Source organism: Ranitomeya imitator, chromosome 2, assembly GCF_032444005.1.
Source record: "Ranitomeya imitator isolate aRanImi1 chromosome 2, aRanImi1.pri, whole genome shotgun sequence".
Lineage (NCBI taxonomy): Eukaryota > Metazoa > Chordata > Amphibia > Anura > Dendrobatidae > Ranitomeya > Ranitomeya imitator.
In genome coordinates this window covers 371,525,595-371,597,683 of record NC_091283.1, presented here as the reverse complement: position 1 = coordinate 371,597,683, position 72,089 = coordinate 371,525,595, and the positions used below count along the sequence as shown (strand labels likewise).

The window sequence follows — 72,089 nt, the reverse complement described above, 5'->3', positions numbered from 1 at the left end:
ATTATACGCACCCCGAAGATCAATCTTAGTGAACCATTTAGCCCCCTTAATGCGAGCGAACAAATCAGTCAACAATGGCAAAGGATACTGATATTTAACTGTAATCTTATTCAAAAGACGGTAATCTATACAAGGCTTTAAGGAACCATCTTTTTTGGCCACAAAAAAAAAACCTGCTCCCAAAGGGGACGAAGATGGACGGATATGTCCCTTTTCCAAGGACTCCTTAACATAATCCCGCATAGCAGTATGCTCTGGCACTGACAGATTGAACAAACGACCTTTAGGAAATTTACTGCCAGGAATCAAATCTATAGCACAATCGCAATCCCTGTGAGGAGGAAGCGAATTGAGCTTAGGCTCCTCAAAAACATCCCGATAATCAGACAAAAATACCGGAACCTCAGAAGGAGTAGATGAAGCGATAGAAATCGGAGGTGCATCATCATGAACCCCCTGACATCCCCAGCTTAACACAGACATCGTTTTCCAGTCCAAGACTGGGTTATGAGTTTGTAACGATGGCAGACCAAGCACTAAGACATCATGTAAATTATACAGTACCAGGAAGCGAATCACCTCCTGATGAACGGGAGTCATACGCATGGTCACCTGTGTCCAGTACTGAGGTTTATTCATAGCCAAAGGTGTAGAGTCAATTCCTTTCAAAGGAATAGGGACTTCCAGAGGCTCCAGACTAAACCCACAGCGGTTGGCAAATGACCAATCCATAAGACTCAGGGCAGCGCCTGAATCCACATAGGCATCGACGGAAATGGCTGATAATGAACAAATCAGAGTCACAGACAGAATAAACTTAGACTGTAAAGTACTAATGGCAACAGACTTATCAACCTTTTTTGTGCGTTTAGAGCATGCTGATATAACATGAGCTGAATCACCACAATAAAAACACAACCCATTTTTCCGCCTATAGTTTTGCCGTTCACTTCTGGACTGAATTCTATCACATTGCATTGTCTCAGGTGCCTGTTCAGAAGACACCGCCAAATGGTGCACAGGTTTGCGCTCCCGTAAACGCCGATCAATCTGAATAGCCATAGTCATAGACTCATTCAGACCTGTAGGCGCAGGGAACCCCACCATGACATCTTTAATGGCCTCAGAAAGGCCATCTCTGAATCTTGCAGCCAGGGCGCACTCATTCCACTGAGTAAGCACCGACCATTTCCGAAATTTCTGACAATATATTTCTGCTTCATCTTGCCCCTGAGAGAGAGCCAATAAAGCTTTTTCAGCCTGAGTCTCTAGGTTAGGTCCTTCATAGAGCAAACCCAATGCCAGAAAAAACGCATCCACATTGAGCAACGCAGGATCCCCTGGTGCCATTGCAAATGCCCAATTCTGAGGGTCACCCCGCAGGAAAGATATAACAATCTTGACTTGCTGAGCAGGGTCTCCAGAAGAGCGAGATTTCAAAGAAAGAAACAACTTGCAATTGTTCCTAAAATTCAGAAAACTAGATCTATCTCCAGAAAAAAACTCTGGGATAGGAATTCTAGGTTCAGACATAGGAGCATGTACAACAAAATCTTGTATATTTTGAACCTTAGCAGCAAGATTATTCAGGCTGGAAGCCAAACTCTGGACGTCCATGATAAACAGCTGAGATCAGAGCCATTCAAGGATTAAGAGGAGGTAAGACGCAGCCAGGCTGCAATTAAGGCTATGCAGCAAACTCTGAGGGGAAAAAAAAAAAAAAAAACACTTCCTCAGACTACTTTTCCTCCTACTTCAGCCAATACGATTACCACTTTTTGGCCGGCTATACTGTCATGATCCCAATGGCAGGGGATCACAAAAGGACAAGCACAAAAAACAAAACAAGCTCTAGGGTGATGGAAACTGAGCTGACCGCGATCCTGAACCTCAACACACAACTAGCTGTAGCCGGGGAACGTGCCTACGATGATTCTAGACGTCTCGCGCCAGCCGAAGAACTAACTTTCCCTATTAGAAGAAACACAGACCTCTCTTGCCTCCAGAGAAACACCCCACAGAAATAGCAGCCCCCACATGTAATGACGGTGAAATGAGAGGAAAGCACATACGTAGTTATGAAAACAGATTCAGCAAAATGAGGCCCGCTAAAGCTAGATAGCAGAGGATACAAAAGTGAACTGCGCGGTCAGCGAAAAACCCTACAAAAAACCATCCTGAAATTACTTGAACTCATGTTCCAACTCATGGAACATGAGGAGTAATATCAGCCCACTAGAGCAACCAGCAAAAAGTAATCACATATCTGCAAGCTGGACTAAGACAAAAATTAAGCAAAACGTGGAACAGGAAAATCAAAAACTTAGCTTGTCCTGAAGAATACAGAAGCGGGAAGCAGAGGTAACAAGACACACTGATTACATTGATAGCCGGCGAGGAAATGACAAGAAAGCCAGGTTAAATAGGAAACTCCCATATCCTGATAGAACAGGTGGACACCAGAGACCGCAGAGAACACAAGTCACCCAGTACCATCTGTAACCACCAGAGGGAGCCCAAAAACAGAATCCACAACAGATGATATAATAATACCATATTAAATAATGAGTGTATTCACCAGTGACAATAAAACTATTGGCTACTTTTGAGCATTTAATTTTTAGTGACATCAATAATATATCATAACGGACATTAATACCAACCATTTAATATATAGTGGCTGGATGCAGAGGTAGAAATGGAACACTGTCTCTTTAAGAATGTGCTTAGCTAACCAAAAACAGCATAAACCAAGCTGGGAAAATAAACATGGCCCTCTGGGCAAAATAACAAGCAAACGAAAAATGCTGTACACAGTCCGTACGTTTGCGGGGAGCCTCACACTCTGCAGCACCACAGGTTCAGTCTTTGCTCTTCAGGACTCAAACCACTGGAGAATCCTCTCTCCAGCCCTTCTGAACAAAGACTTCTTCTGGAGTCCGGCTATTTAAGCCCCAGACCATGTGATTCCTCCCCCATGTGACTAATCACATGACTGTGACATCACACAAGTCCTGTAAGCACACGGCAGTGTCGGCTCTGCAGGTGGAGATAAGTGGACATCCTCCCACCCACTCTGTGGATGTCCAAATAAAAGCCAGCCCACTTATGCACCTTAGCTTAATCCTTACAACACTTAAGGTACCTTCACACATAACGATATCGTTAACGATATCGTTGCTATTTGTGACGTAGCAACGATATCGTTAATGAAATCGTTATGTGTGACAGCGACCAACGATCAGGCCCCTGCTGGGAGATCGTTGGTCGCTGAATAAAGTCCAGAACTTTATTTCGTCGCTGGACTCCTGCTGACATCGCTGGATCGGCGTGTGTGACACCGATCCAGCGATGTCTTCACTGGTAACCAGGGTAAACATCAGGTAACTAAGCGCAGGGCCGCGCTTAGTAACCCGATGTTTACCCTGGTTACCATGCTAAAAGTAAAAAAAACAAACACTAGATACTTACCTACCGCTGTCTGTCCTCCAGCGCTGTGCTCTGCTCTCCTCCTGTACTGGCTGTGAGCCGGAAAGCAGAGCGGTGACGTCACCGCTCTGCTTTCCGGCTCCCAGACAGTACAGGAGGAGTGCAGAGAAGCAGAGCGCAGCGCTGGAGGACAGACGGCTGTAGGTAAGTATGTACTGTTTGTTTTTTTTTACTTTTAGCATGGTAACCAGGGTAAACATCGGGTTACTAAGCGCGGCCCTGCGCTTAGTTACCGGATGTTTACCCTGGTTACCGGCATCGTTGGTCGCTGGAGAGCGGTCTGTGTGACAGCTCTCCAGCGACCAAACAGCGACGCTGCAGCGATCCGGATCGTTGTCGGTATCGCTGCAGCGTCGCTATGTGTGAAGGGGCCTTTAGTGTGCTGGAGGAAAATACTCTGGTTTCACATCACTGACGCCATTAAGCTCAGTGACACATATCTCCCCTCCAGTACTTTACCAGTGACTTTGTCACAATAGATATTGCCCCTTTACTAAAATCCAGAGGATGACTCTGTAATACTGATGAGCACTCGTGCTCGGATAAGGTGTTACCTGAGCATGCTCGTGTGCTAATAATATGTTTGAGTCCCCGCGGCTGCATGTGTCGGGGTTGTTAAACAGCTGCAACACATGCATCCTGTTTGTTAGGCAATCCCTACACATGTTGCAGCTGTCGAACAGCCGCTAGACATGCAGGCGAGGGGACTCAAACATATTATTCGAGCACGACAAAGACACTTGATTAGTATCTGAGCATGCTTGGATAACCCCTTATCCGAGCACATTCACTCATCACTAATCCGTGCCTTTAGAGGTTGGGTTTTGGTGGATAGACTTGCACATAGCACGGTGGATTTGAAGTTGATATTTTAATATTAACAATAATAAAAGTTATACTTTATTAATTTAGCCAAACTTAAAGAAGTTGTCCACTACTATAAAGTTTTTTGGTTTTTTTTTTCATAAATCTTGCTATTATGTGCCACTGAAAACATCTATTGTGTTTATTTTAGCAATATTACCTGTTATCATGCTGTAGCAGCACATCTTCAGTGCTGGATTCAGCTCTCATGAGGTTAATCGACAACTTCCTTATTGTGCCCTAATACTGCAAGTTCCATGATGCTTTGCACTGCCACTAAGTCCGAACCTACCACACCCCCTCCAAAAACACACCCCAACCCCTCCCTCCTCTCCCTCCTCTCTCTTCAAAAAGATTTGTGGTGTCATTTCTGTCCAACTCGTCTTTTACATTTGTCCAACCCACACTCCATTACACATAGATAATAGATAGATGGATATTAGATAGATAGGTAAATAGATAGATAGATGGATATTAGATAGATAGATGATAGATAGATAGATAGATAGATAGATAGATAGATAGATAGATAGATAGATAGATAGATAGATATTAGATAGATAAATAGATAGATAGATAGATATGGGATAGATAGATAGATGGATATTAGATAGATAGATAGATAAATAGATAGATAGATGGATATTAGATAGATAGATAGATGATAGATAGATAGATAGATATTAGATAGATAAATAGATAGATAGATAGATAGATAGATAGATAGATAGATAGATAGATATGGGATAGATTGATAAATAGATGGATATTAGATAGATAGATAAATAGATAGATGGATATTAGATAGATAAATAGATAGATAGATGGATATTAGATAGATAGATGATAGATAGATAGATAGATAGATAGATAGATAGATAGATAGATAGATATTAGATAGATAAATAGATAGATAGATAGATAGATAGATATGGGATAGATAGATAGATGGATATTAGATAGATAGATAAATAGATAGATGGATATTAGATAGATAGATGATAGATAGATAGATGATAGATAGATAGATGATAGATAGATAGATAGATAGATATTAGATAGATAAATAGATAGATAGATAGATAGATAGATAGATATGGGATAGATAGATAGATGGATATTAGATAGATAGATAAATAGATAGATAGATGGATATTAGATAGATAAATAGATAGACAGATGGATATTAGATAGATAGATGATAGATAGATAGATAGATCGATAGACATACAGATACAGTGGGGCAAAAAAGTATTTAGTCAGTCAGCAATAGTGCAAGTTCCACCACTTAAAAAGATGAGAGGCGTCTGTAATTTACATCATAGGTAGACCTCAACTATGGGAGACAAACTGAGAAAAAAAAATCCAGAAAATCACATTGTCTGTTTTTTTATCATTTTTTTTGCATATTATGGTGGAAAATAAGTATTTGGTCAGAAACAAAATTTCATCTCAATACTTTGTAATATATCCTTTGTTGGCAATGACAGAGGTCAAACGTTTTCTGTAAGTCTTCACAAGGTTGCCACACACTGTTGTTGGTATGTTGGCCCATTCCTCCATGCAGATCTCCTCTAGAGCAGTGATGTTTTTGGCTTTTCGCTTGGCAACACGGACTTTCAACTCCCTCCAAAGGTTTTCTATAGGGTTGAGATCTGGAGACTGGCTAGGCCACTCCAGGACCTTGAAATGCTTCTTACGAAGCCACTCCTTTGTTGCCCTGGCGGTGTGCTTTGGATCATTGTCATGTTGAAAGACCCAGCCATGTTTCATTTTCAATGCCCTTGCTGATGGAAGGAGGTTTGCACTCAAAATCTCACGATACATGGCCCCATTCATTCTTTCATGTACCGGATCAGTCGTCCTGGCCCCTTTGCAGAGAAACAGCCCCAAAGCATGATGTTTCCACCACCATGCTTTACAGTAGGTATGGTGTTTGATGGATGCAACTCAGTATTCTTTTTCCTCCAAACACGACAAGTTGTGTTTCTACCAAACAGTTCCAGTTTGGTTTCATCAGACCATAGGACATTCTCCCAAAACTCCTCTGGATCATCCAAATGCTCTCTAGCAAACTTCAGACGGGCCCGGACATGTACTGGCTTAAGCAGTGGGACACGTCTGGCACTGCAGGATCTGAGTCCATGGTGGCGCAGTGTGTTACTTATGGTAGGCCTTGTTACATTGGTCCCAGCTCTCTGCAGTTCATTCACTAGGTCCCCCCCCCGTGGTTCTGGGATTTTTGCTCACCGTTCTTGTGATCATTCTGACCCCACGGGGTGGGATTTTGCGTGGAGCCCCAGATCGAGGGAGATTATCAGTGGTCTTGTATGTCTTCCATTTTCTAATTATTGCTCCCACTGTTGATTTCTTCACTCCAAGCTGGTTGGCTATTGCAGATTCAGTCTTCCCAGCCTGGTGCAGGGCTACAATTTTGTTTCTGGTGTCCTTTGACAGCTCTTTGGTCTTCATCATAGTGGAGTTTGGAGTCAGACTGTTTGAGGGTGTGCACAGGTGTCTTTTTATACTGATAACAAGTTTAAACAGGTGCCATTACAACAGGTAATGAGTGGAGGAAAGAGGAGACTCTTAAAGAAGAAGTTACAGGTCTGTGAGAGCCAGAAATCTTGATTGTTTGTTTCTGACCAAATACTTATTTTCCACCATAATATGCAAATAAAATGTTAAAAAAACAGACAATGTGATTTGCTGGATTTTTTTTTCTCAGTTTGTCTCCCATAGTTGAGGTCTACCTATGATGTAAATTACAGACGCCTCTCATCTTTTTAAGTGGTGGAACTTGCACTATTGCTGACTGACTAAATACTTTTTTGCCCCACTGTATATCTATATCTCTATTTCCATAGATATGTCCATATCCATGTTTCTAAACCCCTTCACCCCTGGAGCTTTTTTCGTTTATCGCTCCCCTTCTTTCCAGAGCCATAATTTTTCCGTCAATATGGCCATGTGAGGGCTTATATTTTGTGGGACAAGTTCTACTTTTGAACGACACCATTGGTTTTACCAAGTCGTGTAACAGAAAATGTGAAAAAAATTCAAAGTGCGATGAAATTGCAAAGTAAGTGCAATCCCACACTTGTTTTTTGCTTGCCTTTTTGCTAGATTCACTAAATGCTAAGGCTGTGTGCACACGTTGCAGATTTGATTGCAGATCCGCAGCGTTTTGTGCCGCACGGAATTGCATTAAATCCGCAGTGTAGTGCACAACCAATGTAAGTCTATGGGAGCCGCAGACTTGTTGTGCAAATGCTGCGGAAAAGGCCGCACCGAAACGCAGCTTTTTTTTTTCTCCGCAGCATGTCACTTCTTTTGTGCCGAACTGCAGCGTTTCTGCACCCTTAGGCCGGGATCACACACAGCGAGATACTGCCGAGTCTCGCAGGTTAAAACCAAGCTCTGGCACCGGCACTCTGGAGCGGAGCGTGCGGCTGCATAGCAATACATGGAGCCGCACGCTCCACTCCAGAGTACCGGTGCCAGAGCTTGTATTTAACCTGCGAGACTCGGCCGTATCTCGCTGTAGTGTGACTCTGGCCTTAGACTTTCATTGAGATGTAAAAAATATCTGCAGTTTTGCTGCGGATGTGGGTCCGAGAAACGCTGCAGTTCAGGAGGAGGGAAGTGTGTGGGCGGTGACCAGGGCCGGACTGGCCATCGGGCACTTCTGGCAAATGCTAGAAGGGCCGGTGCCAGTAGTGGGCCGCTGCACTCTTTCCCCCCTACTCCCACCAGTGCCGCCGCCGCATTCAACTATACCGGCGTCTATGACGCCGGTATAGTTCAATGCAATGATGGAGGAGAGAGCGTCCGCTGACGCTCCCTCTCCCATCATTCCCCGCTCTGCCTCTGACACTGCGGGTGCGCGATGACGTCATATCATCGCACACCTGCTGTGTTCCGGGCAGACTGCAGCCGCCGAGACAGGAGACAGGAGCCAGGAGCAGCGCGGGCAAGAGGAAAGGTGAGGAGAGTGTGGAGCCATTATCGGGGGGATGAGATGTGGGTTGTGCTGTATATACCACTGTGTGGGCTGTGCTGTGTATGTACCACTGTGTGGGCTGTGCTGTGTATGTACCACTGTGTGGGCTGTGCTGTGTATATACCACTGTGTGGGCTGTGCTGTGTATGTACCACTGTGTGGGTTGTGCTGTGTATATACCGCTGTGTGGGCTGTGCTGTGTATATACCGCTGTGTGGGCTGTGCTGTGTATGTACCACTGTGTGGGCTGTGCTGTGTATATACCACTGTGTGGGCTGTGCTGTGTATATACCGCTGTGTGGGCTGTGCTGTGTATATACCGCTGTGTGGGCTGTGCTGTGTATGTACCACTGTGTGGGCTGTGCTGTGTATATACCACTGTGTGGGCTGTGCTGTGTATGTACCACTGTGTGGGTTGTGCTGTGTATATACCGCTGTGTGGGCTGTGCTGTGTATATACCGCTGTGTGGGCTGTGCTGTGTATATACCACTGTGTGGGCTGTGCTGTGTATATACCACTGTGTGGGCTGTGCTGTGTATATACCGCTGTGTGGGCTGTGCTGTGTATATACCGCTGTGTGGGCTGTGCTGTGTATGTACCACTGTGTGGGCTGTGCTGTGTATATACCACTGTGTGGGCTGTGCTGTGTATATACCACTGTGTGGGCTGTGCTGTGTATATACCACTGTGTGGGCTGTGCTGTGTATATACCACTGTGTGGGCTGTGCTGTGTATATACCACTGTGTGGGCTGTGCTGTGTATATACCACTGTGTGGGCTGTGCTGTGTATACTACTTCGCGTGTTGTGCTGTATATACTACGACCCGGGCTGTGCTGTATACTACTACACGGGCTGTGCTGTATACTACTACTATGCGGGCTGTGCTATATTATGTGGGCTGTGCTATATACTATGCAAGTTGTGCTATATTATATGCGGGCTTTGATATATACTATGGGAGGTATATTATATTCTATGGGGGAGGCCGTGTTATATACTATGTGGCTGTGTTATATACTATTGCGGGGGTATATTCTATTCTATGGGGGAGGCTGTCTTATATACTATGGGGGGTATATTATATTATATGGGGGAGGCTGTCTGATATACTATGGGGGGCTGCATTATATTCTATGGGGGCTACATTATACTCTGGGGTGGCTGCATTATACTCAGCAAATTCAGATGTAAGGCTACTTTCACACTTGCGTAACATATAATCCCTTAAAACATCAATTTATTTATATATATATATTAAAAAAACCAATTCCCAGTGAAGAACAATAGATAAACAACAGGATCCAGATGTGCACCTAACCTGTCAAATAGCCCTGCACTAAGCTACTATCCCTACCTACCAGTGGAGGTTGGCACCCTAATAGATCGATTTGGCGCCCCCACTCAACGCCGGCTGACCCAAACTAACCCTGATAAATATCTAGCGAGCTACAGGTGGGAAAACAATAAGCTATTAAAAGAAATGAAGGAAGGGCTGGAGAGATAAACTAAGGTGCACACAGAAATAAACAAATAATAAATAACCCCAGTATTGGTATAGCAAATAGTAACAAAGCTACTTATGTGTGCTGCATACAAGCCATGGTCCCATCACATAAGAGCTATGCTCATAGTGTGCCGGCTAAGAGAAAAACTGAAATAAGCAAATATAGCCAGCACTCAAGAGGTTACAGACTACAACAAAAATAATACTGATAACTAGGGTAGGTAAAATATCCTCAGAATAGCCTGATACGGTGTATGTCAGCAGACTGTTAATAACAGACCCTCTTTACACAGCCTGAGATAGTATGTGCCGATAGTATCATGGTAGATGATAGATGGTGTAACATAGCAATCATTTGTAGCTGACATGAAAAACAATAATATTGTCACACAGCACAATAGAAAACTCTATTCCATGTCTAAGCACCAGACTGAAGACAGATCAATATATCAGCAATGCACAGCCTCAGCATATTGGTATACATGATATACAGGACAGCTAGAGAAGGACATAGGCCAAATCAACTTAGCTGCCAGGTAATCGTTTTCCCACCTGTAGCTCGCTAGATATTTATCAGGGTTAGTTTGGGTCAGCCGGCGTTGAGTGGGGGCGCCAAATCGATCTATTAGGGTGCCAACCTCCACTGGTAGGTAGGGATAGTAGCTTAGTGCAGGGCTATTTGACAGGTTAGGTGCACATCTGGATCCTGTTGTTTATCTATTATTGTTCTTCACTGGGAATTGGTTTTTTTAATATATATATAAATAAATTGATGTTTTAAGGGATTATATGTTACACAACTGATTATTTTTCCCTAGGTTGCTTATATTCTTTCTTTGTACGTTTTACTTTCACACTTGCGTCGGTACAGGGCCATCGCAAACCTTCGGCCAGATGTACCGACGGACGTTATGCTAACTTTAGCACAACGTGGGCAACGGATGCAGTTTTACAACGCATCCGCTGCCCATTGTGATGAGCGTGGAGGAGGGGGTGGAGTTCCAGCCACGCATGCGCGGTCGGAAATGGCAGACACGTTGCACAAAAAAAGTTACATTGAACTTTTTTTTGTGCGTTGCGTCCGCCAAAACACGACGGATACGTTGCTAATACAAGTCTATTGGTACAAAACGCATCCTGCGAGCACATTTGCAGGATCCGTTTTTTTTCGCCGGATCTTTTTTTTCTGCCGGATCTTTTTTTTCCCGCCGTATCCGTTTTTTACCACCAGATCCGTTTTTTTCTCATAGAGTTGTATTAGCGCCGGAGTGCGTCTGATGGCCACACGTTTCATCCGTTTTTTGCTAGATCAGTCGCTGTGCATTTTTTCAACGTACCGAAAAACCGTTCCTCTGTATGTATTTTCCGTCCGGTGGAAACAGCTTTTTTGACGGATCCTGCAAAAACGGATTAAACGTGTGGCCACCAGGCGCAATCCGGCGCTAATACAACTCTATGAGAAAAAACATCTGGCGGAAAAAAAAACATCCGGTGGAATAAAATGGATCCGGCGGAAAAAAACGGATCCGGTTGAAAAAAACGGATCTGGCGGAAAAAACGATCCGGTGCAAATAAACGGATCCTGCAAATGTGCTCGCAGGATGCGTTTTACCCATAGACTCGTATTAGCGACATCGCCTCCGTCGTGCTACGGATCCGTCGTGTTTTGGCGGACCATCGGCACAAAAAAACGTTCAATTGAAATTTTTTTTGGCCGGCTCGCCCGCCATTTTCTACCGCGCATTTGCGGCAGAAACTCCGCTCCCTCCTCCACACTTCAGAATGGGCAGCAGATGCGTTGAAAAACTGCATCCGCTGCCCACGTCGTGCACAAATTTCACAACGTGCGTCGGTACATCGACCCGACGCATAGCGATGGACCCGTACTGACGCAAGAGTGAAAGAGGCCTTAATGAGCGATGAATTTAAAAAGAAAAAAAAAAAAGCGGAAAAAAAACGGCGTGGGCTCCCGCGCAATTTTCTGCGCCAGAGGGGGAAAGCCGACGGCCGGGGCCAATATCTGTAGCCTGCTATGAATATCAGCCTGCAGCTGTCTGCGTAGCCTTTATTGGCTATTAAAAGAGGGGGACCCCCCCCAAAAAAAAATGATGTGGGGTCCTCCTATATTTTATAGCCAGAAAGGCTACGCAGACAGCTGCAGGCTGATATTCATAGCCTAGAGAGGGGCCATGGATATTGGCCCCCCCCCCGGCTACAAATACCAGTCCACAGCCGCCCCAGAAATGGCGCATCTGAAAGATGCGCCAATTCCGGCACTTAGCCCCTCTCTTCCCACTCCCGAGTAGCGGTGGGATATGGGGTAATAAGGGGTTAATGTCACCTTGCTATTGTAAGGTGACATTAAGCCGGGTTAATAACGGAGAGGCGTCAATAAGACGCCTATCCATTACTAATCCAATAGTAAGAAAGGGTTAATAAAACACACACACATTTGGAAAAAAGTATTTTAATATTCTTCATTTAACCATACTTACAATACTTCAGCGCCTGCAGAAAAAAAGTAAAATAATAGACCGTATACTACCTTTCCGCCGTAGTCCAATTAATAACGAGTGTCCCACGACGATCTCCCCTATAGAACAGTGACATCGGGTGATGTCACTGCTCTATAGGACCCTCAGTGACACACTGACAGGAGACAATGGCTCCTGCAGTGCATCACTGAGGTTACTCTAGTTCACTGGTCTCACTTTATGGCAATTGCTGCGTGGGAAAATGTCTCACCCAGCAATGCCAATAGTGAGACTAGGGACTATTTTCTCACAGGGGCGTAGGAATACCTTGTGAGGAATACATGATGGAAGGATACCTTCCATCATTGTGTTCCTGGAGCCCCTGGAGAGTGGTCGCATCAGCTGATGCTCCTGCTCTCCACGGGAGATCGTCGTGGGACACTCGTTTTAATTGGATTTCTGCGGACAGGGAGTATATTGTTTGTTTATTATTTTAATATTTTTTACAGGTGACAATGGCTTTGGGGAACAAAGTGACAAGTGATGGTATGTACTCTATGTTATATGTACTGTATGTCTGTAGTATGTATGTATGTACTGTATGTCGCATGTCGTCACATGGTGCATGTCGTCGCATGGTGCATGTCGCATGTCATCGCATGGTGCATGTCGCCGCATGGTGCATGTTGCATGGTGACGCATGGTGCATGTCGCATGTCGTCGCATGGTGTATGTCACATGGTGCATGTCGTCGCATGGTGCATGTCGTCGCATGTCGCCGCATGGTGCATGCAGCATGTCGCCGCATGGTGCATGTCACATGGTGCATGTCGCATGTCGTCGCATGGTGCATGTCGTCGCATGGTGCATGTTGCATGTCGTCGCATGGTGCATGTTGTCGCATGGTGCATGTCGCTGCATGGTGCATGTCGCTGCATGGTGCATGTCGTCGCATGGTGCATGTCGCATGGTGCATGTCGTCGCATGGTGCATGTCGTCGCATGGTGCATGTTGCATGTCATCGCATGGTGCATGGTGCATGTCGCCGCATGGTGCATGTCGCCGCATGGTGCATGTCGTCGCATGGTGCATGTCGTCGCATGTAGCATGTTGCATGCAGCATGTCGCCGCATGGTGCATGTCACATGGTGCATGTCGCATGTTGTCGCATGGTGCATGTCGTCGCATGCAGCATGTCATCGCATGGTGCATGTTGTTGCATGGTGCATGTCACATGGTGCATGCAGCATGTCATCGCATGGTGCATGTCGCCGCATGGTGCATATCGTCGCATGTAGCATGTCGCATGTTGTCGCATGCAGCATGTCGCCGCATGGTGCATGTCACATGGTGCATGTCGCCGCATGGTGCATGTCGTCGCATGCAGCATGTCATCGCATGGTGCATGTTGTCGCATGGTGCATGTCACATGGTGCATGCAGCATGTCGTCGCATGGTGCATGTCGTCGCATGGTGCATGTTGCATGTTGTCGCATGGTGCATGCAGCATGTCGCCGCATGGCGCATGTCACATGGTGCATGTAGCATGTCGTCGCATGGTGCATGTCGTCGCATGCAGCATGTCGTCGCATGGTGCATGTTGCATGTCGTCGCATGGTGCATGTCGTCGCATGTCGTCGCATGTAGCATGTTGTAGAATGTCGCATGGTGCATGTCGTCGCATGTAGCATGTCGTTGCATGGTGCATGTCGTCGCATGGAGCATGTCGTCGCATGGTGCATGTCGTCGCATGGAGCATGTCGTCGCATGGTGCATGTCGTCGCATGGTGCGTGTTGTATGTATGTATGAACTGTGTATGTTTTTTTTTTTACATTCAACACATTAGCCGGATGATGGGACTACTACTGTCCCATCATTGGCTAATGTGTCACTTACTGTCAGTGTAGCAGGCAGAGCCCGATGGGACTTGTAGTCCCATCGGATGATGCCTGCACACACACACACATCGCCGGCACACACACACACATGCCGGCGGGCAGGTACCCGCACATGCCGGCGGGCAGACCCCCGCACACGCCGGCGGGCAGACCCCCGCACACGCCGGCGGGCAGACCCCCGCACACGCCGGCGGGCAGACCTCCGCACACGCCGGCGGGCAGACTTCCGCACACGCCGGCGGGCAGACACCCGCACACGCCGGCGGGCAGACACCCGCACACGCCGGCGGGCAGACACCGGCGCCAGTCCACAAAAACACCGGCGCTGGCGGGCAGATCCCCGGCGACCGCAGCACAGCCCCGCCCGCAGATCCCAGCAGCAGTGAGCACACAGAGCCCCGCCTGCCCCCAGCACAGCCCTGCAGGCAGCCCCCAGCACCGCCCACAGCCCAGTCACTCTTGCTGAGTGACTGCTGACTGTGGGGGCTGGTCACGCCTGCTGCTGACGTCACGTCAATTTCTAGAGTCTGGAAATTGACTTGATGTCGGCGGAAATGAGCGGCGGCTGCAGTCTGGGGGTCACGTGACCCGGACTCAGCAGGCAGAATAGCGCCGCTCACAGGCGAAAACGGCAACGCAAGGTATTTGCACAATTTATTAGGGGCCCCGGGGGGGTACATTGGGGGGTTGACCGATCACAGGACTGCGCTCTACTGATAACATCCTGACCTCATCGTCCCAGGCTGGTGTTCAAGTTCTGTCTCCACCACTAGATCATATTCACGGGTCTGCTCTGTACACATCCTACACATGTGGCTCCGCTCCATACACCTTGCACACACGCGGCTCCTCTCCATACACCTCGTACCCATATGGCTCCACACCATACACAGCTCTGTTCCATACACCTTGCACACACGCGGCTCCGTTCTATACACAAAGCAGCTCCTCTCCGTACACCTCGTACACACACTGCTCTGCTCCGTACACCTCATACACATGGCTCCTCTCCATACACCTCGTCAGGGCCGGCTCCAGGTTTTCGAGGGCCCCGGGCGAAAGAGTCTCAGTGGCCCCCCCCCCCCTTTAACACATACCCCGATTTATGATGCCCAGATACGGCAGAGAAATGTATAGTACAATGCCAGATTTCACTTCTTACATGAGTGACAGCTATTGTAGATTCTGCAGTGTATATATACAGGAGGAAAGGTGCTGTGCAGTGTATATATACAGGAGAGGTGCTGTGCAGTGTATATATACAGGAGGAAAGGTGCTGTGCAGTGTATATATACAGGAGAGGTGCTGTGCAGTGTATATATACAGGAGGAAAGGTGCTGTGCAGTGTATATATACAGGAGAGGTGCTTTTCTGTTTTGAGTTTTTCTATGAAACAAAGACTTTTCTACATAAACAACGTTGTTTGGTTTTGCGGCCCCAACAGATCTGTGCTACAAACAGGCGGCTCGGGCATTAATGAGGGACCTGTTAAGTCCTTCTTCTCAGTCCCTGGCTTACTAGAGGTAGGGATCCAGAGTAAATGACACGCAAACAAGGTATTGTGTGATCATGTACAGGGGAAGCCCAGGAGCACATCTCTCTCTCTGGGCTTTGCCCTCCCTTTATATAGAAAAGAATTATTCTTTTACAGACATGCGCACAAGCGCTCATATTTCACTATCTCTTACATAAACAATCTATACCAGTCTTTATCAGTAGAAAGTTACATCATCTGGAAGGTGAATAAAGGCTGCTATTGAAAGAAGGAATGCACACATGATTACTTCCATAAAAGGAAATGTCAAGTCAGCAGAAATGTATCTTGTTGTAAGCGAGATTTCTCAGGAAGAAGACAAGATGGATTCCTTTAGTTCAGTCTGATCTCCACAATTCCCCCCTTTGACATTTTCTTTTATTTATTTTATTACCACAGGGCCAAAGACAAAGCCTTTATTTGGTATTACACATGTACATGCTTGTATTCAATAAGAGAATCAAATCTAGTATTAATTCTTCCGTTTAACTCTCGCAACCTTTTCTTTGTTTTGCAATAAGTACAGATATTACAAAGGGATAGCAAAATAAGCGCAATAATCAGTATTAGCAAAGGATAACATAAGAGAAGAAGGAAAAAAAACTTTATACTCTTGCATCTATTACACAAAGTTTATCTGTGCATACTGAGATACTCTTGAGCACAATCTGGAATAGTACGTATATGACTACAATAATCATAACTATATGTATTATGCTCTGCATAATCCCAGCAACCCACCCACCGATTCCTCTGAACCAGTTGGCTGGGTTAAGAAAAGAAAAGGTATCTGACCACCAGCTATCCTTATTCTGGTCATTGTCTTTGTCATACTGATCTCTGAGTCGTTGTACGTCCTTTAATTTAAATGTCATACTCATAGTACTATTCGGGTCTATATAATGACAGCAGGTGGGTCCGATGATTTGACACATACCCCCTTGTGAGGCAGTTAGGTAATCCAATACCAGGGTATGTTGGTTAGTGACTATTATAAGCTGATTCTGTACAGCTATACTAGTGTTTAGTATATCCAATATATCCCAGATCTGATCATCTAGATAATCCGTGGCTCTAACTAATTTATCCCACATCTGTGTTAACATAGGATAAATAAAAATGGTACTAGCAATTTTGTTAGGAATTCCCATTTGTACTATATGTGGCCTCCCCGAGGGACGTGGTGAGTTATCTGCAGCTCTTTTATACAGTGTGTGCTTGGGCACGGCTTGCATATTCACTTGTTTATTTGAAATTATGAATGTAGCCGGGGTTAGGCGTCCTAATGTACAAGTACCCTTTATACCTACGGGAAGCCATTTATATGCTCCTTCTCCGCATATCCAAAATGTACCTTCAGGCAGATCCCATAGAGCTGAGTGCTGCAATACCAATCTGTGAGCCAAGTCCACAAATCTAGATACATTCTGAAGCATACACCAAGAGGGTTTTTGTCCCAAGGGGCTACAGTACCCGGCTGCGGGATTCCCACATACAGGCATTCCTTTGATATACTCATCGGATTTATTACAAACCAGGTTCCCCAGCTTACTTGTACAACTGTTTGCATCACCTTGGGGGAACAATTTAGAATGTTTCCATTTTCTATTATGTATGTATCTTTCCAATACTACAGGTTTGAAAGCATCAGAGGGGGGGACGGTTGTACTGAAACTAAGCTGTAGATTTTCTGTGGGGACCTGTCCTAAATTAGTTAATCCAGTCTTATTTCTAGGTACCCATTTTCCTCCCCTAAATGCTAAATATTGTAGATGTGTGTTACTCCCTGAGAGATTACCCTGCCACCAAGGAAATTCTACCCATCCCACAATTGGTATGGCGATTGTAGTATTCCACAGCCTAGCATTACCAATTTGGTTGTTGGCCAGGTTGTCTGAACAATTAGGCCAAGCGAATATTTCTTCTGCTAATACGGGAACTGCTAGAAAAGGTATACTTGTGGCTGATACCGGCGAATGGGTACAGATCCAACAATCTGTCAGGGTTTGTGTATTGTTTAACAAGTCATGCACTAATTTTCTATGATGTTGTACGAATCTATTGTTCAAAGGGGCTAGAGAATTCAGTCTATCCCACGCCTCCGTTGAGGTTATCATTATTAACATCAATATCATGAGTTTATACTGCTTTTCTTGCAATGGCTTGCATGTATCCATGATGCCTTTCCTTCAAGCTTGACTGATGTAGGTGTTGTCAACAGGACTTGGAAGGGTCCGTCAAACCTTGGTTCTAGAGCCTTTCTGGTGTGTCTTTTTATATAGACTTGATCACCTGGTTCCAACTTGTGACTTCCTTCTGTGTTGTCAGGATCTGGAAGGGAAGCAAAAACTTGTGCATGCACCTTAGTTAATTGTTTCTGAAGATTTTGCACATAAGAAGTCAATGACTCAATATTTAACACAAGTTGCTGTGGAAAATAACATCCTAAATTGGCAGTCCTGCCAAACAAAATTTCATATGGAGACAGTTTAGTCTTACCCCTTGGGGTATTGCGTATTGAGTAAAGGGCCAGTGAAAGGCATTCTGTCCAAGGCTTTCCTGTTTCAGCCATGGCTTTCTGTATTTTTAATTTTAAAGTTCCATTCATGCGTTCTACCTTACCAGAACTTTGAGGATGATACGGAGTGTGTAACTGACTTTCAACACCCAACATTTTCAGTACATTTTGAAATATTTCTCCAGTAAAATGAGTACCCCTATCTGACTCGATCACTTCAGGGAGACCGTAACGGGGTATCAGTTCGGCAACTAGCTTTACAGCAGTGTTTTTAGCTGAAGCCTTCCGAACTGGATAGGCCTCTGGCCACCCCGAGAACATGTCCACACATACCAACACATACTCATACCCATTACTTTTTGGCAGCTGGATAAAGTCTATTTGTAATCGCTGAAACGGGTAGAGAGGTCGGACGTGGTGCTTCATAGGGGTCTTTGCTGTCTGTCCGGGATTATGTGTCAGGCATATAGCGCATGCAGCACAATAGTCTCTTGCATAGTTGCCAAAACCTGGAGCCAACCAGACTTGCTTTGCCAGTAGTGTCATTGCATTTGCAGACACATGAGTAGGGTGGTGCAGTCCACCAACTACAATCGGATACCAGGCTCTAGGTAGACATATTAGTCCATCTTTCTTCCAAATTCCCGCTTGTTCTTCTGCCCCTTCCTTTTTCCACCTGTCCCTCTCCTCTTCTCCTGCATCTTCCTGTGCTTGTCTCAGTCTATCTTCAGTATTTTCTGTGGGGTTTACAGTATGAACCTGTTGTAAGGGTTTGACAGCTGCTGCTTTGGCTGCTTTATCAGCCCTATCATTTCCCCTAGATTCCCTAGTGTCGAGTCTCACATGTGCAGCTACCTTGATTACTGCTACTTCTTTTGTTTCTTGTGCAGCCTCTAAGATCTGTTTGATCAGAGAAGCATGTTTTACAGGTTGTCCTGACGCTGTCATGTAACCTCTAGCTCTCCAGATTACTCCAAAATCAAACACAATACCATGTGCATACCTAGAATCAGTGTATATATTAGCTGTCTGGTTCTCAGCTATTTTTAGAGCTTCAATCAATGCTGTTAGTTCTGCTTCTTGTGCAGACTGTTTCGGTGGAAGTGGTTCTGCTTTGAGAGTTTCAGATTCTGACACAACTGCATACCCTGTATGGAAGTTACCTGTGTCATCTGCAAACCTACTACCATCTATAAACAGCTCTAAATCTGGATTTTGAAGTGGTGTTTCGGATACATTGGGTAAGCCTACCGTTTCTTGTAAAATGAGCTCTGTACAATCATGTGTGTCTGTAGGGAAAAAAATTTGTGTGTGTATCAGTGTCCTTATTCCCCCCTTCAGACTCGAGAGGTAGCAGTGTAGCTAAATTGAGAGTCTGAAGCCTAGCAAATGTGATAGTAGAGGGGAGCAGCAAAGAATACTGAAGCCGCAAATGTCTGGCCATGGAAATGTGTTTTGGTTGGACCTGGTTTAATATCCCATAAACATCATGTGTAGTTTGAACTGTGAGTGGATACTCTAGGACAATTTCTGATGCTTTGTCCAACAATAGTGAGACAGCAACAACTACACGTACACAGGTTGGCGCTGCTCTAGCTACGGGATCTAACCTTGCTGAAAGATATGCAATTGGTCTTTGTTTCCCTGCATGCTTCTGGGTAAGAACTCCTGTAGCATGGGAATCAACTTCTGCAGCCATAAGCTGAAACGGTTTGGTGTAGTCTGGTAGCCCTAACGCTGGAGCTGAAACAAGGGCATCTTTTAATTGTTGGAACGAAATCTGACCTTCTTTTGTCAACATGTAAGGTTCACTTTTTACACAGTCATACAGTGGTTGCATTAGTTGACTTGCATGTATAATCCATTGTCTACAATGAGACACTATTCCTAAAAATGCTCGTAGCTGTTTATGATTTCTAGGCTCATTCATCTGTCTTATTGCTTCAGTTCTTTGTGGTGTAAGATGCTTTTTACCTTGAGAAATGCAATGACCTAGAAAGACCACTTTGGTCTGACAAACTTGTAGCTTTTGTCTATTCACTTTACACCCTTCTTTTTCTAAAAAACATAGTAAACTCACAGTGGACCTTTCTGCAGTTTCTAGATCTGGGCAGCAAAGTAGTAGGTCATCCACATACTGCAAAATTACTACCTGTGGTTCGGGTTCAAACCTCTGAAGGACTGTTTGTAGGGCATTTGAATAAAGAGTAGGGGAGTGTATCATTCCCTGTGGAAGGCGTGTCCACGCCAACTGTTTGCCCTTAAATGTAAATGCAAACAAATGCCAACTATCTTGGTGTAAAGGAACCGAGAAAAATGCATTTGAAAGATCTATTACAGTAAATACTTGAGAACTGGCTGGTATCTGTGATAGTAACGTATGAGGATTGGGTACAACTGGGGTGATTGGATCTAGAACTTTGTTTATTTCTCTTAAATCATGTACCATACGATATTTGGGCATAGAACTCTTATCAAGAGTTCTCTTTTTGACTGGATACAGAGGAGTGTTAGCAGGTGATTGTATCTCTACCAAAACTCCTTTCTCTTTATATCCCTCTATCTGTTTTGTAATCGCTAGTTCCTGCTGGGCACTCACAGGGTATTGTCTGAGCTGTGGGAGAACAGTTCCTGGTTGCACAGATAGTTTTACAGGAGAGATATGCAATAATCCCACATCGGTGTCACCCTGTGCCCACAGTGTTTCTGGGACCATCTATGATGGTAGATTTCTGCTGGTTGTCCGTTTGGGGAGGGTTATTTCTGGGAACAAATTTGCCTGACTTTATATCTGCCAACTTCTTCCTGCACTCTCTTTGGAAATGACCTGGCTTTTTACAGTAGTGGCAAGGAAAGTTGTGTCTCACTCTTCCTCCTGTATTAGCTTGTGCTATTCTAACAGGCTTACGATTCTCTCTCATATCCATGACTATTCCTAAACATCGTTGTTTCACAATATTTGGTTGTTCAATTGTTCTCCAATCTGGAGTAGAGGATTTAAATTTTTCTCTGATTTTCGGATCTAGCCCCTCTATTAATTGTTTTGTAAAAAGTCTCCTTACTGAAGCATCAGTCAAATCCAATCCTTCATCCCTAAAGCTATTTTCTAATTCTTGACTATATTCTTCAATACTTTGCCCAAATTTCTGCATAATCACACCCGTAGATCCCCTTTCCCTCTGTTTTTCTCTCATGAAAATTATTAATGCCTCTGTGAACTGGGTACCTGATGCTTCTGTCTGTAAGGCACCCCCTTCTGCCACTGGTCTATTGGGCTGTAGGTGTGTCAATAATTCCTGAAAAAGTCCGGGGGACATTTTCATTCTACATAATTCTTCCCCGTCCGCCCAGACCCCAGCATGAGTCTGCATGATTTGTTGTATGTATTGTGCAAATCGGATGGGATATTGAGTGGGATCAGGCGCATTATGCAGGAGGGACATACCTTCAGCAGGGGACCAAGGAAAATACTGTCGGGTCTGGTGATATCTAGTTCCCATTACCCCGTCAGCACCAGGTTCCCTAAAGGGTCTTGGTACTACCCTAACAGGGGCAAGTACAGCGCCATGTCTAGGTGTACCACAGACTAGGCAATCATTTCTCCAATCTGGATTTTGTTGTCCACAGTGTGAACATACCCATCCTCCTACCCCACCAAGATTGGGATACAAGGCTGGAAATTGTTTTCCTCCTTCTGCTCCTCCAGATGGTACAAATGATTGGGCTTTTGGATCTAGGTAAGGTGGTGGGATTATGTCACAACTTTTTCCCTTCCCCATAATCCATTTGGAAGTGTCTGGATCATACTTCCAATTCTCCTCTTTAGCTGTTTTTGAGACCTCTATCATACAGTGTATGATTTCTTCCCACCCATTGTCTTTGATAATTCCACCTCGTTCTTTACTCAGTCTTTCCCATTCAGTGCTAAACATAAGTGCTTCTGAAATTCCCAATTTTTCTCTTACCCTTCTAATCTGACTTCTGACTGTCTTCCCACATCTTTCCTGTATGATATCTGCTGCTTCCACTTGTCCTAAGACGGTTTTTGTCTGTTTATTTCCCATTTTTCTTTTTTTTTCAATATTAGCTATTTCTACCCCAGGTGACGTTTGGACAATCACTTATCCTAGGTGATGTCTCGTTGCCTTCTCTCCTAGGGAGCTAAAATATTGAAGGGCTGATCTGCTCCATTCTTTCTAATGTGCAGAATGTACTTAAGTGCTATTATGCACGCAAACAGACCCAGCAACACCATACAGATCACAAAACTTTCTGTGTCAGTTAGCATACTTGTCCCAGGCTCATGGACCCGCGTCCTGGGCTCATTCTATCAAACCTTATCCAGAAATGAAGGAGGTTAAGCACTTAAATGAGAGTCAAGCATGGGCGGAGGTCTCCCCGAAAGGACGCAACCACATGACCCAGTTAGGCTGACTTCCGTGTATAAGGCTTATACCCCAACTATTTCGGCTTATTTTTCTACGCACTTTTGCTCTTCTTTCACAACATACCACAACCTTCACTCTGTTCACACACTGCCAGGGACAGGACTCATAAATCTATACAATATAGTAACCCGAGTTTTATAGGTATCTACTCACTACTAGACTAACCCAGCGTGACACGGCTCATAGAGATCTTTCGGATAATACAAGGCAGATAAAAGAGAACTAATAATGTCTCTTACCTGGCCAGGTTTTTCAGTTCATTTGCCGTCCATTATCCCAGATCTCCATTGTCCGTATCTGCAGGTGAATCTCGAGCAAATACTCTCATCTCGGGTCCCTGTTCGGTGCGCCAAAGAAATGTTAAGTCCTTCTTCTCAGTCCCTGGCTTACTAGAGGTAGGGATCCAGAGTAAATGACACGCAAACAAGGTATTGTGTGATCATGTACAGGGGAAGCCCAGGAGCACATCTCTCTCTCTGGGCTTTGCCCTCCCTTTATATAGAAAAGAATTATTCTTTTACAGACATGCGCACAAGCGCTCATATTTCACTATCTCTTACATAAACAATCTATACCAGTCTTTATCAGTAGAAAGTTACATCATCTGGAAGGTGAATAAAGGCTGCTATTGAAAGAAGGAATGCACACATGATTACTTCCATAAAAGGAAATGTCAAGTCAGCAGAAATGTATCTTGTTGTAAGCGAGATTTCTCAGGAAGAAGACAAGATGGATTGTTTTAGTTCAGTCTGATCTCCACAGACCTGATGCTGAATCCTTTCCACAAACCCTAATGACCCAATTAGTGCCCTGTCATTAGAAGCTCATTAAACGCCTCCCTGTCCTGAGCAGTCATGTACAGTATGGGGGGATCCTGCAGCCCACCCCCTGACTGCTCCATACCATACACTGCCCTCTGTCGCGCTCACTATTATCCTGTGCATTTCTCCGTCATCGTTACCCCATGTTACCCTTGTCACCCCCCACTACAGAGTAGCAGGGCAGCCAATGTCACCCCCTCCCGGACCCTAATGGCAGCAGGAAATGTCTGCTCCTCTATTGGGTTGGAACCTGATTTAATCAAGGAATAATGTGGATTTGTTGCCGGTGGCTGCAGGGGAAGGGTTAAGTGATGCCATGTCCTTGGTGGGAGCAGTGGCAGCTGCTGGGACCTGGACAGACACAACCAATGTTGCTGTGACTGCACAGTGTGACCTGGAGGAGAGAAGCTGAGACTCCGGAGCAGAAATCACCCACATGCCAGCACTGGGCAGAGTCCCTCCAGTCACCAGCCTGGGGCCACGGGGCCCCAACCTACAGCCCACAGCTCAGATTTATCCATGGCAGCAGTCCCCTTCCTCCTGGCATCTGGTTAACCCCATTTATGCGGGTCGGATTGTTATCTTTAAGGTTCAGCAATAACCTTCATACAGATGGGAAGGGGTTAAGCTTCTTCCTACCCCACTGGTGCAGGTTTGGTGCAGCATGCATGTATTCTGGGAGAGCTGGGCGGCTACAGGCTGCACCCCACCAGCTGCTCCTCCAGACATCACCCACATTTTTAGGCAGCGGAGACAGACAGCAGCAGACTGAGCCACAACTGCAACCACTGCTGGATACCATAGCACTCACTGGGGCACGGGTAGGACGGAGCTCCTCCGAATCTGCCTGATAAACTTCAGCACTGTCTGCAGCCACCCAGGGGGGAGAGCAGAGAATGTGCTCTCTCCGCCCACAATGTCACACTGGCTGCCTTCTGTTAACCCCTATGTGTGCCTGCCTGGCTGCACTGACTGAGTGAGAAGATGCTTGTGTCAGAGCTGGCACATAGGGGTTAACAGAATGCAGCCAGTGTGACTTTGTGGGGGGAGAGAGCATGTTATCTCCTGCTCTGCTCTCCCAGCTGTATCTATGACAGCATGAGTGGGCCCCCCCCTCTCCCCAGGGCCCCGGCATTTGCCCGCTGTGCCGGGTGCTGACGCCGGCCCTGCACCTCGTACCCATATGGCTCCGCTCCGTACACCTCGTACACACATGGCTCCGCTCTATACACCTCGTACAAAGGAAGCTCTGCTCCGTACACCTCGTACACATGGCTCTGCTCCGTACACCTCGTACACACACAGCTCTGCTCCGTACACCTCGTACACACACGGCTCCGCTCCATACACCTCGTACACATGGCTCTGCTCCGTACACCTCGTACACACACAGCTCTGCTCCGTACACCTCGTACACACACGGCTCCGCTCCATACACCTCGTACACACACGGCTCTGCTCCATACACCTCGTACACACACGGCTCCGCTCCGTACACCTCGTACACACACGGCTCTGCTACATCCACCCTGTAACCCCCTCCTGACCCCACACATAAACTTCCCCTCATCCAGCACCATGACAACCAGCACAGCAGAGTCCTGCATACACTGAGGCCCCTGATCATGTGACCCCTGACTCCTCCCCTCCTGTGACCTCATCACAGGTCCTGTGCGCACAGAACAGCCATATATGTGGTGTGCGGCTCTGCAGGTGGAGGTAGGTGCTGGAGATTCCCCATTACTGGGCGGGGGCAGGGGGCAGTAACCCCTCCATTCCCGGAGATAGTGCCCCCAGCTCTGCCATGTGTATATGTACAGTAATAGAACGCTGGCTGTGCTCATGTATACAGGGAGGGCGCTCTGGTTTGGGGACAGATGACGCTTTCTCTCTGGGGTGGAGATTTTTGGGGACATTTCTGGATAGTGATATCTGCAGGTATACAGTAGATTAATCGGGTAGAACTGGAGCAGCGGCTACAGGAGAAAATGAAGTTACCATATATTCTGGCAGTCGCTCTCTTCCAGTCATTGGGACGGTGCAGCGGCTGTAGTGGTCTCCGCCAGTGTCAGACCTGCCCTCCGGACGACCCTATGATGGACCCGGTCACATTGTGGCAGAACTTATAGCTAAATTGGGGGCTACAGTTCTACCTTAATGTAACTACCTGCACCTCGGTACTATCCCTCCTCCTCCTCACACAGAAAGTTTTGTCTTCCTTGCTGTGGGACAGAGACAGTGGGAAGTGTTTGCAGGACTCTGCTGTTCTGAGTGGAGCCTTCTTCCCTGCACTCAGCTATAAAGTCAGTGTGGTTATATGTATTTATTGCGCATGTGTGTGATGACGTGTGTAATGTGTGTGTATATACAGATGTATAGACATTAATGAGAGCGGAGTGGGACCTCATTCACATATATGTGACTGCTGGGTTGTGTGGGAAAGGAGCCCCTATCCTCTATCTGAATGAGAAGCACACTGCACCCTTAATTTCTGACAGTTGTGTGGGTTGAACAAGGGGCCGATCAGTTACAGACTTATAGCTGATAATGTAAACTTTCCATAAAGAATGTAGATGGGTCGGGCTAGCACATGACTTCTTAGAATTAGGATATGTGCACGTGGCATCTAAGACTTAGAGTATGTGGATGAGACGTCTTAGAAATAGTATATGTGCACGCAACGTCTTAGAGTTGGGGTATGGAGAGGTGTCATCTAATGGTGAGGGTATGTTGTAAGCCATGTCTTAGAAATAGGATATGTGGACGCAATGTCTTAGAGTAAGGATATGTGCACGCAACGTGTTAGAAATAGTGTATGTGCATTCTATGGCTTAGAGTTAGGGTATGTGCACATGACATTTTAGAGTTAGGGTATGTGCACGCAACGTGTTAGACATAGTGTATCTGCACGCAACACCTTAGAGTTAGGGTATGTGCACGCAACGTGTTAGACATAGTGTATCTACACGCAACACCTTAGAGTTAGGGTATGTGCACGCAACGTGTTAGACATAGTGTATCTACACGCAACACCTTAGAGTTAGGGTATGTGCACGCAACGTGTTAGACATAGTGTATCTACACGCAACACCTTAGAGTTAGGTGTGATGCAGCGGTAGGACCATACACCGTGAAACGGCAGTGACCAAAGCAAGTTCAAACAAAACGTTCTTTTATTGTGTTACTTCACACAATCAATATAGTATACAGCTTCTTCATACAGTCCATTAATAATGCATGGCTATATGACGCAGTCAATACACAGGCCGAACTTCCCTCTGTCCAGTTTCCCTGGGAGACCGCACGCCGGTAACAAGTCTCTGTACTCACTCAGTGCACTGCACTCTTTATCCTCTGGAGTGCAGCCGGGTACACATAAGACAGCCCAAGACGCAGGGTGTCAGTCTCTCTGGTTCCTTTAGCCTCTGTGCTGCTCCACACAGAGAGAGCTCTGCAGACAACTGCCCTGTCTGCTTCCAAGAACACACTGACACACCTCCCCCAGTACTACAGGGCTTTTTAATCAGTCACTGCTTCACTATTCTAATTACAGCCACACCTGTGTCTGTAGTACGCCCTCATGGCCTCACTACGCTTCCTTGCACATTCTGGAGAGCACATACAGCGCCCCCTAGCTGTAACAGGGGTCACTGCCTCACATAGGGTATGTGTACGCAACGTGTTAGACATAGTGTATCTGCACGCAACACCTTAGAGTTAGGGTATGTGTACGCAACGTGTTAGACATAGTGTATCTGCACGCAACACCTTAGAGTTAGGGTATGTGTACGCAACGTGTTAGACATAGTGTATCTGCACGCAACACCTTAGAGTTAGGGTATGTGCACGCAACGTGTTAGACATAGTGCATCTGTACACAACACCTTAGAGTTAGAGTATGTGCACGCAGTGTCTTAGAGTTAGGGTATGTGCACATGACGTTTAGCGCTGGGGTATGTGCACACGGCATCTTAGAGTTAGGGTATGTGCACCCGGTGACTTAGAGTTAGGGTATGTAGATGCGATGTCCAAGAGTTAGGGTATGTTGTAAGCGATGTCTTAGAAATAGGACATCTGGACGCGATGTCTTAGAGTTAGGGTATGTGAATGCTACATCTTCAAGTTAGGGTATATGTACGAGACATCTTCGGGTATGTTGAACGCGACGTCTTAGAGTTAGGGTATGAGCAGCGACGCGCACGTGCAGCATCATCTATTGTATCAAAAGTATACAAGATGTTTTCTGTTAGCTATTTACTTTAGAGTTAAAAAGTAATAGATACATAATCCAAAAAATAGAGGCAAAGTGAACTGCACAAGAGCAGTATTTGACTCACTGATATTAAGATGAAGTATCCTTATTTAAACTGAATATCTACACAGCATGCTTGTCTGGTGTCCGGTGCTCAGCAATGAAAAAACATTTCCATAACGAATTAAGAAGAAAAAATTGCAGCACTCACCAAGTAGAGATAAATTTCAAAGTTGTTTTGTTTCATCTGTGTGACAAAAACTTTGATTAGGGTGTGCAGGCTACGGAGGCATGCGGGGAGTGCAGGAGTGGACGACGGCCATTTCGCGTTTAATCGGGATCTGGACCCAATGAAGTAATTAAATGCGAAACGGCCGTCGTCCACTCCTGCACTCCCCACCTGCCTCCTTAGCCTGCACATCCTAATCAAAGTTTTTAGCACACATATGAAATAAAAGAACTTTGAAATTTATCTCTACATGGTGGGTGCTGCAATTTTTCTTCTTACTTACGGTAATAATCTATATATATAATTGAAAACCAAACAGAAAACTGTCACAAAAGGCCAAATATTCATTAAAATATTTTTGTCTTTATTGAAAAATATATAATTAAAAACAAAGAAAATACCACAGGTACAGGAGACCAAACGGTGGGACACTGACGGCAACGACCATACCAACAGACAGAGTATACAACAATAGGCAAAATATAAATAGTTATACAATACAAATTCGCAATATTCAGCGCCGTATGCCAGCAAGGGCACATATAAGTATAAAGTAATCAATACGTGATATAAACAATAAAGAGTTGCAAATAAGTTAATGTACTAACATTGTGTCCGTGTTGGCATCAGGCAGGCGAAGGAACAGTCATCAACAATAACCATAATAATGCATAGGTATACAGAGCTGAATAAGTAATCAAGGCATAGTTACCAGAAAAGGACGCACCAGTGGGTTCCCTTTAATGACCAACTCACAGAAATACACAGCACACTATACTCTCCGGATCGCAGCCAGGAAACATATCCTATGGATCGGAGCCGGTAAACACGGCAGTCCACCTCCATGACCGGTTGCAGTGGGCGACTGCACTGCTGTGTACGTTGTGGGTGCCAGGCCATTCAGCTCCCCTTGCCTGTGTTGCCTCACACAGGTGGAGCTCTGCAGGTCATCCGCATGTCCCTGTCAATCCCCCCCATGCTCTAATGAGAAAGCAAAGGTTTGTAGGGACCAGAACCATCGGTTGATGCGGGCATTCCTCCCCTTTGCCTTTGTCCTCCACACTTTGTTATGTGACCAACCACCTCCCTGTTCTCCATTGCAGAAAACACACCCACTTTCCTGATTGACAGTAGATTTGGGCCAGTTTTGGGTGGCCTCGATCATGTTTATATGGGGTTTGATAACTCCGCAGCTCATCCCGTAACCTAAGTACCTGGCTTCTGGCACTCGGTACTGTTTCCTCTGTACCCTTACCCGTGCCTCGGTGACTATGTGACGCTGGATCACCACAGTCCGCCCCGGCAGCTCTGGGCATATATCCATATTACGTCGTATTACGTCGGGTACTCTCAGATTTCCCCATGGATACCAATCACCTCCTCTTTCTGTCCTTTGGGGTTGTCCCCAGCCACAAGGGACTCATGGACTAAAGTCACTAAGCTCCCCGAGTTCAGGAGAGCCTCTGCTTGGTACCCATTCATGAGTAACTGGCACAGCTGGGTTTTGCTGTCGGCAGTGCCTGTAGTGGCGGTACAGACTGGCTGGGCATACATTTACACACGGCGAGTATACCCGCAGTCCATGGGTTCAGACATCAGGGGCAGTTGACATCCACATGTACGGGCCCTTGGCACCGACAACACTTAATCGCTGTGGCACGACTATACCTTTTGGCCTTTTTAGGGGAAACGGGACTTTTGTCACCCTCACTTTGGGATACCCCCTCATCATGGGCTTGGTCCTGGTTAGCCCCAACAGAGGTTGGTGGAATTTTCCCATGCTCCTGGGCTGGCGAGGCCTCACGTGACAGCCAAAGTGGAGCAGTTTCCCGTACACAGTCCTGAGTGGCTCTATACCGCTCAACCAATCCTAGCTGGTCCAGAGTACTTAGGTCCCCTTGCCCCACTCAATGCTGTATGGCTGCTGGCAAAGCCCTCACCAGCCACTCGACCACCACCCTTCTTTACTGTCAAGAGTGGCGTTAAGGTCTCACTTTGCAGCCATTTTACCAGCAGCATTAAGTCATATGCCTGAGACCTGGCGGGACTAGACTCCGCAAAGGACCACTGATACACCCGTTGAGCCCGCACATAGGTATTAACCTCTCAGCTTCTCGTAGTCAGGTGAATCGTCCCGACTGAGGTACAGGTAGTCCTTCTGGGCATCTCCCATCAAGAAGGGGGACACCACTTCAGCCCACTGGGTCACCGGCAAGCTCTCCCGCTCTGCTGTGCGTTCAAATACGGTGAGGAAGGCCTCCATGTAGTCCTCAGGACTCATCTTCCACAGTGCTGACCTGACTTTGTACCGGGCTTCCAAACGGAAAGTGGTCGCCCAGGTTTTTGTGCTTCTCGTATAGCCGCAATCTGCTGCATCAACAGGTGATTTGTCTGCTCATGCTGCTGCCACTGCAACTGCAGCGCCTCTTGTTGCTGTCGCTGAAACTGTAGCTGCTGCTGTTGAGTGAGGACCAACTTCTTCAAAAGTTCCTCCATTTTGTCAGCAGGCTTGAGCTGAAGCCTTGCAGGCTTAATCACTGACATGCAGCACGCTTCGTGGTATGCCTCAGTTCACACTGCATTCTCCAACATATGTAGTGCAGTGGTATCCACACTGTGCAGTGATGAGGCAGTAACCCAGCAAAGTTCAAAGCAAAACGTGTTTTAATGTCCCACTCACAGACATACATAGCACACGATATCCTCCGGATCGCAGCCAAAAAACCTATCCTCTGGATTCCAGCTGGTAAACACGCAAGTCCACCTCCGAGACCGGTTGCCATGGGTAACTGCACCGCCATGTACGCTGTGGGTGCCAGGCCTTTCAGCTCCGCTTGCCTGTGTTGCGTCACACAGGTGTTGCTCTGCAGAGCCTTCTGCTCTGTATACTTGCAAAACCAAACTCACACACCCAACCCTCTGCTTAGGGTTTTTTAACAAGGAACCTGTGGCCATAAGCCACATAGCCTGACCGGGAATGAAACGGACTGCCCCACTATCATCCTGTAGTCCATTTAAAAAAATAAATGCCCAGAGCAGGTTTTTGTAAATCTGCCTTGGACAAATAGCTTGCTCAAGACCAACACTTACTTTTATTTTGCATTTCAAACACAGCTATGCCTGTGACTGCAGTGCACTCCCACGACCTCAGTATGCCTCCATGCATATCCTGGGGGGGACACATAGTGACCCTCGCATGTGACACCAGTCACTTCCATACAGTGTCCAAATCCAAGATGTGTCAGATAGGTTATCAAGACTATTTAGTGCTACAGACAACCACCTATGTCTACTAATACACGTAGGAACAAATGACACAGCAAAAAAGGATCTGCAAACTACCTGCAGAGACTTTGAAGACCTAGACTGGAAAGTCAAGGAACAGGGAGTGAGGTCGTCTTCTCATTCATCCAGTGGATGACATGGACCAAGGAGATTGAACAGGGTTCTACACGTGTACAACTGGCTACGTCGAAGGTGCCGTGAAGGTAACATTTTGGGTTCCTTCACCTTGGAATAAATTAACTGTATAAAGGACTCATTGCAAAAAATAGGTTGCATCTTACGAAAACAGGAAAACAAATATTTGGTAGACACATTGCTACACTCGTCGGGAGAGCTTTAAACTAGAGCAATATAGGATAGGAAATATGCGACCAGGAAAAAAATATGCAGCTTATAAATTATTTTGAGAACCCTGCTATATGAAATGCAAATAAAGAACAAAAACGACAAACTCAATGAAAATAGAGGAGCAAAAAAACCGACTACAAACTAAAATGTGGGAGATTTTGCTAAATGAAATAATAATAATACCCCCAAAGAAGGAAGAATTAGAAGCATTTAACCCCTTAGCGACCGCCGATACGCCTTTTAACGGCGGCCGCTAAGGGTACTTAAACCACAGCGCCGTTAATTAAAGTAAAAGTAAATAGCGCCCCCCAGAGTCGGATTTTCTCCGGGGTCTCGGCTGCCGGGGGTAGCCGAGACCCCAGAGAACATGATTCGGGGTTTTTTTTACCCTCCCTGCATTTGCGATCGCCGGTAATTAACCGTTTACCGGCGATCGCAAAAAAAAAATAAAACGATCTCTTTTTAATTTCTCTGTCCTCCGATGTGATCGCACATCGGAGGACAGAGAAAAGGGGTCCCAGGTGGCCCCCCAATACTTACGTATCTCCCCCGGTGCTCCTCATGGCTCCCGGTGGGCGCCGCCATCTTAAAAATGGCGGGCGCATGCACAGTGCGCCCGCCGGCCGGCCCCGCGTGAATCTTTGGGGTCTCGGCTGCCGGGGGTTGCCGAGACCCCAAAGAGCATGATCGGGGTCGGTTTTACCGAACCCTGTTTTGCGATCGCCAGTAATTAACTGTTTACTGGCGACCGCATAAAAAAAAAAAAGTAAAGTGTAATTTTCTGTCCTCTGATGTGATCGCACATCAGAGGACAGAGAAATAGGGGGATTCGGGGAACCTACAATACTCACCTGCGTCCCTGGATCCTCCTGCTGCTCCTCCTGGCCGTCGGCAAAAGAAAATGGCGGGCGCATGCGCAGTGCGCCCGCCATCTGTCTCCATCTGCTGGCCGGCAGGAGAACAGCAGTTGGGGCTAAAATTAGGGTTAGGGGTAGGGTTAGGGCTAGGGTTAGGGCTAGGGTTAGGTTTAGGGTTAGGGGTAGGGTTAGGGCTAGGGTTAGGGGTAGGGTTAGGGCTAGGGTTAGGGTTAGGGTTAGGGCTAGGCTTAGGGCTAGGGGTAGGGTTAGGGCTAGGGTTAGGGGTAGGGTTAGGGCTAGGGTTAGGGCTAGGGTTAGGGGTAGGGTTAGGGCTAGGGTTAGGGCTAGGGTTAGGGCTAAATTTAGGGTTAGGGTTGGGGCTAAATTTAGGGTTAGGGTTGGGGCTAAATTTAGGGTTAGGCTTCTTTCACACTTACGTCGGTATGGGGCCGTCGCAATGCGTCGGCCCGACATACCGACGCACGTTGTGAAAATTGTGCACAACGTGGGCAGCGGCTGTAGTTTTTCAACGCATCCGCTGCCCAATCTATGTCCTGGGGAGGAAGGGGCGGAGTTGCGGCCACGCATGTGCGGTCAGAAATGGCGGATGCGACGTACAAAAAAACGTTTCATTGAACTTTTTTTGTGCTGACGGTCCGCCAAAACACAACTGATCCAGTGCACGTCGGACGCGACGTGTGGCCATCCGTCACGATCAGTCGGCAATACAAGTCTATGGGCAAAAAACGCATCCTGCGGGCACATTTGCAGGATCCGTTTCTTGTTCAAAACGACGGATTGCGGCGAATGCCAAACGACGCAAGTGTGAAAGTAGCCTTAGGGCTAGGGTTAGGGTTGGGGCTAAAGTTAGGGCTAGGGTTGGGGCTAAAGTTAGGGTTAGAGTTGGGATTAGGGTTAGGGTTTGGATTACGGTTGGTATTAGGGTTAAGGTTGGCATTAGGGTTACGCTTGGGATTAGGGTTAGGTTTGGGATTAGGGTTGAGATTAGGATTAGGGGTGTGTTGGATTTAGGGTTTTGATTAGGGTTATGGTTAGGGTTGACATTAGGGTTGTTTTGGGGTAAGGGTTGTGATTATGGTTAGGGTTAGTGATTAGGATTATGGATCAGGTTGGGATTAGGGTTAGGGGTGTGTTGGGGTTAGGGTTGGAGCTAGAATTGGGGGGTTTCCACTGTTTAGTTACATCAGGGGGTCTCCAAACACGACAGCCAATTTTGCGCTCAAAAAGTCAAATGGTGCTCCCTCTTTTCTGAGCTCTGCCGTGCGCCCAAACAGTGGGTTACCCCCACATATGGGGCATCAGCGTACTCGGGATAAATTGGACAACAACTTCTGGGGTCCAATTTCTCTTGTTACCCTTGTGAAAATAAAAACTTGGGGGCTACAAAATCTTTTTTGTGGAAAAATATATATATTTTTTTTATGACTCTGCATTATAAATTTCTGTGAAGCACTTGGGCATTCAAAGTTCTCACCACACATCTATATAAGTTCCTTGGGGGGTCTAGTTTCCAAAACGGGGTCACTTGTGGGGGGTTACTACTGTTTAGGTACATCAGGAGCTCTGCAAACGCAACATAACGCCCACAGACCATTCTATCTAAGTCTGCATTCCAAAACGGCGCTCCTTCCCTTCCGAGCTCTGCCGTGCGCCCAAACAGTGGTTTACCCCCACATATGGGGCATCAGCATACGCAGGATAAATTGGACAACAACTTTAGTGGTCCAATTTCTCCTGTTACCCTTGTGAAAATAAAAACTTGGGGGCTACAATATCTTTTTGTGAAAAAAAAAATATTTTTTATTTTCACGACTCTGCATTCTAAACTTCTGTGAAGCACTTGGGCATTCAAAGTTCTCACCACACATCTAGATAAGTTCCTTGGGGGGTCTAGTTTCCAAAATGGGGTCACTTGTGGGGGGTTACTACAGTTTAGGTACATCAGGGGCTCTGCAATCGCAACATGATGCCCACAGACCATTCTATCAAAGTCTGCATTCCAAAAAGGAGCTCCTTCCCTTCCGAGCTCTGCCGTGCGCCCAAACAGTGGTTTACCCCCACATATGGCGCATCAGCGTACTTGGGATAAATTGGACAACAACTATTGCAGTCCAATTTCTCCTGTTACCCTTGTGAAAATAAAAACTTGGGGGCTACAATATCTTTTTTGTGGAAAAAACAATATTTTTTATTTTCACGACTCTGCATTCTAAACTTCTGTGAAGCACTTGGGCATTCAAAGTTCTCACCACACATCTAGATAAGTTCCATGGGGGGTCTAGTTTCCAAAATGGGGTCACTTGTGGGGGGTTACTACAGTTTAGGTACATCAGGAGCTCTGCAATCGCAACATAATGCCCACAGACCATTCTATCAAAGTCTGCATTCCAAAAAGGCGCTCCTTCCCTTCCGAGCTCTGCCGTGCGCCCAAACAGTGGTTTACCCCCACATATGGCGCATCAGCGTACTCGGGATAAATTGGACAACAACTATTGCAGTCCAATTTCTCCTGTTACCCTTGTGAAAATAAAAACTTGGGGGCTACAATATCTTTTTTGTGGAAAAAAAAAATATTTTTTATTTTCACGACTCTGCATTCTAAACTTCTGTGAAGCACTTGGGCATTCAAAGTTCTCACCACACATCTAGATAAGTTCCATGGGGGGTCTAGTTTCCAAAATGGGGTCACTTGTGGGGGATTTCTACTGTTTAGGTACATCAGGGGCTCTCCAAACGCGACATGGCGTCCGATCTCAATTCCAGCCAATTCTACATTGAAAAAGTAAAACGGCACTCTTTCTCTTCCAAGCTCTGCGGTGCGCCCAAACAGTGGTTTACCCCCACATATTGGGTATCGACGTACTCAGGAGAAATTGCACAACAACTTTAGTGGTCTAATTTCTCCTGTTACCCTTGTGAAAATAAAAATTTGTGGGCAAAAAGATCATTTTTGTAGAAAAAATGCGATTTTTTTTTTTTTCACGGCTCTACGTTATAAACTTCTGTGAAGCACATGGAGGTTCAAACTGCTCACCACACATCTAGATAAGTTCCTTGGGGGGTCTAGTTTCCAAAATGGGGTCACTTGTGGGGGGTTTCCACTGTTTAGGCACATCAGGGGCTCTCTAAACGTGACATGGCGTCCGATCTCAATTCCAGCCAATTCTGCATTGAAGAAGTCAAACGGCGCTCCTTCACTTCTAAGTTCTGCGGTGCGCCCAAAAAGTGGTTTACCCCCACATATGGGGTATTGGCGATTCAGGAGAAATTGCATAACAAAATTTATGGTTACATTTCTGTTTTTACACTTGTGAAAATAAAAAAAATGGTTCTGAATTAAGATGTTTGCAAAAAAAAGTTAAATGTTCATTTTTTCCTTCCACATTGTTTCAGTTCCTGTGAAGCACGTAAAGGGTTAATAAAGTTCTTGAATGTGGTTTTGAGAACCTTGAGGGGTGTAGTTTTTAGAATGGTGTCACACTTGGGTATTTTCTATCATATAGACCCCTCAAAATGACTTCAAATGTGATGTGGTCCCAAAAAAAATGGTGTTGTAAAAATGAGAAATTGCTGGTCAACTTTTAACCCTTATAACTCCCTAACAAAAAAAAAAATTTGTTTCCAAAATTGTGCTGATGTAAAGTAGACATGTGGGAAATGTTATTTATTAACTATTTTTCGTGACATATCTCTATGATTTAAGGGCATAAAAATACAAAGTTTGAAAATTGCAAAATTTTAAAAATTTTCGCCATATTTCCGTTTTTTTCATAAATAATCGCAAGTAATATCGAAGAAATGTTACCACTAACATGAAGTACAATATGTCACGAAAAAACAATCTCAGAATCAGCAGGATCCGTTGAAGCATTCCAGAGTTATAACCTCATAAAGTGACAGTGGTCAGAATTGCAAAAATTGGCTCGGTCATTAAGTACCAAATTGGCTCTGTCACTAAGGGGTTAAAGAAACCAGGATGGATTAATGCAGAACTTAATCACTTGTTAAAAAGGAAAAAAGAAATGTATATTAAATGGAAAGATGGGGGAATATCTAAAGAAAAATATAATGCTGTTTGCAGGGAATGCAGGGCAAGCATTAGAAGAGCTAAATCCAGTAATGAGGTTAGACTTGCAAGCAAGACCAAAAGCAGTAAAAAAAATGATTTTGGGAATAAGTCAAAAGCAAAAGAAAAGTCAAAGATTCCATAGGATTTTTACAGGATGAAAAGGGTAAAGTGGGCAAATTTGATGTTGAGAACACCAAACTTTTAAATTGCTATTCTGCATCTGTGTTCTCTAAGGCTGGTTTCACATTTGCGGTTGTGTCCGCAGAGTTTCTGCCGCATACATCCGCATGCGTCTTGATTTCATATCTTTTACATTACATACAGACAACCACCTATGTCTACTAATACACGTAGGTTCATCCGTTTGCATGCGTTCGCCTGCGTTTGCTTACACAATCGGTGTGCGGCGGGGAGCGGCTAATGCACCATGTAGCAATTTTTGAGGTGGCACATTTTCGTCAATTATGCTCAGGCATGCATATGCGGATGACTGCGTCAAAAAACACATTACTTTCTGTGGGAACGCATGCGTATTCATGTATTTGCATACGCATGCGATCGCTGCGCTTGCGTACTTTGGACTGCACATGTCCAGGAACTGATTTAGACACGCCCATTGAGACACGCCCTCCTGGAAATATCGAACGCATGCGCATAAAAAGTGCAAACGCATGCAAAAACACATGCAGACTCAGCTTTTTTTGCCATCATGCGTAAGCTGATGCGGATAAAAACCGCTGCATTAGCATGCGTTTTTGCATGCGGTTGCGGACAGGACGCTGCGGACTCAAATGTAAATGTGAAACTAGCCTAAGAAAGCAATTGTAAAATCAATGGATCTTCATGGTGCCATTGCAGGAATAAAAGAATCTCCACTATCTATAAATAGAGGGATGGTGAGGGAACACTTAGCTAATTTAAATGAATTTAAATCTGGTCCAGATGAATTACATCATAGGGTACTTGTAGGATCGCTACTTTCAACAGATGGCGCTATAGAGTTTAAGTCCTCTTTTTCTCAGAAGAGGCAATTTGCATATCATAGGCTACTGAAAGAGTTAGTAAAGGAAATTGCAGACCCTCTAGCCAGAATCTTTGAAAAATCCTGGAGAACATGAGAAGTCCCAGAAGATTGGAGAAAGGCAAATGTCCCTATTTTCAAAAAAGGAAAGAAGCTAGAGCAAGGAATTTACAGGCCAGTGAGCCTTACTTCTATACCATGAAATATATTTGAACAAATTATTATACAGCAAGTATGTAAGTACTTAGATAAGAATACAGTAATTAACCAGAGCCAGCATGGGTTTGAAGCAAACAAGTCAAGCCAGACTAACCTAATTTCCTTCTATACTGGAATCACTGACTGGGTGGATCAGGGAAATGCAGTAAATATAATGTATTTCGACTTCAGCAAAGCATTAGATAAAGCATGTCATGCTATCCTTATTGAGAAATGACCAAGTATGGGATTGACAAGGCTAAAGTTAGGTGGATTGATAACTGGCTCAGTGATCATACTCAGAGTAGTGATAAACGGTTGCACATCCAATTGGAAGAGTGTATCAAGTGGAGTGCCACAAGTCTCTGTCCTGGCCCCAGTGTTGTTTAACATTCTTATAAATGATCAAGATAATGGAACTGAAGGTAAACTAATCAAATTTGCAGACGATGCAAAGTTATAGATTACACTTGAGATGACAGAGATAGGATTCAGAAGGATCTAGATAAGCTTGAACAATGGGCAGCGACTAATAGAATGGCATTTAACAGGGAGAAATGCAAGATTCTACATCTGGGCAAGAAAAAAAAACTAACATCTACAGAATGGGAGGAATAGAACTAAGCAACAGCAGGTGTGAAAAAAAGACTTGGGTACACCAATAGATCACGGACTGTACATGAGTCAACAATGTGATGCAGCAGCAAAAAAGGCGAACACAGTTCTAGGATGTATTAAGAGTAAGTAATTATCCCCCTCTGCTCCTCCTTGGTCAGACATTATTTGGAATACTGTGTCCAGTTCTGGGCACCACATTTTAAAAAAAGACATTGAAAAACTGAAGCAAGTTCAGAGAAGAGCTACCAGGATGGTGAGCAGACAGCAAAGTATGTCCTACGAGGAACAGTTAAAGGATCTGGGAATGTTTAGCTTGCAAAAAAATAGGCTAAGAGGAGACTTAATAGCTTTCTACAAATGTCTGAAGGGATGTCACAGTGTAGAGGGATCATCCTTGTTCCCATTTGCACATGGAAACCTGAGAAACAATGGAATTAAACTGAAAGAGAGAAGATACAAATTAGATATTAGAAACAACTTTTTGCCAGTGAGGGTGATCAATGAGTGGAACAGGCTCCAAGGAGAGTTGGTGAGCTCTCCTTCAGTGAAAGTCTTCAAACAGAGGCTGGACAGACATCTGTCTGAGATAATTTAGTGAATCCTGCAAAGCATTGAACAGAGGATTGGACATGATGACCCTTGAAGTCTCTTTCAACTCTAACATTCTATGACCAGGTTGTGTCCGGCCGTTATAGGAAACTGTGTTTTTGACATATTCTACAATATGGCAGTATATATAATAAACAATTAGACACTTGACTATGACCAAAACAATGTAACATCAAGCTGTTATTGTACCTGGAATGAAGACTGAGGGTCCAGCTACAGTAAATTGTCACCTCACTTTATAACTGAAGTAGTGATACAAGAGGATCTTTTCCTTATGAAGACCTCTTCATAGTGTCTCCCCTATGTATTTGTTAGATTCGACGAATGATGTGTAGTGATGCATTCTGTATTGCAAGTGAAATTAGACGTCACATATCAAGCCTATGGAGTCACACAGTGTCTACATAAACCATCAGTGGTTGTCTGCATTACACTGGGCTGTGAGCCAGACATCCAGCTACAGGTGTTCCTTTGACCTCAAGCCACTGCTTTCAAAGTGTTTCATGTTACCGAGCAAGATGGCAATGGAGGTCTGTCCCCTTCAGTGATTAGGGTAACAAAAGGATGCAAAATATTTATTTTCAGCTATTATCATATGTCAAGCATAACAGCCGGGGGAGTCTCACAGATCCCACGACTCTTACCACTGTCACAAACAACACATACATATCAGCGCTGCCACCAGTTGTCAAGGGAACACGACTCGGCTGCCTCCAATCGTCATGGCAATTACACAATTGACAAAGGATGTACTGTATATGGAGTTGGCAGTGACTGCAAGGGGGTGTATTGTATTTGTATATTTTTATAAACACTGCCTAAAATGTTTTAGCTCTGTTCCTCTTGCTCTGTAAACCGCACTCCTGAAGCCGTACGGTACCTGTAACAGGTGTCCAATCGGCCTGTATAAATGATTAGTGGCAGCAGCTATTAGTTCTTTTTGTTATTGAGGAGCTGGCAGTGACTGTAAAGGGGTTTGTGTATATGTACACAGGAAACATTTTGATTGGGTTGTTATGGATACGTTGATACCAAATATGTATTGTTACTTTTTTTTGTACAATAAAACTTTTTTTTACACAAAATGAGTTTTTATGTACATATTGCCATATTGTAAGAGCCTTTTTTTTGTTAATTTTTTCATTGAGTGCTTGGTTTTTTTTTCCGGCGCAAACTATTTTTTAATAGTATTTGGTGACTTTTTGATCACTTTTAATTCAATTGTTTTGAGACAAAATGACAAACACAACAATACTGGTTTGTTTTTTTTCAAATGCAGGGTTTCACCGAATGGATTAATTGACAAGCTAGTTTTATAGTTCAGGTTACTACAGACACGGTCATTCTAAATTTGTATAGTTTCTTTTTTTTGGTAAAGGACCTAAAAAGGACAAATTCGTTTTGTCAACAGATTTATTTTTTTCATTTTCTTTTCTAAGCCATTTTTTTTCCTGTTTTACTTTTTTGCAGTTGCCACTGATGTGCCTAAACATTGAAATCCCCCACAAGTGACACCATTTTGGAAAGTAGACCCACTAAGGAACTTATCTAGATGTGTGGTGAGCACTTTGACCCACCAAGGGCTTCACAGAAGTTTATAATGCAGAGCCGTAAAAATATAAAAAAAAATTTCCCACAAAAATTATTTTTTAGCCCCCAGTTTTGTATTTTCCCGAGGGTAACAGGAGAAATTGGACCCCAAAAGTTGTTGTCCAATTTGTATTGAGTGCGCTGATACCCCATATGTGGGGGGGAACCACCGTTTGGGCACATGGGAGGGCTCGGAAGGGAAGGAGTGCCATTTGGAATGCAGACTTAGATGGAATGGTCTGCAGGCGTCACATTGCGTTTGCAGAGCCCCTAATGTATCTAAACAGTAGAAACCCCCCACAAGTGACCCCATATTGGAAACTAGACCCCCCAAGGAACTTATCTAGATGCAGGGTGGATTTGATTTAAGTCGAACTGATTTAAATCACGATTTAAATCACGATTTAAATCACTAGTCAGTAAGGCTTGATTTAAATCAGTGATTTATATCAAAGTTTCTACCTAAACTAGTTCTTGCTACTTTAACATGCAAGTAGATGAAGATTTTTAGAATCACTTTTTATATTACTTTTTTCTCCCCAGTTTAATGGGTTAATCATTCATATTTGGACACCACTGTTCTGTTGTACTTAGGAAGGAGAAAAATAATCCTGACCTTAATAACAATTTAAATAGATTTATTCAACTGAAACAATAACAACATTACAGCATAAGTTATTTGCTTAAACAAACATCCATGTTTGTTAACTAATTTGGCTAAACAAAATATATGTATATTATAAGAAACTTAGGGTACCGTCACACTATACGATTTAGCTACGATCACGACCAGCGATATGACCTGGCCGTCACACAGACAGCTCTCCAGCGACCAATGATGCCGAGGTCCCTGGGTAACCAGGGTAAACATCGGGTAACTAAGCGCAGGACCGCGCTTAGTTACCCGATGTTTACCCTGGTTACAAGCGTTAAACTAAAAAAAAAAAAACAGCACATACTTACATTCTGGTGTCCGTCAGGTCCCTTGCAGTCTGGTTCCCGCACTCAGTGACTGCCGGCCGTAAAGTGAAAGTGACAGCACAGCCGCTGTGCTCTGCTTTCACTTTACGGCCGGCAGTCACAGTGCGGGAAGCAGACGGCAAGGGACCTGACGGACACCAGAATGTAAGTATGTGCTGTTTGTTTTTTTTAGTTTAACGCTTGTAACCAGGGTAAACATCGGGTAACTAAGCGCGGTCCTGCGCTTAGTTACCCGATGTTTACCCTGGTTACAAGCGAACGCATCGCTGGATCGCATCGCTAGATCGCTAGATCGGTGTCACACACACCGATCTAGCGATGACAGCGGGAGATCCAGCGATGAAAGAAAGTTCTAAACGATCTGCTACGACGTACGATTCTCAGCAGGATCCCTGATCGCTGCTGCGTGTCAGACACAGCGATATCGTAACAATATCGCTGGAACGTCACGAATCGTACCGTCGTAGCGATCGAAATGTTATAGTGTGACGGTGCCCTTAGACTGTCAGCCCAGCCGACACATGAAAAACTTAAATACTACTGTCCCTGCTGTCCTCTGTAGCTCACTTGTCGTCATCTTCATCATCATCTTCTTCTTTGTTCCTATTCATAATCTGGAAAAGAAAAACAAGCTTTCCTGCTTTATTGGGTCCCAACCGATTTCTCAATTTAGAATGAATGAGTCCAAAGGAAGAGAATATTCTTTCAACGCCTGCAGAAGAAGCTACTGCTGTTAAAAGTGAAATCATTACTTGAACAGTCCCTAAATCCAAGCGCTTAAGTGACCTCCACCAGTTTACTGGTGTGACCTTCCTTAAAATATCTTCAGCAAACATATATTTCTTGAATGGTTCCCCCTTAGCTCTGAAGTTTATTATAGTTGGCATTAAAGATGGATGATTGCTGGATACCCATGTCATAGCTAACTCCTCTTCCTCCGCACTTAGGTTTTGACCCTGATATTGGATATTGACAATATTTGCCAAAAAATGAGCTGGAGTCAGTGCTTGTCCCATTCGTTTGTTTACTGCTTGTAATTTAATTCTGTCCATGTGTAGTTCTGTTCCTTCCAAATTTCAACAGCATCCGCAATAAAACAGCTATTTTTCTGTATTTTGTTTAAAGCTTGAGAGATGGGTTTCAGCTCAGCATATGTTCAACATTTCTCTTAAGCCCAATGTTGAGGATTTTGGCCGTGACAGTGCCATCTATTTTATCTCGATTTTCTTCACAAAGTGTCATCAGAATAGGCCAGTTTTTGATATACTGCTCAAAACAGTCCACCACAGAGTTCCATCTAACATCTTGTGGGAGCGTTAGCTTGGTTCCACCCATCCTTTTCAGAGCTGCTGCAGCAAAATGATTATTACGGAAGTATTTAGCAATTTCAACAACATTAGCCTTTATTTCTGGAACACTTAAGTCTTTGGCTAAGAGGTGCAGCAAATGAGCACTGCAACCATATGTTATTAGCAGCTTTGTATTCCCTCCCTGCTCTTCTAAATCTCTTCTCATCTTGGATACGTTTGCAGCATTGTCAGTGACCAAACTGCGTACTAGACATTTGAATTTTTGTTCACATGTCGTTATAGCTTTTACTGCCACTTCTTGTAAGTATTCTGCTGTGTGTGCATTTCCTGACGTATCCGTTGTTTGTGCAAGGAAGACTTTACCTTCTTCTGTTGTTATACAAGCACATACAATAGGATCATTGTGGACATTACTCCACCCATCAATACTTAGGTTAACAATTTTACCCTCCAGAGCTGTTGCACATTGCTCCATTTCTCTGTCATACACTTGATCCAGCAGTTTCCCTGCAACATCAGCTCTGCTGGGTGGACTGTATCCTGGTCTCAGTGACTGAACCATATTAATGAAATGTGGGTTCTCAGTCAGACGGAAAGAAGAGTTCGTTGCATAAATAAACAGGGCAATTTTTTCATCAATCAACTTTTTCTAATCTGCTAGTTCTTATGACAAACCTATCTATGGTGGTTCCAGGAGGTAAAGGTTTTTTCTTCCTTTTGGGTGATGGTGATATGTGGCTGTGGGTGTCTAATGATGATGCTGCTGCTAATGAAGCACTATCCTGGATGGATAACTCTGAAACTGTAGAACAGGATGATGGTGATCTTGGAGGTGGATAGTTTCCAGAATCCATGAATTCCCCTAAACAAAAAAAGTCAATGCTGTTATTTTATTGTTTATACAATTTCTGCTTATTGTACACAACACATCACTGCCCCTGCCCCAAAAGGAATATTTGTTTTTCTTCATAACTGTACCAAATGACAGTAACATGCAGTAATAATATGAAATATAATTTTTCTCACACATGACAGCTCAGTCTTTAGAAATAGGATTCAATAAAAATGTTTACCAACCTGAAGATCCTGCCTGTTCAGAAGTGTTTCTTTGGTCATCTTCATCACCACACTTCTCATGATGTTACCTCATTCGCGCCACCAGGCCTTGCATCTCTTTGTTGCATCGTTTGCATTTTGCACGCATGCCTGCCTTACCGATAGGCGAAGGAGCTTCATTAAAATATTCCCAAACTGGGTCTCTTTTACGGCCTGCTGCCATTATAAGGAAAGAATGTAATAAACCTCAGATCGTACACACAAACAGATCCAGACTTGTCTGTCTGTGGCTATGCTGCAGTATTATGCTCAAAGTTTCACTTTAATTTTCTTGTCTGCTTGCCCTTCCTCCTCCTCACACTTAGATTCACATTCTTCTTGTGTTGTGCAGATCTATTCCACTCCAAACAATCTGAAACATATTGTCTAACTTCTTGGACTTGGCACTGAAGGGGTTGATTCTGTATTCATAGGTTTGTAGAACAATAGGATTAAGGTCTTTTTCTCAACTCTGTTCATGTTGTAACATTTTTGCCGTGAAGAAGAGGCTGGGACCTCTGCGGAGTCAAATTCAGTTTTGAGAACTGCGTAAGTAAAGCGAGCATCTGTGATAATATAGGAGAGAAACTGCCCACTAATCCTACAGAAACCTCTGGAAGAGCATGGCATTGTGAATGTTACACATATACAGCCTTTATTCTACTGAGTTAAACAACTCAGCTTTATCTCATGATGGAAGAACCAGGTAAAATATTTTCCTCAAAAAGCAGTTTATTGAAAAAAATCCGATTTAAATAAAAAAAATCCGAATTTTTTTTTTATTTTTTTTAAAAAAACATTGATTTTTATCCACCCTGTCTAGATGTGTTGTGAGAACTTTGAACCCACAAGTGTTTCACTACAGTTTATAACGCAGCGTCGTGAAAATAAAAAATCCTTTTTTTTTCCACAAAAATTATTTTTTAGCCCCCAGTTTTGTATGTTGTCCAATTTGTCCTGAGTACGCTGATACCCCATATGTTGGGGTAAACCCCTGTTGGGCACACAGGAGAGCTCGGAAGGGAAGGAGCACTGTTTTACTTTTTCAACGCAGAATTGGCTGGAATTGAGATCGGACGCCATGTCGCGTTTGGAGAGCCCCTGATGTGCCTAAACAGTGGAAACCCCCCAATTATAACTGAAACCCTAATCCAAACACACCCCTAACCCTAATCCCAACGGTAACCCTAACCACACCTCTAACCCAGACACACCCCTAACCCTAATCCCAACCCTATTCCCAACCGTAAATGTAATCCAAACCCTAACCCTAACTTTAGCCCCAACCCTAACTGTAGCCTTAACCCTAGCCCCAACCCTAGCCCTAACCCTAGCCCTAACCCTAATGGGAGAATGGAAATAAATAAATTTTTTAAAATTTTTAATTTTTCCCTATCTAAGGGGGTGATGAAGGGGGGTTTGATTTACTTTAATAGCGGGTTTTTTAGCGGATTTTTATGATTGGCAGCCGTCACACGCTAAAAGATGCTTTTTATTGCAAAAAATATTTTTTGCGTTACCACATTTTGAGAGCTATAATTTTTCCATATTTTGGTCCACAGAGTCATGTGAGGTCTTGTTTTTTGCGGGACGAGTTGATGTTTTCATTGGTATCATTTTCGGGCACGTGACATTTTTTGATCGCTTTTTATTCCGATTTTTGTTAGGCAGAATGACCAAAAACCAGCTATTCATGAATTTCTTTTGGGGGAGGCGTTTATACCGTTTTGCGTTTGGTAAAATGGATAAAGCAGTTTTATTCTTCGGGTCAGTACAATTACAGCGATACCTCATTTATATTTTTTTTTAATGTTTTGGCGCTTTTATACGATAAAAACTATTTTATAGAAAAAATAATTATTTTTGCATCGCTTTATTCTGAGGACTATAACTTTTTTATTTTTTTGCTGATGATGCTGTATGGCAGCTTGTTTTTTGCGGGACAGGATGACGCTTTCAGCGGTAACATGGTTATTTATATCTGTCTTTTTGATCCCGTGTTATTCCACTTTTTGTTCGACGGTATGATAATAAAGCGTTGTTTTTTGCCTTGGTTTTTTTTTTTTCTTACGGTTTCTACTGAAGGGGTTAACTAGTGATATAGTTTAATAGTTGGGGTCGTTACGGACGCGGCGATACTAAATATGTGTACTTTTATTGTTTTTTTTTTTATTTAGATAAAGAAATGAATTTATGGGAATAATATTTTTTTTATTTTTCATTATTAACCCCTTTCTGCCATTAGACGTACTATTGCGTCCATGTGGGGTGGGCTTTACTTCCCAAGGACGCAATAGTACGTCATATGCGATCGGCAGCGCTCACGGGGGGAGCGCCGCCGATCGCGGCCGGGTGTCAGCTGTTTATCGCAGCTGACATTCGGCACTATGTGCCAGGAGCGGTCACGGACCGCCCCTGGCACATTAACCCCCGGCACACCGCGATCAAAGATGATCGCGATGTGCCGGCGGTACAGGGAAGCACCGCGCAGGGAGGGGGCTCCCTGCGGGCTTCCCTGAGCCCCCCGCAGCAACGCGATGTGATCGCGTTGCTGCGAGGGTCTCACCTCCCTCCCTGCTCCCTCTAGCCCCGGATCCAAGATGGCCGCGGATCCGGGTCCTGCAGGGAGGGAGGTGGCTTCACAGAGCCTGCTCAGAGCAGGCACTGTGAAGGCTGCAGCGCTGCATGTCAGATCAGTGATCTGACAGAGTGCTGTGCAAACTGTCAGATCACTGATCTGTGATGTCCCCCCCTGGGACAAAGTAAAAAAGTAAAAAAAAAAATTTCAAATGTGTAAAAAAAAATAAAAAAAAATATTCCAAAATAATGAAAAAAAAAATAAAAATATTATTCCCATAAATACATTTCTTTATCTAAATAAAAAAAAAAAAACAGAAAAAGTACACATATTTAGTATCGCCGCGTCCGTAACGACCCGACCTATAAAACTGGCCCACTAGTTAACCCCTTCAGTAAACACCGTAAGAAAAAAAAAAAAAAAACGAGGCAAAAAACAACGCTTTATTATCATACCGCCGAACAAAAAGTGGAATAACACGCGATCAAAAAGACAGATATAACTAACCATGTTACCGCTGAAAACGTCATCTTGTCCCGCAAAAAACGAGCCGCCATACAGCATCATCAGCAAAAAAATAAAAAAGTTATAGTCCTGAGAATAAAGCGATGCAAAAATAATTATTTTTTCTATAAAATAGTTTTTATCGTATAAAAGCGCCAAAACATAAAAAAATGATATAAATGAGGTGTCGCTGTAATCGTACTGACCCGAAGAATAAAACTGCTTCATCAATTTTACCAAACGCGGAACGGTATAAACGCCTCCCCCAAAAGAAATTCATGAATAGCTGGTTTTTGGTCATTCTGCCTCACAAAAATCGGAATAAAAAGCGATCAAAAAATATCACGTGCCCGAAAATGTTACCAATAAAAACATCAACTCGTCCCGCAAAAAACAAGACCTCACATGACTCTGTGGACCAAAATATAGAAAAATTATAGCTCTCAAAATGTGGTAACGCAAAAAATATTTTTTGCAATAAAAAGCGTCTTTCAGTGTGTGACGGCTGCCAATCATAAAAATCCGCTAAAAAACCCGCTATAAAAGTAAATCAAACCCCCCTTCATCACCCCCTTAGTTAGGGAAAAATTAAAAAAAGTATTTATTTCCATTTTCCCATTAGGGCTAGGGTTAGAGTTAGGGCTAGGGTTAGGGCTAGGGTTAGGGCTAGGGTTAGGGTTAGGGTTAGGGCTAGGGTTAGGGCTAGGGTTAGGGCTAGGGCTAGGGTTAGGGTTAGGGTTAGGGTTAGGGCTAGGGTTAGGGCTAGGGTTAGGGTTAGGGCTAGGGTTAGGGCTAGGGTTAGGGCTAGGGCTAGGGTTAGGGCTAGGGTTAGGGCTAGGGTTAGGATTAGGGTTAGGGCTAGGGTTAGGGCTAGGGCTACAGTTTGGGTTGGGGCTAAAGTTACAGTTAGGGTTTAGATTACATTTACGGTTGGGAATAGGGTTGGGATTAGGGTTAGGGGTGTGTCAGGGTTAGAGGTGTGGTTAGGGTTACTGTTGGGATTAGGGTTAGGGATGTGTTTGGATTAGGGTTTCAGTTATAATTGGGGGGTTTCCACTGTTTAGGCACATCAGGGGCTCTCCAAACGCGACATGGCGTCCGATCTCAATTCCAGCCAATTCTGCGTTGAAAAAGTAAAACAGTGCTTCTTCCCTTCCGAGCTCTCCCGTGTGCCCAAACAGGGGTTTACCCCAACATATGGGGTATCAGCGTACTCAGGACAAATAGGACAACAACTTTTGGGGTCCAATTTCTCCTGCTACCCTTGGGAAAATACAAAACTCGGGGCTAAAACATATTTTTTGTGGGGAAAAAAAAGATTTTTTATTTTCACGGCTCTGCGTTATAAATTGTAGTGAAACACTTGGGGGTTCAAAGTTCTCACAACACATCTAGATTAGTTCCCTGGGGGGTCTAGTTTCCAATATGGGGTCACTTGTGGGGGGTTTCTACTGTTTAGGTACATTAGGGGTTCTGCAAACGCAATGTGACGTCTGCAGACCATTCCATCTAAGTCTGCATTCCAAATGGCGCTCCTTCCCTTCCGAGCTCTGCCATGCGCTCAAACGTTGGTTTCCCCCAACATACGGGGTATCAGCGTACTCAGGACAAATTGGACAACAACTTTTGGGGTCGAATTTCTCCTCTTACCCTCGGGAAAATACAAAACTGGGGGCTAAAAAATAATTTTGGGGGGAAAGATTTTTTTTTTTAATTTTCACGGCTCTGCGTTACAAACTGTAGTGAAACACTTGGGGGTTCAAAGCTATCACAACACATCTAGATGAGTTCCTTAGGGGGTCTAGTTTCCAAAATGGTGTCACTTGTGGGAGGTTTCTACTGTTTAGGTACATTAGGGGCTCTGCAAATGCAATGTGACACCTGCAGACCATTCCATCTAAGTCCTCATTCCAAATGGAGCTCCTTCCCTTCCGAGCCCTCCCATGCGCCCAAACAGTGGTTCCCCCCCACATATGGGGTATCAGCGCACTCAGGAAAAATTGGACAACAAATTGTGGGGTCGAATTTCTCCTGTTACCCTCGGGAAAATACAAAACTGGGGGCTAAAAAATAATTTTTGTGGGAAAAAATTTTTGTTTTATTTTTACGGCTCTCCATTATAAACTTCTGTGAAGCCCTTGGTGGGTCAAAGCGCTCAGCACACATCTAGATAAGTTCCTAAGGGGGTCTACTTTCCAAAATGGTGTCACTTGTGGGGGGTTTCTACTGTTTAGGTACATTAGGGGCTCTGCAAACGCAATGTGACACCTGCAGACCATTCCATCTAAGTCTGCATTCAAATGGCACTCCTTCCCTTCTGAGCCCTCCCATGTGCCCAAACAGTGGTTCCCCCCACATATGGTGTATCATCGCACTCAGGACAAATTGGGCAACAAATTTTGGGGTCCAATTTCTCCTGTTACCCTCAGGAAAATACAAAACTGGGGGCTAAAAAAATAATTTTTGTGGGAAAAAAATTTTGTTTTATTTTTACGGCTCTGCATTATAAACTTCTGTGAAGCACTTGGTGGGTCAAAGTGCTCACCACACCTCTAGATAAGTTCCTTAGGGGGTCTACTTTCCAAAATGGTGTCATTTGTGGGGGGTTTCAATGTTTAGGCACATCAGTGGCTCTCCAAACGCAACATGGCGTCCCATCTCAATTCCTGTCAATTTTGCTTTGAAAAGTCAAACGGCGCTCCTTCCCTTCCGAGCTCTCCCATCCACCCAAACAGTGGTTTACCCCCACATATGGGGTATCAGGGTACTCAGGACAAATTGTACAACAACTTTTGGGGTCCAATTTCTTCTCTTACCCTTGGGAAAATAAAAAATTGGGGGCAAAAAGATAATTTTTGTGAAAAAATATGATTTTTTATTTTTACGGTTCTACATTATAAACTTCTGTGAAGCACTTGGTGGGTCAAAGTGCTCACCACACCTCTAGATAAGTTCCTTAGGGGGTCTACTTTCCAAAATGGTGTCACTTGTGGGGGGTTTCAATGTTTAGGCACATCAGTGGCTCTTCAAACGCAACATGACGTCCCATCTCAATTCCTGTCAATTTTGCATTGAAAAGTCAAACGGCGCTCCTTCCCTTCCGAGCTCTCCCATCCGCCCAAACAGTGGTTTACCCCCACATATGGGCTATCAGCGTACTCAGGACAAATTGTACAACAACTTTTGGGGTCCAATTTCTTCTCTTACCCTTGGGAAAATAAAAAATTGGGGGCGAAAAGATAATTTCTGTGAAAAAATATGATTTTTTATTTTTACGGTTCTACATTATAAACTTCTGTGAAGCACTTGTTGGGTCAAAGTGCTCACCACACCTCTAGATAAGTTCCTTAGGGGGTCTACTTTCCAAAATGGTGTCACTTGTGGGGGGTTTCAATGTTTAGCCACATCAGGGGCTCTCCAAACGAAACATGGCGTCCCATCTCAATTCCAGTCAATTTTGCATTGAAAAGTCAAATGGCACTCCTTCGCTTCCGAGCTCTGCCATGCGCCCAAACAGTGGTTTACCCCCACATGTGGGGTATTGGCATACTCAGGACAAATTTTACAACAATGTTTGGGGTCCATTTTCTCCTGTTACCCTTGGTAAAATAAAACAAATTGGAGCTGAATTAAATTTTTTGTGAAAAAAAGTTAAATGTTCATTTTTATTTAAACATTCAAAAAATTGCTGTGAAGCACCAGAAGGGTTAATAAACTTCTTGAATATGGTTTTGAGCACCTTGAGGGGTGTAGTTTTTAGAATGGTGTCACACTTGGGTATTTTCTATCATAAAGACCCCTCAAAATGACTTCAAATGAGATGTGGTCCCTAAAATAAAATGGTGTTGTAGAAATGAGAAATTGCTGGTCAACTTTTAACCCTTATAACTCCCTAACAAAAAAAAATTTTGGTTCCAAAATTGTGCTGATGTAAAGTAGACATGTGGGAAATGTTACTTATTAAGTATTTTGTGTGACATATCTCTGTGATTTAATTGCATAAAAATTCAAAGTTGGAAAATTGCGAAATTTTCATAATTTTCGCCAAATTTCCGTTTTTTTCACAAATAAACGCAGGTACTATCAAATAATTTTTACCATTGTCATGAAGTACAATATGTCACGAGAAAACAATGTCAGAATCACCAGGATCCATTGAAGCGTTCCAGAGTTATAACCTCATAAAGGGACAGTGGTCAGAATTGTAAAAATTGGCCCGGTCATTAACGTGCAAACCACCCTTGGGGGTAAAGGGGTTAAGGAATTTTTTATTTTTTTATTTTTTTTTTACACGTGTGGAATTTTTTTTAATTTTTTTTTTTACTTTGTCCCAGGTGGGGACATCACAGATCAGTGATCTGACAGTGTGCACGGCACTCTGTCAGATCACCGATCTGACTTGCAGCACTGCAGGCTTCACAGTGCCTGCTTTGAGCAGGCTCTGTGAAGCCACCTCCCTCTCTGCAGGACCCGGATGCCGCGGCCATCTTGGATCCGGGCTTGGAGCAGGGAGGGAGGTGAGGAGACCCTCGCAGCAACGCGATCACATTGCGTTGCTACGGGGGTCTCAGGGAAGCCCGCAGGGAGCCCCCTCCCTGCGCGATGCTTCCCTGTACCGCTGGCACACCGCGATCATCTTTGATCGCGGTGTGCCGGGGGTTAATGTGCCGGGGGAGCGCTCCGTGACCGCTCCTGGCACATAGTTCCGAATGTCAGCTGCGATAGGCAGCTGACACCCGGCCGCGATCGGCCGCGCTCCCCCCGTGAGCGCGGCCGATCGCGCTGGACGTACTATTCCGTCCTTGGGAAGTAGGGCCCACCCCACATGGACGGAATAGTACGTCCATTGGCAGAAAGGGGTTAATAAAATAAAAAACGACTGGTCACGGAAATAACTTGAATCTGACAAAAGTAATAATAAATAAAAAATCAATGAAAATGAACAAATGAAGGTCAGACATTGCTTTTCAATCATGCTTCCACAAATAAAAAAAAATAAAAATAAAACTCATGAAATAGGCCTGGACAGAAATGATGGTACTCTTAACCCCTTAACCCCCAAGGGTGTTGTGCACGTTAATGACCAGGCCAATTTTTACAATTCTGACCACTGTCCCTTTATGAGGTTATAACTCCGAAACGCTTCAACGGATCCTGGTGATTCTGACATTGTTTTCTCATGACATATTATACTTCATGATAGTGGTAAAATTTATTTGATATTACCTGCGTTTATTTGTGGAAAAAATGGAAATTTGGCAAAAATTTAGAAAATTTCGCAATTTTCCAACTTTGAATTTTTATGCCCTTAAATCACAGAGATATGTCACACAATAAACTTAAGAAGTAACATTTCCCACATGTCTACTTTACATCAGCACAATTTTGGAACCCAAATTTTTTTTGTTAGGGAGTTATAAGGGTTAAAAGTTGACCAGCAATTTCACATTTTTACAACACCATTTTTTGTTAGGGACCACATCACATCTGAAGTGACTTTGAGGGGTCTATATGATAGAAAATACCCAAGTGTGACACCATTCTAAAAACTGCACATCTCAAGGTGCTCAAAACCACATTCAAAAAGTTTATTAACCCTTCAGGTGTTTCACAGGAATTTTTGGAATGTTTCAAAAAAATGAACATTTAACTTTTTTTCACAAAAAAATTTACTTCAGCTCCTATTTGTTTTATTTTACCAAGGGTAACAGGAGAAATTGGACCCCATAAGTTGTTGCAAAATTTGTCCTGAGTACGCTGATACCCCATATGTAGGGGTAAACCACTGTTTGGGCGCATGACAGAGCTCGGAAGGGAAGGAGCGCCGTTTGACTTTTCAATGCAAAATTGACTGGAATTGAGATAGAAAGCCATGTCGCGTTTGGAGAGCCCCTGATGTGCCTAAACATTGAAACCCCCCACAAGTGACACCATTTTGGAAAGCAGACCCCCTAAGGAACTTATCTAGATGTGTTGTGAGAACGTATAAACTGTAGTGAAACACTCGGAGGTTTAAACGCCGTGAAAATAAAAATTATTTTTTTCCCCACAAAATTATTTTTTATAAAGGCACAGATGATTGGCCTCGGGGAGACCAAAACATCCAACACTGCGGAGACACCATCACGTGTTTCTCAACGCAGTGATTCCAGAACACTGCCCCCATCCCTTATGGGAAATATGCAGATGCATGAAAAGAAGCTGCGGAGACGCCATCACGTGTTTCTCGATGCAAGCAGTGAATAGCCAGGCCTTTCCCCGGGAAGGAACAACCACGGGAAGGGCAGCATCCTATGAAGGAAAACTACCTATGCCAAGCATGGTATCCATCCACAGACAGCTGTTTCGGGGTTTTGCCCCTCATCAGTGTGGAGTAGGAATCTGGCTATTAGGAGCAGTGCCTAGTAAAAAGGCTATAAAGGCACAGATGATTGGCCTCGGGGAGACCAAAACATCCAACACTGCGGAGACACCATCACGTGTTTCTCAACGCAGTGATTCCAGAACACTGCCCCCATCCTTTATGGGAAATATGCAGATGCATGTAAAGAAGCTGCGGAGACACCATCACGTGTTTCTCGACGCAAGCAGTGAATAGCCAGGCCTTTCCCCGGGAAGGGCAGCATCCTATGAAAGAAAACCACTTATGCCAAGCATGGTATCCATCCACAGACAGCTGTTTCGGGGTTTTGCCCATCATCAGTGTGGAGTAGGAATCTGGCTATTAGGAGCAGTGCCTAGTAAAAAGGCTATAAAGGCACAGATGATTGGCCTCGGGGAGAACAAAACATCCAATACTGCGGAGACACCATCACGTGTTTCTCATCGCAGTGATTCCAGAACACTGCCCCCATCCCTTATGGGAAATATGCAGATGCATGTAAAGAAGCTGCGGAGACACCATCACGTGTTTCTCGACGCAAGGCCGGGAAGGAACAACCACGGGAAGGGCAGCATCCTATGAAGGAAAACCACCTATGCCAAGCATGGTATCCATCCACAGACAGCTGTATTGGGGTTTTGCCCCTCATCAGTGTGGAGTAGGAATCTGGCTATTAGGAGCAGTGCCTAGTAAAAAGGCTATAAAGGCACAGATGATTGGCCTCGGGGAGACCAAAACATCCAACACTGCGGAGACACCATCACGTGTTTCTCAACGCAGTGATTCCAGAACACTGCCCCCATCCTTTATGGGAAATATGCAGATGCATGTAAAGAAGCTGCGGAGACACCATCACGTGTTTCTCGACGCAAGCAGTGAATAGCCAGGCCTTTCCCCGGGAAGGAACAACCACGGGAAGGGCAGCATCCTATGAAAGAAAACCACCTATGCCAAGCATGGTATCCATCCACAGACAGCTGTTTCGGGGTTTTGCCCCTCATCAGTGTGGAGTAGGAATCTGGCTATTAGGAGCAGTGCCTAGTAAAAAGGCTATAAAGGCACAGATGATTGGCCTCGGGGAGAACAAAACATCCAACACTGCGGAGACACCATCACGTGTTTCTCAACGCAGTGATTCCAGAACACTGCCCCCATCCCTTATGGGAAATATGCAGATGCATGTAAAGAAGCTGCGGAGACACCATCACGTGTTTCTCGACGCAAGCAGTGAATAGCCAGGCCTTTCCCCGGGAAGGAACAACCACGGGAAGGGCAGCATCCTATGAAGGAAAACCACCTATGCCAAGCATGGTATCCATCCACAGACAGCTGTTTCGGGGTTTTGCCCCTCATCAGTGTGGAGTAGGAATCTGGCTATTAGGAGCAGTGCCTAGTAAAAAGGCTATAAAGGCACAGATGATTGGCCTCGGGGAGACCAAAACATCCAACACTGCGGAGACACCATCACGTGTTTCTCAACGCAGTGATTCCAGAACACTGCCCCCATCCCTTATGGGAAATATGCAGATGCATGTAAAGAAGCTGCGGAGACACCATCACGTGTTTCTCGACGCAAGCAGTGATGGGGGCAGTGTTCTGGAATCACTGCGTTGAGAAACACGTGATGGTGTCTCCGCAGTGTTGGATGTTTTGGTCTCCCCGAGGCCAATCATCTGTGCCTTTATAGCCTTTTTACTAGGCACTGCTACTAATAGCCAGATTCCTACTCCACACTGATGAGGGGCAAAACCCGAAACAGCTGTCTGTGGATGGATACCATGCTTGGCATAGGTGGTTTTCCTTCATAGGATGCTGCCCTTCCCGTGGTTGTTCCTTCCCGGGGAAAGGCCTGGCTATCCACTGCTTGGATTTTTAAGATTGGCAGCCGTCACACTGAAAGACGCTTTTTATTGCAAAAAATAGTTTTTGAGAGCTATAATTTTTCCATACTTTGATCCATGGAGTCATGTGAGGTCTTGTTTTACGTGGGACGAGTTGACGTTTTTATTGGTACCATTTTCGGGCACGTGACATTTTTGATCGCTTTTAATTCCAATTTTTTTGAGATAGAATGAACAAAAACCAGCTATTCATGAATTTCTTTTGGGAGGGGACGCTTATACCGTTCCACGTTTGATAATATTGGTAAAGCAGTTTTATTCTTCGGGTCAGAACAATTACAGCAATACCTCACTTATATCATTATTTTATGTGTTGGTGCTTTTATACAATAAAAACAATTTTATATAAAAAATAATTATTTTTGCATCGCTTTATTCTGAGGACTATAACTTTTTAATTTTTTCGTTGATGACGCTGTATGGTGGCTCGTTTTTTGCAGGGCAAGATGACGTTTTCAGCTGTACCATGGTTATTTATAACCGTCTTTTTGATCACGTGTTATTTCACTTTTTGTTTGGCGGTATGATAATAAAGCGTCGTTTTTTGCTTCATTTTTTATTTTTTACAGTGTTCACTGAAGGGATTAACTAGTGGGACAGTTTTATAGGTCGGGCCGTTACGGACGATACTAAATATGTGTACTTTTATTGTTTTTTATTTAGATAAAGAAATGTATTTATTGGAACAATATTTTTTTTTCTTTATTAAGGAATTTTTTATTTTTATTTTTTACACATGTAAATATTTTTTTTCTACTTTTTTACATTGCCCCCGGGGGGGGGGGGGGACATCACTATGTAATATCAGATCGCTGATCTGACACTTTGCAGTGCACTGCGTCAGATCAGCGATCTGACAGGCAGTGCAGGGAGGCTTCCCGGCTTGAAAGCCACCTCCCTGCAGGACCCTGAAGGTCCCCCGTGCCCATTTTGGATCCAGGTCTGCAGGGAGGAGGAGGTAGGAGACCCTCGGAGCAATGCGATCACATCGCGTTGCTCCGAGGGTCTCAGGGAAGCACGCAAGGAGCCCCCTACCTGCACGATGCTTCCCTATGCTGCCAGAACGCTGTGATCATCTTTGATCGCAGTGTTCCAGGGGTTAATGTGCCAGGAGTGGTCCGTGACCGCTCCTGGCACATAGTGCCGGATGTCAGCTGCGATAGCCAGCTGACACCTGGCCGCGATCGGCCCCCTGTGAGCGCGGCCGATCCACTATGATGTACTATCCCGTCACTGGGAATTATGTCCCAGGTCACCTCGACGGGATAGTACGCCATATGGGATAAAGGGGTTAACTTAACATTTTGCTGCACAACCTTTTGAGGCAATCACTGCAATGAGGCTTCTGCACCTCTCGGCAGGTATTTTGGCCCACTCCTCAAGAGCATACTGGTCCAGTTGTCTCGTGTTTGAAGGTTGCCTTTTCCAGACAGCATGTTTCAGCTCTTTCCAAAGATGCTCATCAGTAGGATTTAGGTCAGGACTTATAGAAGGACACTTCAGAATAGTCCAATGTTTTCCTCTTAGCCATTCCTGGGTGTTTTCAGCTGTGTGTTTTGTGTCATTATCCTGTTGGAAGACCCATGGCCTGCAACTGAGACCAAGCTTTCTGACACTGGGCAGCACATTAGAATCCCTTGGTAGTCTTGAGATTTCATTGTACCCTGCACAGATTCTAGACACCCTGTGCCAGATGCGGCAAAGCAACCCCAGAACCTAACAGAGCGTCCTCCATGTTTCACAGTAGGGACATTGTCCTTTTCTTGATATGCTTCATTTTTCCGTCTGTGAACATAGAGCTGATGTGCCTTGCCAAAAAGTTCCATTTTTGTCTCATCTGTCCATAGGACATTGTCCCAGAAGCTTTCTGGGTTGTTAATATGTAGTATGGCAAATTCCAGTCTGGCTTTTTTATATTTATTTTTCAACAATGATGTCCTCCTTGATCGTCTCCCATGAAGTCCACTTTGGCTCATACAACGACAGATGGTGCGATCTGACACTGATGTTCCTTGACCCAGAAGTTCAGCTGTAATCTGTTTATAAGTTTTTCTGGGCTCTTTTGTTACCATATGTATTATCCATCTCTTTGATTTGTCATCAATTTTCCTCCTGCGGCCACGCCCAGGGAGGTTGGCTACAGTCCCATTGATCTTAAATTTCTGAATAATATGTGCAACTGTAGTCACAGGAACATCAAGCTGCTTGGAGATGGTCTCATAACTTTTACCTTTAACATGTTTGTCTATAATTTTCTTTCTAATCTCCTGAGACAACTCTTTCCTTTGCTTCCTCTGGTCCATGTTGAGTGTGATACACACCATGTCACCAAACAGCACAGTGAGTATCTGTAGCCCTATATATAGAAGGTCCACTCACTGATTCTAAGATTGTAGACACCTGTGATGCTAGTTAGTGGACACACCGCGATTTAACATTTCCTTTTGTCACAATATTTTCAGGGTACCATCATTTGTGTCCAGGCCTATTTTATGAGTTTTATTATTTTAAAATTCTGTGGATGCATGGTTGAAGAGCAATGTCTGACTTTAATTTGTTCATTTTCATAGATCTTTTATTTATTATTACTTTTGTCAGATTTAAGTTATTTCTGTGACCATTGTGGGTTTTTCTGTCATTAAATGAGAGGTACCAGCAATTTTGACCACATCTGTAGATACGGCGGTCAGTATCAACCACAGCATATAGAGGATTAAAGAAGTTATTGAAATACTATTTAAAATTTATGTTAAAAGCTGAAAAAGCAGGTGCAAGCAAGGTGACCTACAAACCTGGATCAATTACACCCGTTTTGTCAGTAGGAATGGGCCCAAATTCCGACCAACTATTGTGAGAAGCTTGTGGAAGGAGATCCCAAATGTTTGACCCAAGTCATTCAGTTTAAGGGTAATGATACCAAATACTAATGAAATATATGTAAACTTTTGACTTTGCATTAAAGGGAACCTGTCACCCCGTTTTTTGAGATTGAGATATAAATACTGTTAAATAGGGCCTGTGCTGTGCGTTACTATGGTGTATGTAGTGTACCCTGATTCCCCATGTATGCCGAGAAATACATTACCAAAGTCGGCATTTTCGCCTGTCAATCAGGCTGGTCTGGTCAGGTGGGCGTGTTCACAGCGTTCTTTTCTTCCCCAGGTTTCCGTTGGTGGCGTAGTGGTGTGCGCATGTCCAAGGTCCGGATTCCCTGTGCCCACGTGAAGACACAGCGCGCGATCTGCGCTGTCATTCCTTTCATCGGTACGGGCGGCCATCTTCCTGGGGCCGCGCGTGCGCAGATGTAGTGCTCTGCTGCACGGGGCTTCAGGAAAATGGCCGCGGGATGCCGCGCGTGCGCAGAAGAGATCGCGGCGGCCATTTTCCCAAAGCCGAGATGCAAACTCGGCTTTGGGAAAATGGCCGCCGCGATCTCTTCTGCGCACGCGCGGCATCCCGCGGCCATTTTCCTGAAGCCCCGTGCAGCAGAGCACTACATCTGCGCACGCGCGGCCCCAGGAAGATGGCCGCCCGCACCGATGAAAGGAATGACAGCGCAGATCGCGCGCTGTGTCTTCACGTGGGCACAGGGAATCCGGACCTTGGACATGCGCACACCACTACGCCACCAACGGAAACCTGGGGAAGAAAAGAACGCTGTGAACACGCCCACCTGACCAGACCAGCCTGATTGACAGGCGAAAACGCCGACTTTGGTAATGTATTTCTCGGCATACATGGGGAATCAGGGTACACTACATACACTATAGTAACGCACAGCGCAGGCCCTATTTAACAGTATTTATATCTCAATCTCAAAAAACGGGGTGACAGGTTCCCTTTAAGTAATAAAAATGCCTTAAAACATTCTCTCTCTCATTATTCTGGCATTTGGCAAATAATAATTATGGTAATCCTAATTAACCTTAAATGGGAAATGTTTATTCTGATTTCTTGTCAGAAAATGAGAAAAACCTGCATATGTGTCCTTTTATATATTGTATGTAAACTTTTACGTTTTCTAATCATTCCATTTAGATTCCCATTTAGTTTTCCTGATTAACCCAATAAAGATGGATATAGACAGAGACAAGATGGCGGAGAGGATATTACACCTCACCCTAGAGATCCTCTTCCGGCTTACTGGAGAGGTGAGAGATTCTGACGACGTCACATTACATAATTCTTTTCTATGGGAATAACAGAATAACAGATGGACTGAACTGGAGAGGTGAGGACTCTGGAAATGTCTGTAGTGAGATTTATTACTGTGTCTCTTCATAACCAGGATTACACAGTATTGAAGAAAACCTCTAGTGAGAGCTGTCAGGCTCAGGGAAGACCCCTGAGCCCAATCACTGGGCCTCCACCTCACCCCCTGATACATGAGGACATCAATGATCAGAAGATCCTAGAACTCGCCTACAAGATGATTGAGCTGCTGACTGGAGAGGTGACACTGCTGGGAATGCTGGGACATTATACAGTAACACTATGAAGGGATCTGGATATGACTATCATTGTGTGTCTCAGGTTCCTATAAGGTTTCAGGACATCACCATCTATTTTTCCATGGAGGAGTGGGAGTATTTAGAAGGACACAAAGATCTGTACAAGGACGTCATTATGGAGGTTCCCCAGCTCCTCACATCACCAGGTAATAGACAATATACATACGGTGTATAATTATCTATGTAAAGAATGAATTAAGTCCCAGTATGTGGTTTCTCCAGTTCTATCCAGTAAGAAGTCAACACCAGAGAGATGTCCACATCCTCTTCATCCACAGGACTGTAAACAAGAAAATCCCAATGTTCCTCAGGATCATCAGGTAGATGGAGAGAAGGTCTCATGAGATCTCCCCTATGATGTGTAGACGGCTGTGAAGGTCTTGTGCTCAGTCTTGTTTTATCCACCAGTATTGTATGTTTTATACTTGTGTAATGAGAACGGTGAAGATAGGACTTTTACAATATTTGTTTCAGGGTGAAGATCTGACCTACATTAATGCTACAGAGACATATGTGAGGGGTGATGGGCGGTGTAAAGAGGAGATTCCTACAGATAACAGCACAGGTGAGTAGGAACCACTAAATGCTTTTGCCATTTTGTGTTAGTCGTTATGAGCTCACTTTTGTCAAAATACTGAATAAAAATGGATGAAAATATGATATTGTTACAGAGAATAAAATAAGAATGTAAAGCTACAGCTTAAACATGGCGATAAGGGAAAGAAGAGCATTTTGTAGATAAGTCCATTGGACTTTCTTTTTCATTATTCTCATTAGTTATCAAGCTATAATATGTTTTAAAAAGGGCCTAATTTAAAAGTTTGAATAAAATACAATATTAAAAAGTCCTTTCGAAAACATTGCGTGATCTCTTCTGGCTTAGATCATATCTTAAGTTATGACAACCGGGTTACCTTAAAAACTAATAACAATCACTGGAAACATCACAATGTCCTAGAGGCTTAACTGAAGATTTCTCCATTACAACCATGCAAAATTGTTATAGCAGCTATTATTGTAGATTCGATCAGTTAAAGCAGTTACCGGTAATAGTCTTTTTGCACAATATCTCTCAGCAATCTTGACTAATTTGGGGACCACAAAACGGCGGTTCTTCATTGCACGATTTAAGGTACCGTCACACTAAGCGACGCTGCAGCGATACCGACAACGATCCGGATCGCTGCAGCGTCGCTGTTTGGTCGCTGGAGAGCTGTCACACAGACCGCTCTCCAGCGACCAACGATGCCGGTAACCAGGGTGAACATCGGGTTACTAGGCGCAGGGCCGCGCTTAGTAACCCGATGTTTACCCTGGTTACCATCGTTAAAGTAAAAAAACAAACACTACATACTTACCTACCGCTGTCTGTCCTCGGCGCTCTGCTTCTCTGGTCTGGCTGTGAGCACAGCGGCCGGAAAGCATAGCGGTGACGTCACCGCTCTGCTTTCCGGCTGCCCGGCGCTCACAGCCAGACCAGAGAAGCAGAGCGCCGAGGACAGACAGCGGTAGGTAAGTATGTAGTGTTTGTTTTTTTACTTTAACGATGGTAACCAGGGTTAACATCGGGTTACTAAGCGCGGCCCTGCGCTTAGTAACCCGATGTTTACCCTGGTTACCAGCGAAGACATCGCTGAATCGGTGTCACACACACCGATTCAGCGATGTCAGCGGGAGAGCCAGCGACGAAATAAAGTTCTGGCCTTTCTTCCCCAACCAGCGACATCACAGCAGGGGCCTGATCACTGCTGCCTGTCACACTGGACGATATCGCTAGCGAGGACGCTGCAACGTCACGGATCGCTAGCGATATCGTCTAGTGTGACGGTACCTTTAGACTGCATGGTAGGGGATTCTTTAAACTCTAAATCTGAGATTAACCCCTTATTGACATCGGACATATTAGTACGCCGATATCAGTATCCCATCTTTGATGTGGGCTCACATCTTTCCGGGGACATGTTAGCTGTTTTGAACAGCTGACATGTGCCCGCAGTAGCCGTGGGTGGAATCGCGATCCACCCGAGGCTATTAACTAGTTAAACTCTAAGAGCGGCATTTAAATCGCGTTTCCAGCCATCTGGCCGGACATACACGTACACGTATCGGTGACCCCCTTGACATGATCGGGGCTAATCGGTGCATAGGCATGACAACCCAGAGGTCTCCTTGAGACCTCTATGTTGGTCAATGCCGGATTGCTATGAGCGCCACCCAGTGGTCGGACCTCATAGCAACTCCGCAATTCATTTACATAGAGGCGATCTGAACATCGCCTATCAAGTTGTGCCAGCTCTAGTCTCCTATGGAGACTATTGAAGCATGGCAAAAGTAAAAAAAAAATGATTTTAAAAAGTAAAAGTTTAAATCGCCCCCCTTTTACCCCATTCAAAATAAAATAAAATAAAAAAATCAAACCTACACATATTTGGTATCGCCGCGTTCAGAATCGCGTGATCTATTAATAAAAAAAAAAAGGATTAACCTGATTGCTAAACGGCGTAGCGATAAAAAAAAGTTAAAACACCAGAATTACTTTTTTTGGTCACCGTAATAATGGGCAATCAAAAGAACATATCTGCACCAAAATGGTATTGTAAAAAACGTCAGCTCGGCATGCAAAAAATAAGCCCTCACCCAACCCGAGATCGTGACAAATGGAGATGCTACGGGTATTCGAAAATTGCACTTTTTTTTTTATTATTTTTATTTTTTTTAGCAAAGTTTGGAATTTGTTTTCACCTCTTAGATAAAAAAGAACCTAGATATGTTTGGTGTCTATGAACTCGTAATGACCCGGAGAATCATAATGACAGGTCAGTTTTAGCATTTAGTGAATCTAGCAAAAATACCAAACAAAAAACAAGTGTGGGATTGCACTATTTTTGCAATTTCACCGCACTTGGAATTTTTTTCCTGCTTTTCTAGTACACGACATGGTAAAACCAATGGTGTCGTTGAAAAGTACAACTCATCCCACAAAAAATAAGCCCTCACATGGCCATATTGATGGAAAAATAAAAAAGTTATGGCTCTGGGAAGGAGGGGAGCAAAAATCGAAAAAAGCTCCGGTCATGAAGGGGTTAAATGCACCCCAGTGTCACATGGATATCCTGTGTTGTGCCAGTAAAACTATGGTCTTTGGAAATATGTACCGTATATACTCGAGTATAAGCTTACCCGAGTATAAGCCGACCCCCCTAATTTTGCCACAAAAAACTGGGAAAACTTATGGTGGAAAATGCAGCAGCTTCTGGTGAATTTCAAAAATAAAAATGGATGCTCCATACCGTTCATTATGGCCCCATAGCTGTGCCATATAGTGCTCTGCACCGTTCATTATTCCCCCATAGATGTACCATAGAAAGGTGTGCCATATAGTGCTCTGCACCGTTCATTATTGCCCCATAGCTGTGCCATATAGTGCTCTGCACAGTTCATTATTGCCCCATAACTGTGCCATATAGTGCTCTGCACTGTTCATTATTGCCCCATAGCTGTGCCATATAGTGCTCTGCACCATTCATTATTGCACCATAGCTGTGCCATATAGTGCTCTGCACCGTTCATTATTGCCCCATAGCTGTGCCATATAGTGCTCTGCACCGTTCATTATTGCACCATAGCTGTGCCATATAGTGCTCTGCACCGTTCATTATTGCACCATAGCTGTGCCATATAGTGCTCTGCACCGTTAATTTTTGCCCCATAGATGCTCCATATAAAGCTCTGCCATTGCTGCTGCTGCTGCAATAATAAAAAAAAAAAATGCCATACTCACCTCTCTTGCTTGCAGCTCCCGGCGTCTCGTCCCGACGTCTCTCTGCACTGACTGATCAGGCAGAGGGCGCCGCGCACACTATATGCGTCATCGCGCCCTCTGACCTGCACAGTCAGTGCGGAGAGACGCCGGGAAGACAGAGCGGCGCCTGGCGTGTGGAGCGCGGACAGGTGAATATAAAAAACTCACCTAGTCCCGGCGCTCCTGACGCTGCCCCTGCCTGTCACACTGTCTCCGGGTACCGCAGCTCTTCCTGTCAGCGGTCACTGGCACCACTCAGAGGAATGAATATGTGGCTCCACCTCTATGGGAGTGGAGTCCATATTAATTTCTTTAATGAGCGGTCCCACGTGACCGCTGAACAGGGGAAGAGCTGTGGCACCCGGAGACAGTGTGACAGGCAGGGGCAGCGTCAGGAGCGCCGGGACTAGGTGAGTATGCCTCAGCACCCTCACCCGCTGACCCTGCCGCCCACCTGTTATGATCCGGTGACCTTGGAGCCGCATGAAACTTTGTCTGGAGTAGGTGGAACCTGTACTGACCGCAAATCCTGAACAGACACCGCAACTAGAAGTAGCCGTGGGGTGTGCCTAACAAACCCTAGACACCTCGACACAGCCGGAGGACTAAATACCCCTATAGATGGAAATAGGAATTCTACCTTGCCTCAGAGCAGAACCCCAAAGGATAGGCAGCCCCCCACAAATATTGACTGTGAGAAGGAGAGGAAAGACACACGCAGGCAGAAAACAGGATTTAGCAAAAGAGGCCACTCTAGCTAAAAAGGAAAGGATAGGACAGAATACTAAGTGGTCAGTATTAAAACCCTTCCAAAAATATCCGCAGCAGATAATACAAAAAATTCCACCATCTAACTAAAGACGTGGAACGTATATCTGCAACTCCTGAGAATCCAACAAGACTGAGAAAATACTGACACAATCTAAGCTGGACAAGAAAAAACAAATGAATAGCACTGAATTATCAAGCACACAGCCTGTGTGCCACAGAGACAAAACCAGACACTTATCTTTGCTGATTTGGCAGCAAGGCAGGAGGAACCAGACAGAGGTCTAAAACCTCCCAACAACCATGGACAACTGGCAAGGACTAATGAATCCTGCAAACCTAAATACCCCAGTCAGAATTGCAATCAGCAGGTACACCTGACCAGGACTGCAATCCAGGGACAACTGCATTACCACCTACAACCACCGGAGGGAGCCCAAAAGCAGAATTCACAACACCACCGTGACTCGAGTATAAGCCGAGAGGGGCACTTTCAGCCCAAAAATTTGGGCTGAAAATCTCGGCTTATACTCGAGTATATACGGTAGATCTGATAAATGTAATTGCTTTAATATTGTTAGTAAGCCTGTCACTTCTCTGTTACTGGAATATGGAATATTTTCAGACATTTTCATACACATAAATTAAGCATGTGTTATGGAATGTTTAAAGAGGACTTTCACGAGCATTTAACATATAAGATATCTCGTGATAAATGTGCTGAAGAGCAGAATAAAACAATAAAGGGAATCTGTCATCCGGTTTTGATCCTGATATCACATCTGCATTCTCTACTGCTTCTCTGTTATCTGTTTTTCCTACCACTGCGTTCTCCAGTTATACTGACAACTCACTATTCTACTCATGTGTAGTCTCTCTTGTGCCCACTTCTCACGGCCTCTAACTCTTATTTTACGGTGCTAGCACCCTAACTATCTATCCACACTTCCTAACCTACACTGCTTTCACAGTTCAGGTGTGCAGAAACGCAATCCTCCTTTCTCCGCTCATTTCGTAACCTATGCTAAAAACTCAGCCAATAGGCGTGCGGACTGCGGGGATAATGATTAGTGATTTGGCCCTTGTGACCGCCGCAGCGTCACTCACTAATCCCACTCAGGCCTCCTAGTCTGCAAAGGGCACCTCCTTCAGATGTAATATGGCATACACAGAAATCCTATATAATAACCAGAGAACAGAACTAACTAGCAACAGGCAGATTGATGTGATCAGAATCTCCTCCTAAACTAGGGGGCAGCTTGTGCGTACATACAAGGCAGGACAGACACAGACAGACTGACTGACCTCTGACCCAGGATGCCCCTGAAGGGTCATCGGAGGGAACTGCAGAGGCCCTATCCCGATTCAACCGGCTTTTTACACCGTATCTCTATCACTCCCCAAAAGTACGTCTCCTCATGGGTGAATTCACACACTCATGCACTCTTCAGTCATATGCTAGACATATCACAAGACATGTAACAGAGATAGCATCACATAAAATCGACCAATCCAATATGCCTTTCAAATATGACATGGATATTCTATGGTTCTTTGCCAAACAATATGGGCGGCTTTGTAGACAGATCTGACTATAACATACCTAGAAGCTCAGCTGCAGATTATGAGACAGATGGAGACACAGAGAGATTTTGTAAGAAGCTAATGGTTCTTACCTTTCCGCGGATTGTCTGTGTGTCCTTGATCTCAGGTCTGCGATGTGCCGGGCATCAGATATTTGGTGATCTGCCGTTGTGGCTGCCCACCCAGGGACGCCAAAATGTTAGGGTGCTCTGCAAGTCAGACCCTCAGGGATATTGGATGGCTGCCAGATGTGTCAGTTCTCCGGAGAAATGATGGACAGAGACAGACGTGAATCTGTTTCAGAAGCCATAAAGGACAGAACTGTGGACAGGTGATCCTTACATATGAGGTCATTTGGGTTTAGACACGTAAGGGGCTAATGTCCTAAGTCTCATCTCTTGATTAGCTTTTTACCTCTCTCAGCAATTCTAATTGGTAACCAATAGTCAGCCGAATGACTTAGCATAGCCAGGCATGTCTGGACATATTCAGAGACATATGTATGAATTATGAGAACACATTAAGGTGGTCCCTGATTTCCCTATCACTATGTAATCTGATCGCTGGACAGATACTTCACTGGAATCAGGGTATCATTTTGTATACTGAGTGCAGCAGTTGTGATAGAGTTACAGTTTTTTCTGCTGCAGATCTAGCAACACTCAGAATGTTGTACATTTCATATTGACAGAAAGCTACCAGTTGGTGTTGGGGACATAGTTGGACCAGGAGGCACGAGACATCTGGTCTTGTAGTGATAATCTCCTTTCAATAAAACACTGAAATTATGTAAACAGAAACACACAGCATAGTGAGTGACACATCGCTGGAATCAGAGTTTCTGCCCCTACATAATGCAGCTCTCAACTTACTTCTGACAGATTTCCTTTAACAGAGATTCTTCCCTGGGGATGCTGACTTTTTCCTCTGTATGACATTGTCCAATCATAAGCAGGCACCATCATAATACAGAGAGGAAAAAGGAAACACCTAGAGAGAATTTCAGAACAGACTTTTTCGATGTTATATGGTAAGAGTGATGTGTCTAACCTTAGGGTGCTTTCACATTGCATTCAGGCACCCGTTCAGTGGATCCATTGGGGCTTATGTCTAAACTACCCATAAAATGGGATTAAGGCATGTGCGCCAAGGGGGCCATAGACTATAATTGTGCCGGCAGAGGGAATGTGTGCTCAGTTGTGCATCATTTTCGGGTATGTACGCCTATTGGAGATGGATTCTCAGACTCGGTCTACTACGTCTGAGTGTCTGCCTCCAGTAGGTGTAAACACAAGAAAATTATGCACCACAGAGCGCACTGAACAGATGAAGATGACAGCTGGTATATATAATACGAGGGGCAATTTATTAGGAAATTGTTATTATTATTAGGAAATGTTCTAGAAAGAGACTTTCCAGGCTTGGGATGAAAGCGACATACATGAATCCTCATGTGGACCGCACGCTGTCACGATTCTCCGATGCTGACGGTGAGAGCGTTTGGTCACATAGTGATTTCACAGTTTGATTCCAAACCTGGACAACCTGTTTAATAACAGAGTTCGCAACAACACATGACATTAGACATTTTATTATGAGTCTGTGCTTGTGTATTTTTCAGTTTGTATGGAAATTATTTTTATAGAAATATAAAATGTCAAATAAATATTTAGATTATACATAAATGAAAATAATCTTTTATTCTCGGCAGGTGATTGTTTCAGAAGCGTAAGCGGATCTATAATCCCTTCAAATTTTAACGCAGACAATCCTGGAATCGCACAAAATGCTTACGAAGAGTGGGCAGTTATCCCAGATATACCATCAGCTCTTCACAGCAAAGATCTATCACCTGTTCCTTTTCAACATGTCCTATCTTTTGATTCATTACAGACTGATAAGAAAAATAAGGGAAAGGATGTTGAGCATGAAAGATCTCACAAAGAAGATAATCCAATAGCTTGTGTTCAATGTGAAAAATGTTATGAAAATGTATCAAATCTTGTTAAACATGAGAAAGATCACACAGAAGAAAATGGATTTTCTTGTTCAGAATGTCTTACATGGAAACCAAATCTTTTTGAGCATCAAAAACCTCACACGGGTGAGAGGCCATATTCATGTTCTGAATGCAGGAAATGTTTTATAGAGAAATCACACCTTATAACACATGAGAGAAGTCACACAGTGGAGAAATTGTTCTCATGTTCAGAATGTGGATCATGTTTTAACCGTCAATCAAAACTTATTAGGCACGTGCGAAGTCACAGTGGGGAGAAGCCATTTTCATGCTTAGAATGTGGGAAATGTTTTTCTCAGAAATCAACTCTTGTTGACCATCAAAAAACTCACACTGGGGAGAAGCCATTTTCTTGTTCAGAATGTGGGAAATGTTGGAAAAAGAAATCCGATCTTGTTATACATCAGAGAGTTCATACTGGAGAGAAGCCATTCTCATGCGCAGAATGTGGAAAGTGTTTTAACCAAAAATCTCATCTTGCTATACATCGGAAAAGTCACACAGGAGAAAAGCCATTTTCATGTTTAAAATGTGGGAAAAGTTTCTCTCAGAGATCAAAAGTAATTGTCCATCAAAAAACTCACACAGAGGAAAAGCCTTTTTTCTGTTCAGAATGTGGGAAATATTTCAAACATAAGTATAGTCTTGCTACACATCAGAGAATTCACACAGGGGAAAAGCCATTTACATGTGCAGAATGTGGAAAGTGTTTTAAACGAAAATCAGTGCTTGATATGCATCAGACAAGTCACACAGGAGAGAAGCCTTTTTCATGCTCAGAATGTAGGAAAAGTTTTTCTCGGAAATCATATCTTGTGGATCATCAAAAAACTCATACAGGAGAGAAGCCATTTCCATGCTCAGAATGTGGGAAATGTTTTTCTCGGAAATCAAATCTTGTTGATCATCAAAAAATTCACACAGGTGAGAAGCCTTTTCCATGTTTAGAATGTGGGAAATTGTTTCAACAGAAGTCCGGACTTATAACACATCTGAAAATTCACACAGGGGAAAAGCCATTCTCATGTGCAGAATGCGGGAAGTGTTTTAACCAAAAATCATATCTTGCTAAGCATCAGAGAAGTCACAGTGGGGAGAAGCCATTTTCATGCTTACAATGTGGGAAATGTTTTTCTCAAAAATCAAATCTTGCTGACCATCAAAAAACTCACACAGGGGAGAAGCCATTTTCATGTTTAGATTGTGGGAAATGTTGTAAAAAGAAGTCGGACCTCATTATACATCAGAGAATTCACACAGGGGAGAAGCCATACTCATGCACAGAATGTGGGAAATATTTTGCTCGAAAGTCAAATCTTGTTGATCATCAAAAAACTCACACAAGGGAGAGATCATTTTACTGTTGAGCATACAGGAAATGTTTAAAAGACAAGTATGGCCTTGTTACACATGTGAAAGGTGTTTTAACTAAAAATTAGTTCATGCTAGGCATCAGCAAATTCAAACAAGAGAAGCAAGCTAGCCTATGTTTTAAAAATGTAGTACAACAAATATGTGAAAATTATCATTTCCACTAACCAAACAAAGAATACACATAAAATCTCTGCACATTTGTAAAATATATTAAAGAGTTATTCTCAAGTTGTGTCTTGAGCAGCACACAACTTTCTTTTATTTCTTGCTGGTGGGATGGGCACTCTTCCTTCAGTGATAATTCTGGTCAGTTTCCTTCTGCAGAGTTTCTGCTACCATGACAACTCAAAGGGAACCTGTCACCTGTTTTGGCCGCTATAAAATGCGGCCACTGCCTTTCAGGGCTTATCTACAGCATTCTATAATGCTGTAGATAAGCCCCTGGTCTGACCTGCGAGTGAAGAAAAATAAGTTATATTATATTCATCCGGGGGGTGGTCCAGTCCAATGGGTGTCGCAGGTCTGGGTCCACCGCCTCCCATATTCTTGCGACGACGCCCTCCTGCGTCTTCATCACTCTCCAGCATCGGTGCTCCTGTACAGGCGTACTTCTCTGCCTTGTTGAGGGCAGAGCAAAGTACTGCAATGCACAGGCGCCAGGAAAGATCAGAGAGGTTCAGCACCTGCACACTGCAGTACTTAACCCTGCCCTCAACAGGGCAGAGAAGTATGCCTGCACAGGAGCGCGATGCTGGGGAGCGATGAAGACGAAGCAGCATGGCATTGCAAGAAGATGGGAGGCGCCAGACCTGGGACACCCATCGGACCAGACCGCCCCCCCCCCCAGGTGAGTATAATATAACTTATTTTTCTTCACTTGCAGGTCGGACCGGAGGCTTATCTACAGCATTATAGAATGCTGTAGATAGGCCCTGAAAGGCAGTGGCCATATCTTATAGCGGCCAAAACTGGTGACAGGTTCCCTTTAACTATCGGTGCTTGTTCTGGAGTCTGCACTGTTCTCACAATATTTGCATATAGAGAAAGTAGTGTCTCTGAACACAGGAGCGGTAATTAGAAAAACTGTTCTGGAAAAAACAGATACTGGGTGCTGGTTATTTTGCAGAACTATTAACTGCAGCTTAGGATCTGAGTTTGAGGTGAGTAACTGCTGTATAGAAATCAATGGGCTAGAGATAAGGTGGCTGATATCTCAGACATTATAAAGGATTAGTGATGAGCGAATATACTTGTTACTCTAGATTTCCCGAGACTTGGGTGTCCTCCAAGTATTTTTTATTGCTCGGAGATTTCGTTTTTAGCGCCGCAGCTGAATGATTTACATCTCTTAGCCAGCATAAGTACATGTGGGGATTCCCCAGCAACCAGGCAAACCCCACATGTACTTATGCTGGCTAGCAGATGTAAATCATTCAGCTGCGGCGCTAAACACTGAAACTCCAAGCACTAAAAAATACTCGGAGGACACCCGATTGTGCTCGGGAAATCTCGAGTAACGAGTATATTCGCTCATCACTATAAAGGATCTATCATTTTTTTCAATGGTGATTTTTTAATTATGTGATTGTATATTTTTAATACTATTAAGGAAACTGTTGTTATATTATTTTTATTATTATCTACTGCCGCCACTGGAGGTTGCTTTTTTTATTTGTTGATATGCCATGTGTCAGAGAACGACACATACACACATACACACAGCAAATACAGTAGACACAGGCCATAGGAAAGTATGGCCAGTTACCAGTCCAATCTAATAATAATAATAATTTTATTTATATAGCGCCAACATATTCCGCAGCGCTTTACAAATTATAGAGGGGACTTGTACAGACAATAGACATTACAGCATAACAGAAATCACAGTTCAAAATAGATACCAAGAGGAGTGAGGGCCCTGCTCGCAAGCTCACAAACTATGAGGAAAAGGGGAGACATGAGAGGTGGATGGTAACAATTGCTTTAGTTATTCGTACCAGCCATAGTGTAAGGCTTGGGTGTTCATGTAAAGCTGCAAGAAGCAATTAACTGCCTAAATATGTAGTAGCACAGACACAGAGGCTATTAACTGTATAAAGTGTATGAGAACAATCTCCTATACTGTGGCAGCATCCACTGTGCTGAACTGTTCTCGCCCCTGCCATATGAAGTTCACTGCTATGGGGGGGAACCATGTTCCATTTTATTGCAACTTGGAACAACTTCCTTCTGTCATCACTACTTACAGTGTTAGGCCGGTTTCACACATCCTGATAATTCCGGTATCGTAAAAAACTGTGTAATACTTGCGGCACACGTGTTGCTACCATGTTCCGCCCGTGTGCCGCATCTGTGCCGCAAGGACGGGTGCCACGGAAGAAGTGGTACAGTAAGCGCTGTTCCTTGGTGCCGGGTGCTGGAGACGGCTCTCGTCATTCTCCCCTGCTCTGCCAGCGATCAGCGCGAGCAGGGGAGAATGATAAGTTATATTCAAGTGACAACAATGATAGCAGGCGACAGCTGATGGGACCATTACTCCCATCAGCCTACACCTGCTGCCGCTAATGACAGTGACAGCAGGTGCGGCTGATGGGAGTATTCCTTACCCACCGCCTGCGCTATAAA

The 72,089-nt window shown here is 44.3% G+C and overlaps 1 protein-coding gene across 1 annotated transcript; it reads left to right on the top strand.

Annotated features, from left to right (window-relative positions):
* The first annotated feature begins 25,222 nt into the window (after positions 1-25,222).
* Positions 25,223-69,713, top strand: LOC138663941 (zinc finger protein 271-like). Its single transcript, XM_069750315.1, has 7 exons — positions 25,223-25,276; positions 59,444-59,556; positions 59,694-59,858; positions 59,939-60,062; positions 60,139-60,236; positions 60,391-60,481; positions 67,782-69,713. The coding sequence occupies exons 2-7, from the start codon at positions 59,479-59,481 to the stop codon at positions 69,455-69,457; spliced, it is 2,232 nt and encodes a 743-aa protein (XP_069606416.1). The 5' UTR covers positions 25,223-25,276; positions 59,444-59,478; the 3' UTR covers positions 69,458-69,713.
* Positions 69,714-72,089: the final 2,376 nt, after the last annotated feature.

Excerpts from the sequence above, each read along its gene's own strand:
- LOC138663941 (XM_069750315.1), top strand. The coding sequence starts at position 59,479 with ATGGATATAGACAGAGACAAGATGGCGGAGAGGATATTACACCTCACC. Across the intron at positions 59,557-59,693 it reads TCTTCCGGCTTACTGGAGAG|GATTACACAGTATTGAAGAA; the intron begins GTGAGAGATTCT and ends CTTCATAACCAG. Across the intron at positions 59,859-59,938 it reads TTGAGCTGCTGACTGGAGAG|GTTCCTATAAGGTTTCAGGA; the intron begins GTGACACTGCTG and ends TGTGTGTCTCAG.